General features: G+C 42.6%; 2 protein-coding genes and 3 pseudogenes across 4 annotated transcripts; 3 read left to right on the top strand and 2 right to left on the bottom strand.

The window, feature by feature from the left end:
* The first annotated feature begins 11,771 nt into the window (after positions 1–11,771).
* LOC133931220 (eukaryotic translation initiation factor 6-2-like) lies at positions 11,772–12,484 on the top strand (annotated as a pseudogene).
* Positions 12,485–13,646: 1,162 nt separating this feature from the next.
* LOC133910259 (pentatricopeptide repeat-containing protein At1g80270, mitochondrial-like) lies at positions 13,647–17,522 on the bottom strand. Its single transcript, XM_062352776.1, has 3 exons — positions 17,265–17,522; positions 16,062–16,617; positions 13,647–15,113 (listed from the first exon to the last, which is right to left on the bottom strand). The coding sequence occupies exons 1-3, from the start codon at positions 17,297–17,299 to the stop codon at positions 13,863–13,865; spliced, it is 1,842 nt and encodes a 613-aa protein (XP_062208760.1). The 5' UTR covers positions 17,300–17,522; the 3' UTR covers positions 13,647–13,862.
* An 8,406-nt stretch (positions 17,523–25,928) lies between these two features.
* On the top strand, positions 25,929–33,491 carry LOC133887840 (uncharacterized; annotated as a pseudogene).
* A 2,800-nt stretch (positions 33,492–36,291) lies between these two features.
* Positions 36,292–48,354, bottom strand: LOC133910237 (transcription factor TGA2.3-like). 3 transcript variants are annotated; one of them, XM_062352757.1, is made up of 11 exons: positions 48,082–48,354; positions 41,903–41,974; positions 41,554–41,685; positions 40,312–40,697; positions 39,588–39,665; positions 39,435–39,494; positions 37,958–38,035; positions 37,827–37,878; positions 37,452–37,723; positions 36,851–37,096; positions 36,292–36,690 (listed from the first exon to the last, which is right to left on the bottom strand). In XM_062352757.1, exons 4-11 carry the CDS (start codon positions 40,483–40,485, stop codon positions 36,544–36,546), a joined length of 1,107 nt encoding a protein of 368 aa, XP_062208741.1. In that variant the 5' UTR covers positions 40,486–40,697; positions 41,554–41,685; positions 41,903–41,974; positions 48,082–48,354; the 3' UTR covers positions 36,292–36,543. The 3 variants fall into 3 exon arrangements, with proteins under 3 accessions (XP_062208741.1, XP_062208753.1, XP_062208746.1); XM_062352769.1 differs by lacking the exon at positions 40,312–40,697 and having other exon boundaries at positions 48,082–48,352; XM_062352762.1 differs by lacking the exons at positions 40,312–40,697; positions 41,903–41,974 and having other exon boundaries at positions 48,082–48,352.
* An 852-nt stretch (positions 48,355–49,206) lies between these two features.
* On the top strand, positions 49,207–69,716 carry LOC133931210 (uncharacterized; annotated as a pseudogene).
* The last annotated feature ends 2,373 nt before the right edge of the window (positions 69,717–72,089 follow it).

Raw genomic sequence — 72,089 nt, 5'->3', positions numbered from 1 at the left:
AATTTAACTTTTTTAAAATACAAAGTGAGTATGGGTATACTTGGTAGAGCTACAACTCTAAAAAATTTGGAGCTAAATATCCCTAGCTTCAATAATTAGTGGAGTTAGAGCTATGAATATATCAAAAGTATTTAGATGAGACATCTTGTTTTGATTTAACACTATAAATAATGTTTAATCCACTTTATATTAGCCTAAAAACACTAGATCTGAAATTAATATTGTGTGGTACTTATTAAACTAAGCATGTCTACAACTATAAAAAAATGTTTTAAAAAGTGACCCCTATTAGATGCAAGAAAAAAGAGTCGACATCAGAAGGGGCAAAAGTCAAGGAAAACATAGCTGAAATGCCACGGAGTTGAGATAGTGAACTCTAAGTTTTATTTAGTTTATGCCACTCACCAACATGACCCCTGTTCTTCTCACTTTGACATTAATTTTTTCAGCCTCTGATTTACGTCACTACTCTGCTAGTGTGATATTCAGAAATGCCATTTTGGACCGGATTTTGTTGGTAAATGGCCTTTGATCGTTAGAAAATTCCTACAACTAACTAGAAAATGCCGAAAATCATATAAGACCCTGAAAAGGCAACAAAAATACTAGAAAATAAAGAAGGAATTAGGAATTGCTACTGGAGGTAGGTTTAAAAATTTCACAGAAGTTTTACACCGAAAGGTTTGTAAGGATGTTCCACCAAAGGCTAACAAAGATTGAAACATTTTTCCCCAAAGTAAACGTTGAGAACTTTTTGCGATATATTTATTCAAAAAAGTTGAATTTTCTTTTTGTTCAGTGGCGATCCCTGATCCTTTCTATATTTTTTTTTATTTTTTTTGAGTTTTCTATGATTTTTTAGCATTTTCTATTTATTTCACTTCTTAAAAATGCACATCAGTGCCGGTTGAAAAATAGTTTGGAAACTATTTTTCAACCGACACTCTTTACTCGGCAATGATAGTTAGCGACTATCATTGTCGGGTCTGAAATCGGCACTGAATGTTCTTTTCTGTGTTAGGTCATGCCTCCAACCGGCGTTGAAAAGATTCCCGAGCCAAAAAAAAAAAATGAGCCAGCTTGAAAGAGTCAGCTCGGCTGTCGCTTCTGCCACCGCCAGCGTGCTCAAATCGACTCATCTCGATCCAATTGACTCATCTCAATCCAAACAACAGGCTAATAATCGATTCAACATCACACAAAAAATTAATTCAACATCACACAAAAATCGCTCGACATCACACAAAAAATTAATTCCACATCACACAAAAAAATTGATCTATCAGTGCCGGTTTCATTATCCATTCAGCACAAATCACAGCACACAGAGAAGGATCATCCGCTCAGGGCTGCCGCACAAGAACGCCACCAGCACGCCGACTGGGTCCCCCTGCTACGAAGTCGCGGCAGGAGGAGGCGCGGAAGGAGACCCCATCGCGGCTCGGGACCATGAGGCACAGCGCTGCCAGGCGCGCGATTGGACGAGCGGCGCGGCGAGACCAGCCCCACGGCTTCTCGGCCGACATCGAGCTTCATGCTATGGCCAGGCGCGTCGCTCCGCAAAGCCGCCGACGCCCGATCGAGCGCGGCACGTCACGAAGGAGCTCGTCGCCCTATAGTATTGTGCCCAACGCCTCCATCCATGCCTTGAGGAACACCGAGGCGATGGCATGCGCGAACGACAGTCGGCTGCTTCAGCTACCTCGTGGTTCGTCCGACAAACCAAGCTCAAGAAACTACATGCTAGACGCAAAGAAAACTAGATCTATACTAGTGCTATAGAAGAGGCAGGTCCCTCCACCTACACATTGCCAACGGCGAGCCAGAGATGGATAGGAGGGGTCGGATCTGGCTAGAGTAGAGAGAGAGGCTACTGAGAGGTATGTCTACTAGAGTAGAGAGAGGGGCTATCTTTTGTGGTGGAGGACGCGTGAGGAAGAGATAAGGCCAAAGTCGAATAGACGTGGTGGGTGAGTCGAAACGCGATTCAAGTAAAAATTTAGGTTTGGTGCCTTCAATACCGATTGTAGCTGGAACCGGTACTGATAGTTGGTTATCAGTGTCGGTTCTTAACGCCTCAGTCATTTTTGGACATAAGAGATTAAGAACCGACACTGATATATTTTAAGTGATGATTTTTGTACCACCGGTATTGATAAGACGCTACTTATGATATATTCTATAGTAATGTTTTTAAGGATTTTCTTAACAATCAAAGATCGTTGACTGACGGAATCCGAGCGGAATGGCATTTTTTTAAAAGCACACTAATGGATTAGTGGCATGAATGAGAGGGGAGAATAGTGACATAATAAAGGAGAAGTTTCAGCTTAGTAGCATAAACTAAATAAACCCAATAAACAGTTGCAGGTTTAGTACAATCTAACAACCAGCTTACCATGCATTTGGTGGGATTTCCGCACCAGAAACTAAGCGGGAAAAAATTAGTGTTTATTTTCCGTGATATAACAACCTCGCCAAATTACAAATTCGAAATGGACCTTCACAGCTAAAAACACTTACCCTCGTTTGCATTCTAGAGTTGGGGCCGGAATTTTGGAATTGGAATTAGTTCCAATTCAGTTCGGTTGTTTGGTTGCAATAGATACTCTAAAAATTCATTCCCTATAATACTATAAATTATAGTATCCTTTATTTTTTTCATCCTCAGCAGCTATCTATTTCCTATCTTCTATTACTCACCTCCTCCTTTCGAATCCACAGTCATACAATATAAACAGTGTTACAAATCCTTAAAACAATTGTCAACTGTAGCACTAGAAACAGGATCCGCTAGAGAGAGCTGCAGTCGGCAAAACGAGCGGTACAGGGATGTGGCTGAGTTTTGCGAACGCTGCTGGAGCTACCCTTAGAAGCTGTTGAATTGAATTGACCTACCAATTTCATGGAATCCCAGGCCCAGCACAACTAAAATGCCCCCGGCGCGCTCATGAGTTCTCTGAAATCGCTGGAATTCGCCTGCCCTCTGCACTCGTGACCTCCCGCAACTGTTCGTAAAAAAAACCTATTCAACGATGATGATGTGGGAATACGTTTTCGTAATAGTTGGGAATTGAGGAACAGATGGTGTTGCCTTCCTCCTAGTTTGTTTTTTAGATTTGGTTTTAGTTGCGAAATTAGGGTAGTCTTGGGTGTTCACAGTTGCATAGAGACAGAAAGGAGTGTTGCGGTGAAGTTAGCGCATCTTCCAATTATCGTCAGATGGTTCATGAAAGAGTTTTGTCCTGTGTACCTTGCCGTATTGCCATGCCATGAGAGAAAAACAATATCCACTCTTCCAATTATTTTTCTTGACTCAGATAGTTGTTGGTGTGATGATAAATAATGAGAGTATGTGCTCACTCTGTTCTTAAGATGCCGCTCACCCATTCTTCTTCCCCGCTCGACCCAGTGTTCTGCCTGCTGCACCCCAAGGAACACTGGAACTGACGCAAGAATTGGTTCCAACAGAGAAGTAATACCTCAAAGAAAGCAAGCGAGCGTCGTAAGCCCCAAAGCGCGGAGAAAGCCTGTTCTCAGCCTACTTACCCTCTGAGAAGACTGAAGAAGGCTTGGCTGCATCAGAGAAGAACGAGCATTTCCCTGTAATGGGTTGCAGCAATGAAAAGTTGCTGGACAGAAGCTCCTCAAAGAAGGCACGCAAGCAACATGAGCCTGATGACATTCAGAAAACAACTGTATTTTGGAAGTGACATAGGTCTGGTTGGTTCTCAGTAGTAGCTCATAGAATCTAGGGTTACAATTCGCCATTTGAAGAACTCCAGAAAAACTTTTTAAGAGAGAGCTCTTATCTGTAGTATATAACGGTGACTGTTTTGTGCACATGATGCCAGACGGCTAGTGCTACAGCTTGAATGCCTTTGCCTGAATACTTCTGTTAATGTTTGAACCAACGTATGAATTGATTCTACGAGGCCCTGGTACAGAGCCTGAATGTGTGGATGTGTATGGCAGATTACATGATTGCTACTTGAAGGCTTCTGGAATGTATTTTGTGATCTTGATTGTGATAAGAGTAATGCTAGAGAATTTAATGGAGGTAGCACGTAATTCCAAAAAAGATAGATTCAAACAAGTTCAAGAATTGAATTGCATTTAAATTTCATCAAGCGAATTCAGGTTCCATCCAAACAATAGAATTGAAATCATAGTCTAATTCTAATTCCACAGGAAATAGAATTGGTTCTACAATTCTAGGAAACCAATTTATTTCCAGAAACCAAACGGAGCTTAAGGGAATTGGTTGATCCATTAGACTCAAGCTAACTGACATACAAAATGGCATAGATCGTCAACACCTTCTAAAGCATAAACAATGCCGACTTGGTGATTTGCCTTTATGCGAGTGAAGATTATACGATTAGTCATGCAGAATGACGCAGTGCCCAACAGGATAACTGGAGCAAGTAGCCACTCAATAAAAGGCAGGGAAGGCATCTATCGGTGCTGCATTAGGTTATCTCCAGTGATACTTAAAAATTTATCTTTTATAATACTATTACAACATTCTCTAATATTATTATAGTATTCTCTATTTTTTTCATCTCCAACAGCTATCCTATTTTCTACCTTCCATTACTCTCCTCCTCCTCTCGAACTCAAGTATATACTTTATCAACAATAATACAAACTCACTTTTTCTGCCGCAAAAATGCCGACAATAGCTTGGATGGAGCTCCCGTCCGTATCACTGTGGAGCTGGATACCAATACTACTGGAGCCAAATGGGGACGGAAGCAGCGGCATTCTATTGGCACAGTGATGCCGCTCACCGGATACGGCATCAACCGGAGATGGCCTTACCGTGGCATCGCCGTGCCGCCCTGGGCAGGTTCACTGTATCCAGTACTCCATTCCATTCGCAGGTATGGACTGAAAGCCCGAAATGCCAAGCTCTGCGCTGCGAATTTGCAGCCCGGTTGGATATAGGATGTGTTTGGATGGATGGATGAAGCTGGAAGAGAAATAGCTATTTAATTTTTTTAAGTGTTTGGTTATATAGATGGACTGGGTGGTATGGTCACTATTAAAACATATTCGCTAATATCTTGGACGCCGATTCGGGTGAAATCGGACGGACCTAGCCATTCAGTTAGCTCATGTTCGCTGATTGTCCTTTTGTCTTGTGTGTTTATGTTTATTTTTTTATTTAACTTTTGATTTTATTAGAGAGTATAAGAGTGATCTAAAATTCTAAATATTTTTATGAGTAAACTACTAGTAACCAGTTTTAATTGGTTTGATAAAAAAATCTGAGCTAATATTTAATTATAATTCTCAAACAAAATCTATTTTTATAACATCTAACAATTTTTAATATCTCAAATAAATTCCCAAAACTATGGTAAAATTCAAAAATATTTTTCGCATGTGATATACTAAATTTATAAAAATATTTATAACTATAGCTTATTTAGTGAAAAAATGAGTTACTTTATAATACTCTATTCATATGCATTTTTATCATTTCATATGATATTCTCTTTTAATTCAATTTAAATTCAAATAAATTCAAACATATACAAATTCATCAAATTATTGCATAATCAAAGGGTAAATTCACCAAAAGATCATCATAACTAACTCAGCTCATCTAATTAATCCAACCAAATAGAAAATTGACTTATCCTATCCATTTTAATTCTACCAACCAAATAAAAAATTAATTCATCACATCATATCAACTAAATAGAAAATTAAATCATTCCATTATAAAAAAAAAACACACATAGCACAATCTCATCTAATGTTACCCTCTACCTAAACACACTCTTACTCTGCTCCGGCTAATTTACAGTCTGTTTGATTGGCTGAACTAGAACGAGCCTAGACGTCAGACGAGCTCTAGTCATCGTGTTTGAATATCTATCATGCATGATAGGATTTGTATATTTTCTCCGGATGCTGAACCAACACTTATGCCAAATTCGGTTGAACCACACTCAGTCATGACCGACTCGTCCCACATTAACAGTACTCATCACGTGTGAACAGTACTCACCCAAATAGAAAGCACCCGTATCATCTTGTGTTGCTTAAAAATACTAAAAAAATTTGTAAGTATTTCGTAATCCATGTGTAACTCATTTTAATCGAATTCACTAAAAAGACTATGTAGAATTTAAACTAAAATTCTCTAAAAACTATTTTTATAACTTTTAATAATTATTAGTGCTCAAATAAATTTCTCAAAAATCTAGAAAATAATATTCTTCTTATATGATAGATTAATTTCTAAAATTATTTTTAACCCTAAATTATATGGTGAAAAAGTGAGATTGCATTCATGCCATGACCGAGGCTTGTTACCGTTGTTTGTACCAACTTTTGCAATCGGTCAAGCTAGAACAGGGTAGAAGAGGATCCATGATATTCTCTCTCTTTATGGATGCTTCCAATGTAAATGGGGAATAATCAGACCCTTTTCATTGGATGATATTGAGACTTTGAACAGCCATTTAGCTTGGCTTTGTCAGTTTTCGACTACTATTACCTGATGCCACTTCATGTGAAACTTTTTTTTTACGCGTGCAAAACCATGCCTATATGATCAATTAATATTTGTTCTTCTTAATTGCACATACTAAACTTTGGTGATGTCGAATTGTATTGCACTACCTCTATTCTGCTTTTGTGGTTTATATCACTATCCTTGGCAACGGGATATATGGCGCGGCAACGACGTGTTATTTTCTAGTTTATTCCTAGAAACCAATTGGAGCTTAAGGGAATTGGTTGATCCCTTAGACTCAAGCTAACTGTCATACAAAATGGCATAGATCGTCAACACCTTCTAAAGCATAAACAATGCCGACTTGGTGATTTGCCTTTATGTGAGTGAAGATTACACGATTAGTCATGCAGAATGACGCAGTACCCAACAGGATAACTGGAGCAAGTAGCCACTCAATAAAAGGCAGGGAAGGCATCTATCGGTGCTGCATTACCGTGGCATCGCCGTGCCGCCCTGGGCAGGTTCACTGCATCCAGTACTCCATTCCATTCGCAGGTGTGGACTGAAAGCCCGAAATGCCAAGCTCTGCGCTGCGAATTTGCAGCCCGGTTGGATATAGATGTGTTTGGATGGATGGATGAAGCTGGAAGAGAGATAGCAAATTAATTTTTTTAGTGTTTGGTTATATAGATGGACTGGATGGTATGGTCACTATTAAAACATATTCTCTAATATCTTGGACGCCGATTCGGGTGAAATCGGACGGACCTAGCCATTCAGTTAGCTCATGTTCGCTGGTTGTCCTTTTGTCTTGTGTGTTTATGTTCATATTTTTTATTCAACTTTTGATTTTATTAGAGAGTATAAGAGTGATTTAAAAATTCTAAATATTTTTATGAGTAAATTACTAGTAACCAGTTTTAATTGGTTTGAAAAAAAAATCTGAGCTAATATTTAATTAAAATTCTCCAAAAATAACTATTTTTATAACATCTAACAATTTTTAATATCTCAAATAAATTCCCAAAACTATGGTAAAATTCAAAAATATTCTTCGCATGTGATGTACTAAATTTATAAAAATATTTATAACTCTAGCTTATTTAATGAAAAAGTGAGTTATTTTATAATACTCTATTCATATGCATTTTTATCATTTCATATGATATTCTCTTTTGAATTCAATTAGAATTCAAATAGATTCAAACATATACAGATCATCGAAGGTTTCCCGGAGGTCTTTGATGTGTGGCTCCTCCTGGTACTTTTTACTACTATGTCATCAACATAGGCCAATACATTTTATCTTAGCTACGGCTTTAATACAGCCTGTACCAACCTTGTAAAGGTTGCTCCAGCATTTCAGAGTCCGAAAGGCATTCTTATGAAGCAGTATGTTCCGAAGGAGGTTCTGAAACTCGTTTTGTCTTCGTCTTCCTTCGCCATCCATATTTGATGGTACCCTGTATAAGCATCTAGGAAGCTTAGCATCTCGCAGCCGGTTGCGGAGTTTACGAGCTGGTCAATTCTAGGCAGTGGGAAGTCATCCTTGGGGCAAGCTTTATTTAAGTCTGTGAAGTCGATGCACATTCTCCATTTTCCATTGCTTTTCCTTACTAGCACAGGGTTGGCCAGCCACTCCGAGTGCATAACTTCGCGTATGACTCCGGCATCGAGCAGTTTTTTTACTTCAGCCTTTGCTGCTTCTTCTCTTTCTCCCGAAGCTTTTCTAAGCTTCTGCTTCCTTGGCTTCGCTTTGGTGTCCACATTTAGCTTGTGCTGAATGATGTTCCGACTTACTCCTTGCAGGTCTCTGGGGGACCACGCAAAGACATCGTCGTTGTCGCGAAGGAACATTACAAGTTACTGCTGATCCTCTGCTGGGGCCTCTGCTCCTATTGTGATCTTTTTATCTTCTTTTTCATGATTTAGTTGTACTATTCTGGTAGCTCCTTCTGGTGCAGCCTTCGCACATTTCTCTATATTTGGATGGTTGTGGCCTGCTTCGCGACCCGTCGAAGGGTCTGCGATGTTGTGGACATTTTTTCTTCCTGGAGCTATTCCCACTTCGATTCGCCTAGCCACTCGCTGATCTCCCAACACCTTTATGACTCCTTCCAGGTCAGACATCTTCATGCACAAATATACGTGGTGCGGTATTGCTCCAAATGTATTGAGGAACCCCCTCCCAAATATCGCATTGTACGGGTAGCTAATGTCCACCACATTGAAGGTAATTTCTTCTGTGCGGAAATTCATCTGCCCGCCAAACGACACTGGGATTGTTATTTTTCCCAGAGCGTTGATTGTGTTTCCGCCGAAACCTAGTAACGGCGATCCAGCTTGCTTTAAGTCACTTCTTCGCAGCCCCATTTTGTCGAAGGCATCAGCGAAGATAATGTCCGCGGAGCTTCCTCCATCGATCAATATCCTATGTACTTCATTTCCCGAGATGTTCGCAGTAATGACGAAGGCATCTGTGTGCGGATAATCTAATACCCTCATATCCTCTTGTGAGAATGTAATGGGAATGCTGGACCATCTTGAATTGATGTACGTTGGTCCCACTCCGACGTGGTTAACCCTTCGCACGTATTCTTTTAGTTGTCTCTTGGATTCTGTTTGCTGGCTGGATCCCCCTGAAATGGCCAGCACCACATTGTACCTATGGTTTATAGTATTAACTGATTTGCTACTTTCTGGTGGTGCCTCGATTGCGGGTCTTGGCGGTGGCGGGGGTAAGTCACCCCGAATGTTCATTTGCCTAGTTTGATCGAATTGAGCTGAAGGTGCGGGTGCATACTGTGGTGCTGGAATATGCTGCCATTGGTTTGGAAACACCACGTTCTGACTATGGTTTTGCCACCCTTCGCTTCTTGCAAAGCTTGTTGCATGGTGAACTGTCCTTCCGTTATCGGCCGACTGCTTCGCTAAATTTTCTTTCATAGCCACGACATGTGGGCAATGTTTAGTCCGGTGGTCAACTCCTTCGCCATGCAGCTCGCAGTAGAAGGTTGCCGGGTCGTGCGGAGCTCATCCTCCTCTACCTCCGCGGCCTCTTCCCCTGCCCGATCAGCCTACTCTATTGGGCAAGTTGTAGGCTTCGCACGATCCTTGGACTGCTTCGGGTGGGTCGGGGTTGATCTGATTGACTTCTTTTTGGCTTGGATAATCAGAACCTTCGGGTTTTCTTGGACGGTGAAGTCTGTCTCTGTGATTGCCACCACCTGCCTCTTTAGGTGGTGCATGTTTTACCTTGGAGGCCGTTAATTCATTTTTCCTTCGAAGATGATCGAGCTCAGATCTTGAGTATTCTTCCATCTTGTTGAGCAGCTCCTGGACGCTTTACGTGTCTTTTTCTAGTGAGCTTTCCTGCCAACAGGCCCCCTCTGATGCCCTGTATTGCGACATCGATGATCGTATCTTCGCTCAACGTATGTGTACGAATCGGTGCATATAGCTCTGTAAAGTTTCTGTTGGTTGCTGCTTTAGCGTGAAGAGGTTGGTTGCGGTGATGTTGTCTGCCCGGTTCCCCTGGAAGTTGCTGTATAGCGTAGTGCACAACTGTTCTCATGAATATATGGATCCCGGGGATAGGGCGGAGTACCATAACCTTGCTATTCCCTTTATCGCCAATACGAAGGCCTTCGCCAAGGTTACACCGTCCCCACCGGCTGACTCTACAGCTGCCTCGAAACTCATGACAAATTCTCTCGGATCTGATTCTCCATCAAACATCACCACCCTGGGTATCTTGAATCCTAGCGGCCATGGCTGATTTTGCATGCCATTGCTAGGGGTGACTCAGGATCTCCCGTGGAAGGCCTTCGCCGAACTTCTTGCGAAGCTCGTATCAAATCTCTCGGTGGCGTTGGCCGGCGAGACATGCCCTCCGCTTGTAGTATATCGATTTCCTCTTGGATCTTTTCCAATGTTTTTCTTGCTTCGTCTGCCCGCCTGCGGTACTTTGCGGCTTTTCGGCTCGCTGCTAGGCCATCCAACATGCGCTTCTTGTGCGCAAGTTGCCTTTCCAACTCCTCGGCTTCTAGCCTCGCATTTCTTTCTTCGTTTGTTTCTTCCTCATGTTCAAACTCCGCAAAATTGCCGAGTTCCTCCCATTCTTCGTTCCGCCCCCTTTCGCCTTCTTTTTCTGGAAGATCGAAGTGAGTGCGATCCATTGGTTCCATGACCGGCATTTGCTCCGTGTCCACCCGAAGTGCGTCGTCATGTCGACCATCGGTAGGTTGTTGTGGCCCTATATCAACTTCGCAATGCCGCTCTCGCCCAGCCGAAGCCCCCCCCCCCGGCTGAAGCATTACTTGATCCTGGTACGGTCAGAGTGGTTCTATCGGTCGAAGGTCCGACCGCGGCTGGGGGTTCCAGTAACGCCCCCGCTGCTCCGGGTGGCTTCGCTTTCTTCTTAGGTGGCATGCCTTCGTGGGTTCGATCCCGCGGACGGCGCCAACTGTTGGAATCGAAGTCCCAAACAAGGCGGACCTTCGGAAGTGGAGGTATCGAAGGTCTCTTAGAGTGACACGTACTGGAAGTAGAACAGTTTTCAATTACCTCTTACGATTACACTGTGGCTCTATTTATAGCCCGTACCTGGCAATCACGGGTCCCGTTTACATATCTTACCCCCTAACCTGCTACATTCCCGGAATATTCGGGGTAATATGATACAAATGAGCATGATCCCATAATTACAACAGTACCCAGGACAACCGTAGTCGGGCCTACTGTCGAGCTGGCCATCCATTCAAAGGGTGTCGAAGCCCTCTTTGCCCGGCCGCATGACGGGCAGCCGGTCGCATGACGGGCAGCCTTCGCCCCCCGGTGAAAGATCAGGTTGTGCCTTCGCTCGTTCTAAAAGATGCAGGATACGAACCGAAGCTTCGCTCGACAGTTGAAGTTGACTAGCCTACGCCTTCGCTGATTCGGGGACATGAAGGTGCGTGGACGCCCGCACCCTTCGACCAACTTCGCTCCCTGATCTCCGCGACTGACGGACGAACTCCTGCAATCAGCACAATAGCTATCACGTAGCATCTCCAGTAAACTTCACGGTTGCCTTCGAGTCAGGGGGTGGCGGGAGATGATCCCCAACAGTCCCTACTTGCCGAATTGAAATATAAATTCAAAAAGGATCTGACCCATTGATTCATGGAACTGCAAAGCGAAAGTTCTCCGCGTAACAAATTAACAGCATGAGAAGCTTGGATGACTGGTAGAGGTGGTTGTACTCTGTCTACCGTGGATCAAACTGCAGGTTTGACATGCCCATCTATATTTTGTCATGTCCCCAGAGTTCAAGCATCTGAAGAACAGTCTGCCTCATCAAGTGGAGGTCCGTCGCGTCGAAGAGCACCTTTCCGCCCTCGGAAACTGCATTGCGTGCACCGACCATGTCGCTCTCGCATACCCAGACCTGGACAAGGCAAGGCCCTTACCTTTACTTACCTCAATGCAGCTTAGGCACTTGGGAATTCCAAATGTCACATGAGATTGGCTCTTACCAGCTTATCTTGGTATGGGACAGGAAACTGAAGAGGTCATCTCAGATGTTCTTCGGGTTGAAGTGTTCAGGCAAAGGATTGCAGGGAACATCCTGGTTGGGAGCGACTGCACGCACCTTCACGAGCAAAGGAGGCCTTGTAAGCCCATCACACTAGCTTCTCACATAAAAAATCACAGTGAATGTAGTTCAAAATATTGAACGCTGATCCCTGTTCCTGAAACCTGTGAATCCTGTAGGTTCAACCACAGACGTCGGTCGAGGACCTGGACGAGCTCTCGACGCTGCTGAAGCTGCCCTTGGTTGCCGTCACCGTCAACAGGGGCAGCGACGTCGTCTCCGCCGGCATGGCGGTCAGCGACTGGACGGCGTTCTGCGGCTCGGACACCATGGCAACCGAGGTTCCGGTGGTTGAGACCGTGTTCAGGCTGAGGCACCCTCGGTCGGGGGCGCTGGGTTCAGACCCTAAGAACTGTATGGTTCAGGATTACTAGGCGGCGGATTAGCTTGCGTACGCCGCGTCAGTTTTTTATTTCATAGAGTATGATAAAAGAAGATTAAAAAATTAGATTTATTATTTTTGGATATCTCAATATTTATTTATAAATTTATCAATATTTAACACATTCATTTAATTATCAAGAAAACAGTGATACTTTCAGGTATACACATAATTTTAATATATAGATGACAATAATATGCCCATAAGTCAGTACTGTAACGAAGCGGCTGTTGCCAGGCTGAATGAAATAATTGTTTCGCATTTACAAGTCGGTAGTCGAGTAGTTGAACCTAACTAAATTTGTTTTATATTTTTTTAAGTTTCAGATATTTTCTTATGCATTTTAGATCATTTCAGCCGATTTATTTATATAACTATTATTCATTTCGCTATTTTTTTAGAATTGCGCAAAAAATTATGTGTACATATATATATAGATACATATATATACGTGAATATACATACATACTCATACGTACACATATACATGTATATACTAATACATATTCACATTCGTATATGTACATACACATATGTAGGACTCGTATGAACAGTATATATATACTAATACATATACATATTCATATATATGCACACATACTTAGGACCCATATGACAGTAGGTACAAATTGCTCCAATTCTTAACCCCTTTAGTATATGTAATAGATTACTCGGGTGGACTTTGCCTCTTTGCGAAAAGGCCAAGGCAAAGATCATACTGGTTAAATTGCTAACATCTCCATTGCTGTATCCTAAGTACTGCTTGTATAATAAAAACCGTCAGGCTTATGAATTTTTTGCCTGCCTTGTTAGCATTCTCTAGGTGCAATGACTCGGTTCACGCTTCACAGTTCTACTGGTTTCATAGTTGTATCAAACTTTTGGTCCCGTCAGAATCTCCACTGAAACCAGGTAAATAAGTATCAGTACAGAAATAGTTACAGGCAACTCCAGAACAGCGCAAATAAAAGGCTACCGGTTGTTACCGCTGAAGACCAAGCCGTTACGCATGTCTACAAAAGGCCATACTATTTCGTCAGCTGAAGGTTAGAAGCCAATGGAAAGCTTTACCTCTGATTGCTAGCACGTCAAATTCAGAATAGCGCCAGGAAAACGATTTGATTTCTAGCGGGTCAATGCAAAAGATAAAAATATGGAGCACTAATGCACACTTGATTCTAGAGCAGTGACTTCAATTTCTACTATATGACTCAAGTTCAGCGAAGCGTGGGAGTCCAAATGCAAGCAAAAAAAACTAGTAGTTCCTTACAAGACTAAGACATTATTATCCCACCATATACTTCAGCAGAATGCCAAAAGCAGCACATGCATTGCACAGCGACACGATGGATCTTAAAGTATCCCATATCCTAATCGAGCAATTTGGATATTGCTTTCTTCTTGGTGAACGGATCGGTAGCAGCAATTAAAGTTGCCACAGAACTGTTGGGGAAAATGTTGTCAGCCTTCATCCTCTCTTTAAATCCATAAGCAGGGGCCTTTGCATGTAGATATGCATGAAGCAGCAACTGGTACTGTCTAATCCTCCCAGTATAACCCATCTGCCGCAACTTGTTGAACACTTTCTCAGCATTGTGGACGTCTCCTTTCTTTGCATAACTATCAAGCAGCAACAGATATGAATTGTATTGGGGCTTGATCCTGTTATTCATAGAAAGCTTGTGTAATATGGAATCAGCTTTCTCTACCTCTCCTGCATCTACATAAAGCTTCACAAGCGCATCAAGCGCTGGGGTCCCTATTCTGACACCATCCTCATCCATCCGCTTTGCTAGTTCCTTACCCTTGTCTAAAAGGTTTTGATTGGCATACACCCTTAGCAAAGCATTGTAGTATTTGGAAGAGAGTGTTTTCCATGTCACAAACATATCCTCAAAAACTTTCTCTGCCTTTTCAACATTACCAAGCCTACCAAAGGCCTCTATAGCAGAATGGCACTCATCTAGGCGAGGACTAGCCTCACACACCTTCCAAATCCTTTCCACCTCATCATTTTTGCCAAGAAAAGCATATAAAGGTAATAGAATCTTGCAAGCAGCACGGTTTCCCTTGATATCATCACCCTCAATTGACTCCAAAATTGCCTCTGCTTTCTCACGGTGACCATCGAATATATAGTGCCTTGCAATTGTGGCTTGAAACATCAGATCTGGCTCAATACCATCTGCCTGCATTGATTCAACAACTTTTTCCATACCTTCTATATCTCTAGAAGTTCCCTTGGTGTCTACAAGGAGCTTATAAGTGAAGAGAGATGGTTTACAATTCTCCTTTTCCATCATCGTGAGAACATCAGCAATCTTCTTCTTGTCCACCCTTTTGTAGAGCAGTAGAAGCTGATTGCAAGCAAATATTGTAACCGGAAATCCAAGATCCTTCATCTTATTGAAGATTTGTTCTGCTTTTTTGACATTTGCTGCAGCAACACAATTAGCCAAAAGTGTTCTGTATACAATCTCACCCCTATGAGACGCAGGAATTTTCTCAATATACTGTTCGGCTCTGTGAAGACCATAGACTTTAGCCATCAAATCAAGGCGTGACGCGTAATCACGCTCTCCAAGCTCGAGTTGTTTGGATTGTTCAACCGATTCCAGAAGCTACAGAAAAATGGTGAAGAATTTATTTTTTAGAGTTGGACAACAAATATATTGAGGTACACAATCACCATGAAACAACACCAGTTATCTCTGCATAGGCGACTGTAGGGTGTAGACCCCAGTAGTTGAATGTTTCGTTAAGAGCTTGTTTACAGCTACAACTAATCAAATAAAGGACATCCTGTAAGCATTTTGGAAAGTGATAATGTGCAATTGTACAGTTGCATTCACCGCAAAGGTTGTTATCATAATTTTTTGGGCCAACTATAGCTGTGCACCTACTTTATTAGCTACATTGGTTTCCTCAGTGGTATCCTACAGCTATTGTAGGAGGATTCATGGTGGGTAAACGTGCTTGCAATACATAAAGGTAAAATAGTAGCCACCAAGAAAGACTGCAGCATAAATATAAAGAAATAATAGCCAAAAAATGCATCATATGTACAGGGCTACACTGAACAGTAAACGCAAATAGCCTTTTGGCAAAAACAAAACTAAACAAAAGCAACAAGCCATTATTTATAAAGATTCAGATACTCCAGAAAGGATCAAGTTTGCACACCATTCATATGATCTCAGAAAGTCACAGTAAGATTATAATGATTAGCTTTCATAATGCAACATGGATATTTGACAACCTTGTCCTACACTGTTATTCAAAGATCTTTGCATGCTTCCTCTTGTATTTACTCTCTAATATGCTCACAAAATACGTAAAGAAAGTAAAATATAGAGATCATCAACCAACAACCATAAACCACTCAAACTGCAAATAGATTTCAGCACTAGATGTAGCTGGTTAGGTACTCATTCCTTCAAAGAGATTATTGCAGGTCAAGGAATAAAAGATAACATCCACTTCACATATTATCCATAATTGTTAGCAGCATACAAATAAATTAAGGCAATCAAGTAAAAATAGAACCATCTACAGGCTAGGTTAAATACCTCCAAGGCTTTGGAGAACCACCTTCGCTTCCGAAGTTGAAGAATGACAAGAAAGAGTTCACTCCTATCGAATGTATTGCCATCCTTAGCCCATTTTTTAAGTGCTGAAGTGACTTCATGCCTCGGAGCATCCAACATAAGTTTAAGAAGGGGGGACTGTTCAAACTTCTTCATGTACTCCTTCTCAGGTTTCACATCAGCCTCCACATCAGGCAAGCCAATTTCATCAATGACATCCTCATCAGAACTATCTTCAGATGTTAACTCAGCATCCTTTTTATCAGCTTCCGGTGGAACCTCCAGATCAGAAAACCCATCCTCCAACTCATCCTCCTTATCACCAGAATTTGCGCCAGCCTGAGAGGAGAAAGTCCTACTCCACATGAACTGGCCAGATGAAAATGAGAACAGGAAGGCTGATGGCTTTGGCTGATGACAGCAACACGCTTTCTGATAATCCCTCTCATGATGTTCTTCTACATTCTTTGCATCTGCATTTAGAAGCACCTCAAGATTGGCGCAACTGCGGGCGATCACAACTTGTTGGGCCCAGACCCTAAATCAGCAGCAAATAGTTAGTGAAGCCAAATATCAAAATAAACTGCATGTGCAACATGAAACACTACATGGTGTGATCCTGAGCAAGCATTCCCTTGCAGAAAAAAAAAAGTATATCCACCTCATCTCACGAGGTCAACTGTGAGCAGGCAGTCAAAACATCTAACACGTTCCATACATAATACTTGCCACAGCATAATCTTGCACCATATAAACAACTAGAAAATTCAGAACAGTGCAGCTGATTTACCCTTAAATCCTAACAATTACATGGATACCGTTATCCTTAAATCAGCACAGAACCACAATGTGCCGGAACAGAGTGTCGAGTAATACCATCAATCCCTACTTGGTAACTACCAATTCAACAAAGACGTGAACTCTATCACCTCGCGATGCTATGATCGTTGGTTCCGAGCAATCGCGACCTATTAACAAGGGATCGCACATTTCGGGGCGCGAAATAAAAAAAACAAAGAGCTGCAGAAGAATGGATCTACTAGGCGCCGCGGCACAAGATAAAGCGTCGCGAACAAGGAGCGCTACGCGAATCAAATACGCCGCTGAAACCACGGATAGATTGCTCATCAGGGAGACAACAACATATATAGACCTAATCCGAGAACCGCAGCGGAGGATCACTACCTGGCGGGGTTGCCGGCTCGGCGGAGAGCCCACATGGCGTCGCTCCGGGGGGGATTCCCGGGCAACGGCGGCGGCGACGGCGGTGGCGCTCGAGGAGGAGTGGAGGAGAGAAGCGAGAAGGGGATGGAGAAGGCGGCTAAAACCCTAGCGGGGGGGCTGTCTTTTGGGGAAATGGGGTTACGGGAGGAGGAGCCTTAAAACCCTAGCGCGGAGTCGAGAGGGGGCGCGGCCGGTGCGGTGAGCTTTACGGCTGCGGGTTCTAGATATTTCTTTGAGGGGCGCTACGGGCACACGCAAAGGTACACGGGAATCGGTAATTGGGCCGCGGTAGTCCAAAATATAAGTCCAATTAGACTTGTGCTAAATATAGGTCGTTCTATAGTTTTAAGGCACATTTTCATCATGTTCTTTCTGCTTTACTCTTACTTAATTGACCTAGTTAATAACGGAGAGAGTGTACAAGACTTGTATCAAAGAACTAGCATATCATTAACTAAATGATAGGAGGGAGTATATTGTAGCATCTGGTGAGCATCTGACAACAGATGTTTCTCTTTTTTATATAGACGTGGTCGTAAGTCACACAATTTTTTATGTGAAATACCACAAGTGCGTTTTTTAAGTCAAACCCACAATCTCTAATCTCGCGCGAACCTTTCTTACTATCTCACATGTGGTTCATTGTTGATCATTGTATGAAAATAACCGATATAAGATATACGCTCAAAACGTGTGAGACACTATTAGTACAGAATATCAGTACATACAGTTCTAATTTGAAACCTTCTACAAAAAAGGAATATTACAGACGGTTCTAAATTAGAACTGTTTGTACTATTAGTACAGACGGTTGTAGTTTGTAACCGTATGTACTGTAGCGTTCTGCTTTGTTGCAACTGCTCGTTGCCATTTTCTCAAATAGTTCTAGTTTGTAGTCGTCTGTGGTACACTTTGTATAGACGGTTTCATAGATCTATCTGTATAGAAGCATCCCACTAAATATATTTTGTAGTAGTGATAAATGCGGAGGCGTGTGGGGCTCACCCTTGGTGTGGATCAGTAGCCCCTTTTTATGAAGATTGGTACTGCTCGGACTTTTTCTCCAGTCTTCATGCTTTTCGGATACAACCAATTTTTTTTACCTTTAATTCTTTATGGATTGTGTGTGCTTGTGTGAGGAACAATATTCTAATTAATCATTAAGTCGATCATTTACTTAATCACGACTTCAACGATTAATCAGAATACCGCTCCGGTAGTCCCGGTACGTGTTTTGTGCACAAGATCGGAACACATGCCTTACCAACATATAGCATCACAACAAAGCTTAAGAAAGAGCGAGTAATTAAATATTATATTACAAGTCTTTAAACATACAGTTGTTTTCACAATTTACATAAAAAAGAAACAACCACTACGCAGCGGAAGAAAACTATACAACAAAAGGATATGGAGCCACATGCCCTTAGGCTCCATACCAAAACACTGAGTTCGGAGTAAAGTGTGCTACTCCTGCCCACTACCCTGATCGGCAGGCACAAAGTAGCTGAACACCGCCTCTTCCTCGCCGACCTGTGAACCTGCATCAACTTAAGGGCAGCACTCTGAGTACGAAGGTACTTGCAAGTCTTAAACAATATAGAGCACATATACATAGCTCGACTCTAAGGATCATGCATTAGCTAGTAGTAAGGATTAAACATGCGGTTAAGTTAATTAAGCGGTAAGCATCCTAGGCATAGGTGTGAGCAACTAACTTAACCAACTTATATGAAACTACCTTGCTATAACCAACAACTGAGCATATGTAAATGTAATATCAAGTATATCAATGTGAACAAGTACTAACTCAAACCACCAACCACCATACCCAGACCATAATCACATGCCCAACCATCAACATCATGCCATCATCCACAAACCACAACGAGAACTCTATGATCGGGTGCAGATGAAACAATAGCATGCTCATGACCGAGAGCGCGGCAGTTCAAACTGTTTATACACCCTGCAAGGGGATACTCTTGGACCCACACTGTCGGAGGGTTAACTCCTGTCGCAGGGATCCTAAGGGACCCCTTTTTAGAGATTCGGCTGGGGGGATGATCCTGAATATGTTTGCCGGAGAAATAAATGGGTATAAATACGATGGCCGGCGGGGTGGAACGATCTAGTGCGAAACGGAGTAAATGCGCTGGTGTTTAGACAGGTTCGGGCCGCGCGGAGGTGTAACACCCTACTCCTGTATGGATACTATAAATGCCCTGAGAATGTTCCTCAAGGATATTGCTGGTTACAAGAATGTTTGTCTATCTTAGAGCCTGAGGCTCCTTGTTTTTCGGTTTGCGTATGTCTGTTGGCTTTGGGTGCTCTCGATCTTCTCTTCTCTTCGCTACTTACTTCCTCTGGGATTTTCCAACCTGTCTTTTAAAGCTTGTCTACTTGTGAGCGATTGATTCACTTCAGAGCCTGTCTTTGTCCGTGCTGCCGGCGGCTTTAAATACCCGCCGGTAGTAGCGTGCCCCGAACGGGAGGGCACGAGTTCCAAGGCACCATAAATGGAAAGGGTGTCATCATAGCCTCTGTGCGAAGTGACCGGGGGTGGAAAATGCGCCCCACGCCCGGTCATCCGTCACCATAAATGCACTGGCAATGGGCACCGTGGAGAGGGCCCACCGGGCAGCCGCAAAGCGGCCCAGCGTGCCCGCCCTGTCTTGTTCTCCTGCCACATCAGCGCGATAGACGGAACACCTCGGCCCTCACGACGTAATCCCGAGACGGGCTGGATAGCACGGAATGGGACCCGTGCATTTAATGACCCCACGCCCTTCTGCCAGAATGTGGCAGGAACTGACACTGAGCGTGGCGGGAGCAGTTGGAGGTGACAGGCCACGCGCGTTCTTAAGTGCAGCCTCGGGCCTTTGACTGGCTGACACCTCATCAGTGGGCCCCTGTGGGGGCTACTCGTCAGGGGGGCTTCCTGGGTCGTCAGGGAACCGAGTGCTCGGGGGTCACTGTTCACCTCCCCGAGCACTCTCTCCTGAGAATGCCCTTCCTTGGTCCTCGGGGAACCGAGTGCTCGGGGGCTACTGTTCACCTCCCCGAGCACTCTCTCCCGGGCACGCTTATACGGACCTTCGGAGGACCGAGTGCTCGGGGGCCGCTGCACGTAGCCCCGAGCACTCTTTCCCGGAACTTCCTTCAGTGGGTCCTCGGGGTACTTGGGTGCCCAGGGGGCCACCGCTCGCGGCCCCGGGCACACTTCTCCCGGTACTTAGCTTTCCTGGTCGTCGGGGGACTCAGGTGTTCGGGGGTCGCCGTATACCTCTCCGAGCACTTTCTTCTCGGCACTTAGACTTTGCAGATCATCGGGGAACTTGGGTATTCGGGGACCACTGACTGTGGCCCCGAGCGCCCTCTCCCGGGACTTAATCTTTTTGCCTCGCGGAGGAGACCCCGCGGGATGGCGCCACGTGGCGGATTGTTGGCCCGGCCTCGGGATTCGAGGACCCCCGGTTCCTGATTCACCGACACACACGACACGAGGACCATTCAGCTTGTGCCACTGACCAAAGTGCACACAAGGGGGTACTCGTGACAACCTTTCCCAACCAGCCCCAACAGTGTGGGGGCATGCATCGCTCGGTGCGACGATACTAGAACTACTCCCGGAGCAAACTAGTATCGCTTACAAGCCCACCCGCTCACACCGTCGATGTTCACGCCCACAAAACCACAGCTGCGAAAGTATTCGGCTCGCCTTACCATTAGAACGACATGTGGTGAGTAAGGTAAGTGCTAAAGCAAACAACCCCAACGATTGGCCTTAAACGATGCAAGCGATATATGATGCTCGGGTTTCCTCTCCCGACCTGCCCCCCTGGACTTTCCAGCGAGGTAGACGACACCCCTAACATCGCCCACATCTCGTCTCATACTCACCACTCACCAACCATCTCAACCTCAACAAGTGTATGTAATCATAGAAGGTCCTATGCTCGCGAACAACGGGATGTGCCGTCGTTCGACTTCTACCGAATGACCTAAGCATGGCTAAGCATATAAGTCGAACTCATACCTAGACATTGACAACACCTCAAGGCTACAAGGAATGTAAATACACAAGTATTCAAAGTAGAAGAATGCAATCGGCATAGGTTCTACCCATTGGTACCCGACACTAACTCACTAAACATGCATACATACATAAGCATATTTCATCAATTTTAGACTTATCCAATTACAGAAGAGGGATCAATATGCTTAGTTGCTTGCTTTGCTGCCCTAGCTCACAAAGGTGGGGTACCTCCAGATCGCCCTCGCTCATCGAGATCGTCGGTTCGGCGTTCTCTAAAAAGAATAATATGTGCAATGCCATGAGTATGGATGAAATGCAACAATGCATGCCATAAGATGCGCAAAACATGTTAAAAGTGCAAACATGCGAGCTAGAACAAAATTGGGACTCAAACCAATTTGAAAAGTTGCAGGAAGTGCGGAACCTCCAGAGAATTCTCTAGAACCTCTGGACATATGCGGACTATCCGCAAAATTATGCAGAACATCCGAACATTGCGCAACTCAGGCAAACTCCAGACTATCCGGAGAATTCTCCGGATACTCCAGACATATGCAGACCCTCCGGACTTTTGTCCGGACACTCCGGACCTGGGCTGAAAATGTGTTTTCGACAATTCGTCGATCGATTTAACCCCAAACTTGAATCTATGCTACATACTCCTGCGCATATACCATACCAAGGGTTCTAGACTAACTTTGTAGCTTAACCCCAAGAAAATCTTGAATACAATTCAAATTGTCATTTTCCTAGAAAGTGCGGACCCTCCGCACTTTGATGCGGAACCTCTGCATTTGTGCAGACTATCCGCACTTTTATGCGGATACTCCGCACTACCCAGAACTTCTCTGATTTTGGGGAAAAAATTGCCAAATCGAATTGCGATCTTTTCCAAACTAAAGAGGAACATGTTTGAGATGGTTTATGTAGTCTAGAATTCACTCATCAACCTAGCAACTCGATTACTAACTCAAATCTCATCTAAATCCTCATTTTGGGTCCAAAACCTCAAAAACTCATGAACTTTGCTAAAACTCGAAATCGATCTACTAAATCACGAATTCTTGCCATGGGGAGCCCAAGAGACTTACTCAAGATGCTTGTGGAGTTGGGTGACCGTTGGGAAGTGAAGGAAATGGAGGGAAATCGAAGAACTCCGGTGTTCCTTGTGCTTCAACCAAGAACACCAAAAGACATCAAATCCGGCTCGAATCTTTCGAGAAAACGAAAATGAATTGGATGGATGAGTAGCTTATGAGCTCTAGAATGCAATGGTACCGTATACATACCTTTAATCCCTCTCTTGAGCTCGGATTTTGGAAGAAATGGAGAGAGGGAGTGAGAGCTTGAGTGAGAGGGGGGAGCTCGGGTGGGGAGTAAGAGGAGCAAGTGGGAGAGAGAGAGAGGGCAGGTGGGCTGCCCACTTGAGTGGTTGGAGGGTGGGGCCCACAGGTAAGTGAAAAGGGTCTATTTTCGCTGCGAATTCAATACTTTTCTCTCTCGAATTTCTTCCTCTCATCCAATTAATTTCAAACAAAGTGCTCTAGTGCGCCAAAATAATTTACCTCGAAAATAATTATGATGCTAATGATGCATGATTAAGCTTAATCACACAATTATGGAATTTGGGACGTGATAGCTTCAACTCAATCTATATGCATCCAGAGTGTTTGGTTGTGGACTTGTGGTACATGTTGATGCAATTTGTTATTACAGACCTTAGACCATCTCCAACGGTTTCCCTTCAGGGGCCAGAATCCCTTTACGACAGGATTTTCGTTCCCTTCAGCGCTCCAACGGTTTCCTTTCATATTTCCTGTCACGAAGGGATTCCCAAAGTCATTCCCTTCAGGATGGGATTTTCTTTCCTTTTCCTTCATGATTTCCCTCAAAGGGAAACTGTTAGAGATGAGAGAAAATAAAGGGAATAGGAACGGAGAAGGGAATCAGGAAAGGAACGAAACGAAGGGAATATAGTTAGAGATGGTCTTATGAAGAGGTTGTGTTTGCTACTGAACAGTTCCTGGCAGAGCCTGATTGAACATGATGGTAGGCCATCCTTGATATTTAGGATTATGTTTGGTAGTTAGTGCTGGAATTTAAGAGCAAGTACCTTCCCTGAGCAATCTGTAGAGCAAGGGAATTTCAGCTGATAGTACATTCAAGGAGAGAAACAAGGGAACATTATGATCATGCCATCATGGATCCATAGATATTGTCCGTTTCTTATCTGCCACTGACGGTTATGTCAAGAAAGCAACTAAGCACATGGTCAGTTTGTTCACGGTAACATATGGGCATCATATGACTAGACACTAGACACTAATCCTGGGAACTCCACACTAATCATATGACTAGACAACTAAGAACTTTATGGAAGTGTAATGTGCTGGAATTACTGTTCACAGCACGGGGTACTGTAGCTATCGGTAACACAGGAACCAAGGGTTCCCGAGTCCCGAGGTCAGAACAGTAGAGTGCCACGTGGCGTCCTCTCTCGGGAGTTATCTCCCCGAGGTACGAGAAGACCAAGTTCCGGGAGAGGGTGCTCGGGACCACGAACAGTGGTCCCCGAGTACCCGAGTTCCCCGATGGCCCGAGGAGACCAAGTACCAGGAAGAGAGTGCTCGGGGCTGTGAACAGTGATCCCCGAGCACCCAAGTTCCCCGATGATAAGAGAAGCCAAGTTCCGGGAGAGAGTGCTCGGGGCTGTGAACAGTGACCCCCGAGCACTCGGTTCCCCGAGGACCAAGAAAGGGCGTATCCGGGAGAGAGTGCTCGGGGCTGCGAACAGTGGCCCCCGAGCACTCGGTTCCCCGAGGGCCTGAGAAGTCCTTCACCGGTGGTTCCCACAAGGGCTCAACGGTGATGTGTCAACTGGTGAGAGGCCCGATGCCGCATTTAAGAGGGCGCGTGGCCTCGGGATAACGTCGCAGAGCTCGAGGCGCCCCGCCTGCCGCCCTGCTGTGTCAGACCTGCTCTAACCGGGTGGGCACACCGGGCTGCTTGGTGGCTGCCCGGTGGGCCTTCCCTGCGGTGCCCGTTGAAAACTGGTATGATGACGAACAAGACCGGACGGGGGCGCGTTTTCAACCCTCCCCGTCACCTCACGCAGCAGCCCATGATGGTTGCTTTCCATTTATGGCGCCTTGGAACTCGTGCCATCCTTTCTAGGCACGCTACCATCCTGGCGGGTATATAGGCGGGGCGGGCTCCCCGGAGAAAGACAGGTTCAGTATGTACTAAGTTTAGGCTCAGTTTAGTTCGACCGATCGAAGATCAAGACAACAGAGGACGAACACCGAAGCTCTAGACTTAGACAAATATTCTTGTAACTCAGCAGATACTCAGATAGACATTCTCAGAGCATTTATAGCATACACACAGGAGTAGGGTGTTACGCTCAGTGCGGTCTGAATCTGTCTAAAAATCTCCTGAGCATTTACTACTTCCTGCATCCGATTGTTCCATTCCACCTGCATCTCATTTACTCCCATTCATTTCACCTACGAAGCGGATTCAGAATCATCTCCCTGGCCGAATCTCAAAGAGGGTCCCTCCGGATCCCCACTTGAGGAGTTCACCCTCCGACAGTAGCCACACGTTATTGTATCACCGGGTTAGAGATAAGATTTGTTAGTTATACTTAGAGATAAGATTTGTTAGTTTAGATTGTTAGGGTCGGCTCCTATATAAAAGAGGATGTATCACTTATTGTAATCAAGTAATAAGAAGAATAGATCTAGTTTCCAATCCTCTTATCTAGTCTTTCCCAATAAGATGTCTTCCTAATCTATAGTCTAATACCTCTCCTAGCAGTCGCTGCCATCCGACTATCCCCCGACGGATGTTTAGCCTAATATTTGATATCAGAGATGCCAGATTTCAAATCTAACAAGGGTTCTATTGCTCTAGCAGTGGAGGGATCTACACTACTATGGTCGCCACCACAGCTCGAGGACAAGCTGTCTTGAAAGGAGGGGTGAAGCTGTCATGTACTAGAATTATTGTTCACCGACCGGGGGTACTGTAGCCACACGTTATTGTATCGCCGGTTAGAGATAAGATTAGATTAGTTAGAGATAAGATATATTAGTTAGTCTTAGAGATAAGATTTGTTAGTTTAGATTGTTAAGGCCGGCTCCTATACAAAGGAGAGCACATCATCCTTGTAATCAAGCAGGAAGAACAAATCAAGTTCATAATCCCTTTCTCTAGTATCCTCTAATATATTATCTTCTCAATCTATGATCTAATCCTTTCCTAACAATCGCTGCCACCTAACTATTCTCCTGGTGATGTTTACCCTAACAGGAAGTCATCCCTTCCCTCTTGAGAAGGAAACGTAGCACATTAGCTTTAATGACAATATAGCACTGTTCCTCAGTTAGCATTTCAAGGTTATCTGAAGTAAAAAGACATCACAATTATTTTCAGTACACCTTTATTTTCATCTCACTTTTACCGTTTACTATTGTTTCAAACTATAAACTCAATACATATGTGAAACTACCTCTCGACCAAGTTTTATTATCATGTTGTGTACATGGTTAGTAATATAATTCTCCATGCATGTGTAGGTGGACAGAGGTGTGCCTCTAAGTGAAGCCTTGGTCATGCATGATAAGTGGCTAGAGGACAAGGGCATTAAGAACAAGAACTTTGCTATTGTGACCTGGTCTAATAACTGGGACTGCCGTATAATGCTAGAATCAGAGTGCGGATTTAAGAGAATAAAGAACTCCTTATTTTAACTGGTAACGTATTTTATATTTACATGTCTAATAACTTCTACATCAGTACAATCTTATCAATTTGCATCGATCATACATGAGGAAACTCTTCTGTTTTTAATAGTGGAGTATGTGCAATGCCTGATGTAATGTGTACAGCATAAATTTAGGGTTTAGGGTCATGTATGATATGCTAATGATGATACTGCACTGCTGCCATGTGTGCTTTCTGAAGATTGCAAATTTGGCGTAAATTGCCACCCTCAACTTGAATTTTGACAATTTGCCACCCACTAACCTTAAATTTAGTGCATTCGTCACTTCACTACTACATAATTGGCTTATATACCGGTCTATCACTGCCGGTTCACAAGCTGCGCAGGAAGAATTAGACATCATGGCTTATGAACTGGTAGTGATAAGGGTCATCACTGTCAGCTGATGGATTGAGCTGGCAGTGATACCCAGCAGTCTCATCACTATCGGCTTAATCCACTAACCAACAATGATAGCTCTGCATCACTGCCGACGGATGATATGAGCCGACAATGATGTTCTCCTCTTCCCCACCTTTTTCTAGCTCGAGCTAATAGATCAACCACAAGATAGTTCAGAACTCTCTCACTCACAAACTCTCCTTTGGCAACAATCACTTCATCCCTTCTCCCACATTGATTCCCTCACCACTCAAGCTCAACTTTGGTCAACAAGAAGGTCTAGGTGAGCTATCTCTTGCTATCCAAACAAAATCCATTTTTTCTCTCCATTTGCTTATTTGCCTTTTCTTCATTTTTCAGGGCAAGTGAACTCTGAATTTTTTCGAAACAGCAAGCAAGTTTCTAGGAGCCTCTTGAGCTCAAGTGAGTTGAAATTCCCAAGTTAAATCCTATATTTAGCATTTTAACTCAAAATGTTAGCTTAAAAACCAAAGTTGATCTTATCCCTATGGAGACCTAGGCAAACCTTTAATGTTGATCCTAATGAACCATAGGAATAAATTTAGAAGTCTACAATTAGAAACTTTAGGTATGAGCATATTTATTTTTGATTTTAATGAATTAGAAAATTTAGCTGATATTTAGGTATGTAGCCAGATCCAATATTTTTTATATTTTATTTAATTAGCAACCTCTAATATAGAAACTTTAGGTATTAGCGTATTTATTTTCCATTTTTCGTTAATGAGTCCTAGATAAGGGTTGAATAATAAAGAAAAATTTTAGGGATGACACCAACTAATACTCATCGGAAGCGGATGTGAAAGCATACAAAAGGCGGCTCCTCCAACCCGAACCAATTGCCGGTAGGAGATGACGAGGTAATTTATTTGTTGGTGATCGTAAAATCTTCTAGATATTTTGAATTTGGATTTGCAATAATGATATAATTGTAGATGGACAAAAGATGGATGTACGATGCGAGCTGTGTGAGCACATAGTACAAGAACGTCGTGGATGGTTTCCTGGTAGCAGCCTTGGCACACAAGTCAAATACGCAGTCTCAATACATGTGTTGCCTATGCGTCAATTGCGAGAACAAGAAGCAGCTCTCTACCACCCAGTAGATACATTTTCACTTGATGCTAAGGGGCTTTATGTCTGGCTATACCCCTTGGACCAAGCACGATGAAACTGAGGTCGTACAAGAAGAGTAATACATTAGAAGAGAAAACGAAGACATGTGCACTGATATGCCGATTGACGAATACATCGATATATCGCCTGCCAGAGATACGTTGGCTGATGTTGGCCAACGTCGAGGTCGATGATCTGGAGCAGATATTGCGCAATGAGGAGGGGAACTTCACCAATAAAAAAGAGTTTCAAAAGTTCTAGCATATGGTAGAGGACTTTAAAACACCGTTATTCCTGGGCTGCGAGAAGGAGCAAACAAAGTTGCATACCGTGCTTTCACTACTGCAATTGAAGGCAAGCAACGAGTGGTTTGATAAAAGCTTCAGAAAGTTATTATTATTCTTAAAGAAATTGCTTTCAAAGGAAAATGTGCTGCTAGAAAATACGTATTAGGCAGGCCATGGGTTCGAGTTTCTTCGCACGCACGCGTAACTAAAACAAATTTTTTGCACCCGGTGGCATCAACAGTGAAAGGGGTTTCACTGCCGGTGGACTTATTGGACCGACATTGATACTACTTTCACTGTCAGTCGTCCTCTTAAGTCGGCAGTGAATGTACCCTTTCACTATCGGTCGTCATATTGAGCCGGTAGTGAAAGCCTTCCCCTATAAATTGGCTCGACGCATGTGCCCTCTGACACATAGAAAAAATTTCCCCTTCCCTATGCCCTACACCAAAACACCTCCCAACACCGACGAGCCCACACCGGAGGCCACGAGCCCGCACCGATGAGCCTGAGCCCGTTGTCCCTATCCTCCTTGACGTCATCATCCTACTCCCCGGCACCGTCACTGTCCTCCTCCCGGTGCCATTCTCGTCCTCCTTGAAGTTGCCTGCCTTTACGCCGATGCCCCGTCCCCAAGGCTGCCTTCCTCCATGTGGTCGTCCCCATCGCTGTCGTCACCGAGCTCTAATACATCATCGTGATGAGTAATCCACCGTCCATCGTATCCCTCCACCTCCCAGACGGTGTTTGTGGTTCCTACGAAGTGATAGGTATTGTGAGGTTAATGGTTGATTTGATAATTGAATTATGGTTTTACCATAGATTGCCTTGAAAGTAGTGGTGCATTCCATTGTTCAATTCCTGTGCTTATTGTTGGTAGTCTGTATATTACCAGTTAGGCTTAGTTCCTGGACTATGAGTTGTTGTATTTGTTGATTCAATTAATCTTGTTTTGATTGAATTCTGGAAGAGTAGGAAAATCTTTGGTACTGCTCTGATATTTTGCTGCTCGGTTAGTGTTTGTTTCTCAAAGAGGAATCCTCTCCCTGTCAGCTTTAATATCCAGTAGCATTGTCCAGGAAGAAAGCTCAATTTGAGAGAATATTTTTTTCAGTTTTACATCTAGTTGTGATCTTAGCTTCTAGCCCAGCTTGTGATGTGTCAAATGGACAATTAGCGAGCATGATATCGTAGTCCTGGGGCCAATTGTTATATTTATTTGAGAGCAATTTTATTCAATCATCCATATGTTGTTCAGTTCATTATCATGCTTGAATGGAGGTGGTTTGCTTCTGTACTTATGGCACTTACATGTATGTTTGTGTTCAGTGTATATGAACTACTTTGTTTCTTGATTTTTATATTCAGGTGGTCCTCAAGCATATTTTGCAGACGCAAATGATTAAAGGAGTATTTACCATACATATGACTGCAAAGCTCGATTGGGATGGTTATTACATATGCACCCGCACATCTTTTCACTATCCCAGTTGAGTTTTCAGTCGTATATAATTATCTCCATAATCTGGTACGGATCAATCAAATAATAGACTCTGTTGGATAGTGGTTGCATGTGATGCTGATGACTATTTTTTGTTTTTGTTTGTTGCTTTTCTTCTTACACCGTAATGTATAGATACTGATGCTATGCTTATTTTAGTACTGATCAATGCACTGTCATGATGAGTTTGTATGAAAGCACTACTTAGTATATTATTTTTGCATATTCTCTAAAATTTAGGACTGCTATGACATGGTATGTTATCCATTGTGGCCGGCAAAGTGGAGTGTTCTCTAGTTGAGAGGAATACCACGCACAAGTTGATGGATTCAAAGGAGCATGTTACAAAGGATACAAGTCCAAACATGAAGCTGTTGCGGTATACAACAGTCAAGTCATCCAAACTGAGCTAAAATTGGCTAACTTCAAAATTAAGAAGTGTGATTTTACGTATAAAGATGTCATAATCCTAGTTCTGGTTGTAATCATCATTATTTTACTATGTAAGATGATGTGACTTATAAGATCAATGTGTCAATTATCAGTATCTTTATGCCTATTTTGCTATATAAGATGTGACTTTTTTATTAAATGTGGTTCTAACGTACTCAATTACAATATTGTATGTGTATACATTCTATCTATCGACTATTTCATTGTTATCTCACTCTTTCGACAGCCTCTCTCCCTCCCTTAGGCTTTATCTCTATCTCCCTCCTTTCTCAGCTCTCTATATGTAGAATACTCAACCGTTTGTTACCATCGTATGCAGAACTTCCAAAAAGGGATGACACCACCAACCATCGATTCGGCCGAGGTGCCAGAAGGAGATGTAGTGCCGCCGTCAAACATTGAAGAAGGTAGCCCGAGCCACTACCTCAACCTGGAATAAACAGACGTCTGTGGAGGTGATGAGGTAATTCATAAGTAGATGAATGCATCTATTCTACACATTATCGTATAGGTTCCTAATAGTTTTTTGCTTGTGCGTAGATGCTTGATGCTCTAGACGGTCACGATAATGAGCAATTCCAGGAGTGGCATCGTATCTAAGGCCCCTCGAAGATGCCTACGGGATGATTTGTGATCACGGAGGTCTCACCAGCAAGGGAGCCAACTGCAACTGAGAGAGTTCTGGATTGCTATTAAGGATCACGTGTCCATCAGCTACAGATTGTGGACTAGCGAACAAGGTGATCCACATGTGGTTCCTGATTCGATCAAGAACGACATCTTGTGGCCTAAGATATTAGAGAAGTTCGACTTCCCTGAAGAGAGATATATGAAAGTAGTTAAACGTAAGACGCTAATGATCATAGTCCTTTCATTTAAGAACTAGAAGGACACACTGAACAAAACGTCTATGCAGGAAAGTACAACACCAGATTTTCACAAGTGGCCGCAACTGGAAGATCATTGGCAAGCTTTTGCGAAGATACTAGACTAGCTCAACTCGACCGATTTTTTGAGGGGTCATATGTGAGAACTATTATGCATATATGTGTGACATAAATTACTATGTTTTAATGAAGATAAATTTATTATTGATTTACATTAAATATGTCTCATTGTATGCATGTATTGAGTGGGAGAGAAACGGAGAGACAGAGGAGAGAGGGAGGATAGGGCCAGAGTAGAGGGAGGCCGAGATTGCCAAATGGGCCACTCGGGCCAGCTCAGCACGGCTCGAACAACCCGGCTACTGTAATTGGCCATGCCGTGCCGGCCCGCGTGCCTCCCCCTCGGCACATGGCACGGCCCGTTGACCATCGTGCAGTGCCGGGTCGGCCCAGGAACGATTGCGGCCCGGCGGCACGGCCAGACCGGCGGGCACGACATGCACGGTGCCACAGGCGGTCCAACGGCACACGGGCGGCCTGCCGACATAGCCGGCCTGATAAAATAAAAAATAACTACAAAATTTAAAATATATAGAAAATAGATAAAATGAGATAAAAATATAGAAAATAGATAAAAATAGTTACAAAATAAAAAAATATATAGAAAATAGAAAGCAACGGGGTCCATGCGTGACTGGCCGTGCTGGCCTAGGCTAGGTCGTGCCTGTGCCGGTCCGACTTAGCCGGGTCGTGCCACGTGCTTGGCCCAAGAACGGCCCATGGCCTCATGCCGTACCGGCCCGGCCCGTCTCAGCTCGGGTCATATCGTGCCTGGGCCGTGCCAGTCCAGTAGGCACGATCCATTTGGGCATCTTTAGAGGGAGAGGCATAGCACTGCTGGCAGTGATAACCCCTTTCACTGCCGGTCCATAGAGTTGGTAGTGACAGTCTCCGACTATCACTGCTCGTTACCCACTGTCGGCTCCAAAACTGGTAGTGAAGGGTGTTTTGGAGTCGACAGTGATGTATTGTTCTGTAGTAGTGCTTATATTTTTAAAAATATTTGAAAAATCTGTTGATAGCCATGTGCTGCACGTATTCCAAAAGATTGGGATGTCATTTAGTGACAGAAGTACCTTGAATTGGGATGTAATATTACCATTTTACTTCAGTGTGTGTAATATCTTCCACACTCAGGCTTCTATTATTGTGGCATTTAGAGGTTATGATCATGTTTGTCACTTTGCCCTACTAGTACTAGATCATAACACAGATAGAAGATGGCAGAAACTTTTATGCAGCGTGCTCAACTTACATGTCCCACTGTTTCTCAACTACTGTTGGTGACATATTAGCAGGTGGTGACATACAGCAGTGGTAGCCTAGGATATGTAGTCTGTATAGGGTTTATAAACCATTACAAGATGCAATTCTAAGCGTTTTAATATAGAAGATGGTTTAAAAGGATATAGATAGCGGGTGAACTGGTCGCTCTGATACTGGGTACCCAAAACCATGGGTCTGTGTTTTTTGGGAACCTTGGTCCCTACTGTACTGATTCTGGAAAGGAAAAATGTATCTGCAGCTGATGCGCTGCCTTAACTTTTCAGAGAATAATCCTTAATATGTTTTTGACCCCAAAAAAATGTGGTTCTTTGTACAATGTCAGAATTGTTCCTGTATTCTTTTTTGTTTATACGTGGAAGTATATTCAATTAGCATAAAGTAGTCAGTAAACACCAACGCGAGCTTTTTTGTTACAATGCTAGAACTAAAGAATGAAATATGCAGCTAATTTAACTCACTTGTTATAAGAGGAACACTATAGTTTTGACTTGCATACTTAGTGAGAGAATAGGTATAATGTTGATAGTACGATATGTTAGATCAAGATTGTCAATTCTTTTCTTGTTCTTATGTCTACATTTCCTCGCATAGAATAAAAATATCAGTTAATAGAGCTAAACAATTTGTATCTTTCATGATAAAGGTTATTATTTAATTGTGTTTTACCATAGGAACTGTTTTTCTTCCATCGACATGACATCTTATGATTATCAGAGCTAGTGAAAGTTTTCCAACTCATATACTTGATGACCAACTTTGTTTTGCTTAATAGCGTTCTCATTATTTAATAGACACTTTGAGCCTATGATGTCAAGGCCCACGGTTCCTATAGCCTTGATTGTTATTCTAATTTTAAACTCTTCTGCATAAATATTGATCAGGTGTGGATCAACTTGAAGGTATCTCCTTCCATAAAGTGTTTGGGGATGTCCGTTGCAACTTGAAGGAGGCAGTCCAGTTGGCTGGCCTTACATGGGAGGGTCGTGCTCACTGTGGCCTTGATGATGCTCGCAATACTGCTCGCCTCCTTGCACTTTCGATGCACCTGGGCTTCAAGTTCTCTATCACCAACTCATTGGTGTGGCAACCTGGCCCACAGTCAACAACCTGTCAATTATCCCCTGACCGTTCTCCAGATCCCGTCCAGTCGCAGCAGAAGCCAAATGAGATGCTGGAATCTCTCGTGCAGGTTAATCCATATGCCACCTCCGCAGGAAAGGATAGACCAATGTACTGCTGTTGTGGAGTGCTGAGCAGTGGAGCACTTGCGCAAGCCTGGACCCATGCAAGGACGGTATTTCTATGGATGCGGCAACTGGACTGCCACAAGGCGGGCAATATGCCCGCACTTTGCATGGGTATCGTGAAAGCATAACTTGCTGTGCAAGCAAATCTCAAGGGCAAAGAACGGGTGCTTTAACCAAGGGAGGCGCTAAGTTGCAGTCACTTGCTTTGCTGCGCCTCTCGCTTCGTATATATTATGATATAACTTTTCTCATAAGACAATGGAAGTTCACTAGGGAGTGTCTAACCTGTCATACTGACTTCTGTTGATAGTAGAGAATGGGGATCATATGCTGCTTAGAATACTTTCTATGAATAATCTAAGTTTGCGGACGCTGTTTTTAACTTAATGGGACTCCCGTAGGTGTGATATGTGCAACTTGAACTTGAAATTAAAGCATTGTTTGCAGGTGTTCAGTGAGTGATAAGTATTGATGAAATTGACCTTTTATTGATTTAAGGACAACTATACCCATGCAAAAGAATTACTATACCTGAGATCAGAATGATGGGCTTGTTTTGCATTGCTGCTGAAGCTTTCTTGTGGCATCTGTTTCTCCTTAAGTTCCTGAATTCAACCGTCTTGAACGCGTAATTGGTTTGTACGTTCTATCAACTTTTTCAGAATTTAGGTAGAATGCGATGTGCAACGAGACATTTGTCAGCAAATATAGGGCATGTTTGCATCCTTTGTCTAACCTTTGCCTAGCAGGTCTAGTGGCAGAGATCCATGTTCTTATTCATTTGCATAGCTTTCCACTCCTTTGTCCTTTTAGCCAGATGTTTGCATCTTTTGTCTAACCTTTGCCTAGCAGGTCTAGTGTTAGAGATCCATATTCTTGTTCATTTGCATAGCTTTCCATTCCTTTGTCCTTTTAGCCATGTCAATACTATCTTAATGTGCGTAACATGTCAAGAGAACAATGTATCTACACTAAAATGAATCCACTTCAAAATATTCTAAATAAAACGTAAATTCTGTACATCTGATGTTCGTTTTGTAAGAAAAACAAAAGGTTTTTTTGTCTCCCTAAAACAGGGACCAACTTTGTTTTGCTTAATAGCGTTCTCATTACTTAATAGTCACTTTGAGCCTATGATGTCAAGGCCCACTATTCCTATAGTTTTGATTGTTATTCTAATTTTAAACTCTTCTGCACAAATATTGATCAGGTGTGGATCAACTTGAAGGTACCTTTCCATGAAGTGTTTGGGGATGTCCGTTGCAACTAGAATGCGATGTGCAATGAGAAACTTGTTAGCAAATGTATGGCATGTTTGCATCTTTTGTCTAATCTTTGCCTAGCAGGTCTAGTGGTAGAGATCCACATTCTTGTTCATTTGCATAGCTTTTCACTCCTTTGTCCTTTTAGCCATGTCAATACTATCTTAATGTGCGTAACATGTCTAAGAGAATAATGTATCTACACTAAAATGAATTCACTTCAAAATATTCTAAATAAAACGCAAATTCTGTACATCTGATGTTCGTTTTGTAAGAAAAACAAAAGGTTTTTTTTTCTCTCCTTAAAAAAGGGACCAACTTTGTTTTGCTTAATATCGTTCTCATTATTTAATAGACACTTTGAGCCTATGATGTTAAGGCCCACGGTTCCTATAGCCTTGATTGTTATTCTAATTTTAAACTCTTTGCACAAATATTGATCAGGTGTGGATCAACTTGAAGGTACCTTTCCATGAAGTGTTTGGGGATGTCCGTTGCAACTAGAATGCGATGTGCAACGAGACACTTGTTAGCAAATGTGGGCATGTTTGCATCTTTTATCTAACCTTTGCCTAGCAGGTATAGGGCCTGTTTGGCACAGCTCCAGATCCGATATTCATGCTGGATCTGGAGTTTGTATAATAAAATAAAGTGGTTTAAAGATTTATTTTTTAAATTTTTTTAACCAAATACCCTCAATCCATCCACAGTTCCAGATCCTGGATTTCTTGGAGCTGGATATGACCAGCTCCAAAAAATCCAAGATCTGGATCCCTGCCAAACACCCCCATAGAGGTAAAGATCCATGTTCTTGTTCATTTGCCTACCTTTCCACTCCTTCGTCCTTTTAGCCATGTCAAGGGAATAATGTGTGTAACATGTGAAGGGAACAATATATCTACACTAAAATAAATCACTTCAAAATATTCGAAATAAAACGCATACATGTAGAAAACGCAAATTTTGTACATCTGATATGCGTGTTTTGTTAGAAAAGCGAAATGTTTTTTCTCTCCCTAAAAAATGATAAACCTATTGCTTTTCTCCATAATGCAACATAAGGTTATGAAATATTTTTGTATTGCACACATGCATATTTTTTCTGTGTGGATATATTGTGACATGCTTAATATGATAAACTTTAAGTGCCAAAATGGAAAAGGGGGAGCACTATAGAGATTTTTTATACTAGGTGTAGATGCGCGTATCAGGTCAGAACTCCCTTGGAAAGTGCTTAACGAAAGGCAGTTGAATGACTTGCCAGGTAGATGGCATGACGAAAATGTTCATACCACATGCTCTCTAGACTAAACCAAAGCTGCAAACGGACGGTATTCCAGTGACATTCACATACACAATCCCATCATCAGAGACCATACAAACAGTGCTACGCTAATTTGAAACAAGCAACGCAGTCAACGGATGAATCTACCAAGAAAAAAAATCCTATACCCTTGTCTAATTTGACAGCAAATTATTGCAATATATATTTGACAGCAATACGGAAAGATTGAGTATGCACTGATTTTAAGGCAGAGAATAGGTCATATACCCTTGGCTAGATTATTGCAATATATATTCCTACAGGATGTCAAATGTTCTCGTGAGTGTCAACAAAAACCGACCAATCGATGCCAATGTGCATTCTCTGCAAACCAGGATCATAATGACGCAAGGGTAATGCTGAAAAGAAGGAAATATCAATTTTACAGCGGTTGATAATACAACATGAACCAGGAACTGACGCAATTAATTCTATGACTAAGCTACATGAACACAGCATCCCTTTGCATTATAGTATGTGCAGATGTCTCCGAATCAAGTCTGTTGCAGTCTTGTCAAACCTTCCAGATAACATCACCGGCAAACCCCAAACTGTGAAAGTATTGAAGTCAAATCACATGTGATCGCTATTCCTTCGGCCGGGCAAGCCAGAGAGAACTCAGGGCACGGAGCCGTGAAGAGTAATCACTTATCACAAGAAAAGCCCGAGCAGACTGCCTAGTGGTCAGGATCCTTTGTAGCTGTTGTAGGGTCTGCAGCCGCAGGTTGTCAGCCTTGATACAGCAAAGGAACGAGTCATAAGTAGCAGGATTTAGCGTGTGATTTTCGATTTTAAACTACAGTCTACAGGAATTCACATGCTCCAGACTCCTTTGATCACCGCATAAGCCCCTTATCTATGCTGAACATACATTTGAAAAAGAGAGTCAATACCTGACGAAGGAAATTCTCAAGAGTTCCGAGCTTTCCCATGGCCATGGCCATTTGACCCATGTAATTTGCCACATTTCCTGTTGATCCAGAAGAGGGAAGAGACCCAGCCAAGGTTTCTGCCAAGGACTGCTGAAGGGCCTCCATTCCTTGTGAAAGAGCATCCTCGGCCTGTTGTGAAGACTGCTGAAGGTTGCCTATCCCTGACAGCTGCTGCTCCGTGAGAGGATCAAGCTGTGTTGAAAGAAGCTGCAGTTTTCGTATTTATTAGAAACTCATCAATAAAATCACCAACACTTGAAAAAGGAAAGTACTAACACACCGTCCAATGACCATAAATCAAAGTATGCAAAATAAAGCAAAGCAAGACACATGATGCTGCATTATCCAAATTAGTAATTTGCATGCATGTCCCAACATACTAATTCATTGATATAATAATATATATCGATATCACAAAGAAATCCTTCAGGTTTTAGCCTGATACGTTTATTTCTTCTTGAGTAAAGTTTGTAGTACAACACTCCTTCTATTAATAAGAGGTGCATTGCTACTCCAGGAGGGCCCAAAAGATTATAAAAAGATTCTAAGGCTACATACAAACCTTTAAAACCTCAGATGGTCGGAAACCTCCCAGCCACAAGAAACACCTCTCTGCTGGTGTCTTCCACATGCCTGATAACACATGAAAGACATCTGCCTTGGCTGCATTTCCTTTTAGCCTGAAAATCTCATCGTAGTGTGACATGATCTTTTCAACAACACTATGGAGATCATTATCACTTGCATGAGCACTAACTCCAGCCCTTAGCTCACTAATTTGCCGATTGTGTTCTTCCAACCACCGTGCATACTCCATGTCAAAAGCCAATGCCCCTGTAAGAAAAGGCAGTTTTTTTCCATCATAGAAGGGAATTACTGCTTGGATACTTCCATGGAAATGATCAAGCAAACATTATCCATGGCAACTAAATATTACCGTTTCCACTATTGGAGTGTGACTGATCAGCCGAGCTAGATATAAAAATGCCCTGTGAGAGATAATTTCTTAAGCAAACTTCAAATGAAGCCACCCAGAGCTGTAAATAGTGACATGCAATAGGAGTAAACCTGCTGACGGGCTCGTTGCAACTCCTGCTCTAGTTGGGTAAGTTTTAGCCTGCTATTCTCCAGCTGTTGAACATATGCCTGCAGAAAGAGCAGAATTACCAATCAATACCACAAGTCCACAACAATAGCCATGGGCAATCTACATTAGAAATTGGAAAGGGGCTTGCTTCAGTGGTCTTCTCAAGGAAAAAAATGTGAATCTTAAAGCAAAAGTAGTTAATAATGACTAAAGTAACTCTGTACGGACTTATTGTTACATTCCTTAATTATTGGTTAGACTCACTACCTTAACTGGCAAGTCTAACCAACCGTGCAGGTGACCGACTTGGAAGGTGGAAAGGGCGGTGTGCAGTGGCTGACCTAGGCTGGCTGCACACCTCGGGGTGGCGGCAATGGCTGCCCTAGCCCTGGCTGCCACTGCCCTGGGTCAGCCCAACAAACCCATGGGTTGCCGGCGCATAACACTTATATTAATTAGTTTGACTTGATGAGGTTCCAATTAAATAAGTTTGACTTACGAGTATATTCAGGGTCCATAAAGGGAACTCTGATCAAAGGCTACAATAAAATATGCAGTGGATTCATCTTGCTTGTTGCAATTATGTGGTGTATGATCAAAGTAAGAAATCAATATTTGTCACAAGACCAGTAATACTGAGAGAATACATCATGGTCTCTGTTAGCCGGTAGCCAGCGCAACTGCTGAACAAGCACAGTGTTGATGTAAGTATCCTAGTGTGCTAACCCAGGTATTTTCCTGTAAAAGCCGGATCTTCCATAAAAAGAACACGTCCTTTATTTTCCAGGCCAAACACAATAGGATCGGAAGAGATATTTTGGATAACAAAACTAATTGTATTATAGAGATGAATTTTCCCCTGGTTATAAATAACTAATCATGCTTTAAGATGTGCAAACTTTTCATAAAACAGGACCACCAAAGCAAACCCCCATTGGAAAATAAGCAGGATTGTGCTAACTTTCCATCAAACAAACTTTATGTTTACGCTTTTTAGTGTAATAGTTCACCAAAAACTTTCACAGTACTCAATTAAAGCTCCACAAGCAGCTAAACCGGTAGCAACATTTACGCCTTTTCTTGTCCTTGATTTGTATCCCAGCTTTTAACAAGCAAAGTCACCAAGCACCCTTGTGCAAAACACTTGCACAAACAATGGCAGTAAGAGCACAATGACCCAATAGCTACGCCTCCTTGATTTGTATCCCAGCTTTTAACAAGCGAAGTCACCAAGCACCCTTGTGCAAAACACTTGCACAAACAATGGCAGTATGCGCACAATGACCCAATAACTACGCCAAATATATGAAAAAGAGAAGTACAAGACCTGAACCCTGATAGCATAATACTATGTTTAAGATACAGAAGTAGCCGTAGAACACTATACCAAGTAAGCAAAAGTCTATAAAAACATAAAAGCACTATAGGTACAAAGACTAAAAACTAACATCCACGCACCTTCTTCCTCAAACGACTCTTCCTTGCAGCCTCGCGATTTTGAGCAAGTCGGCGCAGTGTCTACACATTAAGTTATAAGCAAAATATTTCTTGCAAATTGCAGGAGTGACAATATCAGTTGGAAAGGCGAACACTACTTCAAAACATGTATACCTTTTGATCTCCATGTCTGTCCTTGGATCTGTCACTGGAGTCGGAAGCAACAACAAGAGCACCTGGGCCTGGTTCAAGCTGCAGATGACAACATAGCTATCAAGCTCCCACCATTCCTATATTTAGATTTTCCTCTCCTAGACTTCCGATGTTTTGCATTAACAAGGAATGAGATTTTTTTCTAGTTTTCTGGAAAGCAAAATTAGTTTAGTTTTCTTTATTTTGACTTTGATTCGTGAATGGAGAAAGTAGAGGCTTAGTGTTTAAAACTTACGCAAAAGTTAAATTTGTTCACTGACCCTAATTTTGTTTCTTATAATCCTTTAGCGTTCTAATGTTGATTCATCATGTGATTTTGCCGTTAAGAGTCCTGTATGCCACATGTTTGCCAATGCAAAAACTTTTAGCACCCCCAATCCACTTCTGTATTATGTGGCTTGCAGTGTTCTTAAGATGTTAAGGCGAGACGTGGCGACCCACCCCTTCTTAATGCTTAAGCGCTTAAGGCGAGGCGGTAAGGCAGACGAGGCGGATGCCATACTCACACGTATATTAGAACAAAGAAAGGAAAAATAGGAACACCAATAGGCCACAACCACAACAAGTAGTCAGCCCACTAGCCTACTAAAGCCCAATCCAAGCCAGCCCATAAAGCACCCCTCGTCCCCTCCCCTCCCCTCCCCCCTCACGTGCCCATCTCTTGACACCCTCCACTTCACGTTACCTCTCGAGTCCCTGACGCCACCAGCCCCGCAACAAGTGGCGAGCGCCGCCACCCCCAAGTGTCTCTATCGGGCCTGAATTGTCCCCTTCCCCTGCTCCTATCCAGATGGAGCACCGCCGCCACCACCTTCCAGATCACCGGCGCCACAGTTGAGTGGGGGCAAAGTTGTGCCATCCGTCACACCGGATCCGACGAGGATGGGGAAGGCGAAGGGAGAGAGCCGTGCCGCCTGCTAGTTCCTTGGTTCCCCTCTTGCTCTTCCTCTTCTCCATGCTCCCTTCTTCCCTCTCTCCCCTCTTTTGGCTAGGCGACGCCGACGCCCAGAATCGCAGCTCGTCTGGACGCCTAGGCGACGCCTTAAAAGCAAGGTGGCTTGCAAGTACGACCTGTTATGGTTTGCATCCCACACAAATGTATTATGGATACCTTCGCATGCATCAATTACCACACGATCAATTAATCAAAAGACCTCAGTTGGAGGTAAAAATAAAACCTATGGTCTATGTGTTACATCAAATGTACATACAATGTAATCAACTTACAGTGCATGTGATACTGTAGTACAATGGTTCAATTAGACAAGCTATTGGAAAGAACGAAAAACAGAACAAAGAAAAAAAATGCGAACTGAAAAAAAAATTGATATAGTTTTAAGGGTCCAAGTCAAGAAAATTACATGGTTTACTGATCAAATTTAACAAATGTTGCAGAACTTCGCCAGCTATATGCAAGCCCAACTGCTCATGTTATTTTTTCAGGACTCCCTAATTTGGTGGACAATTATGTGACTTGTCCATGCAGTACACATAGTTCTATTTGATTATTAAGTGTCAAGGTTCTATTCTAGAGATTTCTTTAGGAAATCTCAGCACTGAACATGCCATTATGCCATTTCAGTATACACATCATCCCAATCTTTACAAATATGAAGGAACAACAAGCTACAGAATTTTCTTACAAGAAAACCTCTATGTACATACTTTGTTTGGTCCAATTCGCTTGTTCAACTTCTATTGCTCAAATTATTTAGCTGCGATAATGGACCTCATATAACTACATGGAAACATTGGCACACGTACATATGGTTTCTAGCTGAAAATTACTTTTGGCATCATACGTTAACAACAATGATGATTCACACAATAATTTACAAAAATAATAGTGTCATTCTCCACTCATAACATGAAGCCAAACAATAAATGTTTACATCAAATACCTCAGATCATGATCAACAAGACTTACCCTGTGGCTTTCGTTAGATTCATCTGTTGATGTATCTGTTCTAGGGCTGGCATCTGCCATCGTAGACTACCCTCACTTCTCAAAATGTGGCCTCCACAGAGAGAGCCTAAGGCTAAGTCAGTTTGTTACTGCCTGTTTGATGACAAAGAAAACATGCCAAAGACATAACATCAATATAAAGATTAAACACTGATGAAACTTGGACACTACCAGACAAGATGAGTCCACTAATTCGGTTCCAAATACCACGTTGGCAATGGAGTACACACAATAAATATATAGATGAACTGATTCAAATGGTAAGATTGGATACTTGGATAGAAAAGCAATAGATCAACCATGCTTCTACCTCCTAACACCTTCCAGACGCATAGACGGTTTGATTTATCGTTTTCACAAAGGAACAAATCAACCATGGATCCTACAAGAATGCAGGAGGCAGATTGAAATATGCCAAATATCATTAACAACAAACAAACAGCTAGCATGTACATAATTCATAATTTGATTGTGCAGACATATCTAAAGGGCATTTCTTGGATATAAAAGCAAAGCAGAAAGAATAAAGGCGCAACAAACTTTACTGTACGGATTGAGATATTTGAATAGAAATAGCTCTACATCAAATGAAAACTAAGAACCATAAGGCAAGATAATGTTTTTTTTGTTGTAATACAGTAAAATAAATGCATTTCCAGAGAAAAGCCACAGGCACTAGATTTCGACAAAACATGAATACATCCTGCAAGGTCACTTATCATTTCCATTCATCATGAATTTAGATCACCTAGTAGGCTAGTAGCAATCATTTGTCTTTTTCCCTATCTAGAGCTAGTGCGGAACCAGAGCCGAGCCAATGCAAGAACTGAGCACGGTAAGTGTGACCTAGGAGCGAGAACAGCATAACTCAAGCTCGCGGCAAGCTAGCACACGTAGCTCAAACTAGGGGAGACAAGATGACGACGTCAGGGGCATGCGGCCGCCTCGTCCTGGCCAACGCAGGCGGCGATGTCCGCTTGAGGAGTTAGCTCGCGGCAGCTCGGTGAGTTAGCTCGCGGCAACGGCGACGGCTACTGCCAGGTGGCGCAGTTGGCAGCTTCGTGACAAGGTAAAGCCACTCCCTTTCGATCAGTTCGGGGCCCCTCATCTTATCTCCCCTGGTTTGAGCGATGTGTGCTAGCTTGTCACAAGCTTGAGTTGTGCTGTTCTCGCTCCTAGGTCACACTTATCGTGCTCGATTCTTGCATTGGCTCGGCTCTAGTTTTGCACTAGCTCTGGATAGGGCAAAAACAAATGGTTGCTACTTGCTAGCCTATTAGGTGATCTAAATTCATGATGATTGGAAATGATAAGTTAACTTGCAGTATGTATTCATGTTTTGTCGAAACCTAGTGCTTATGACTTTTCTCTGGAAATGCATTTATTTTCTCTGGAAATTCATGATGATTGGAAATGATAAGTGACCTTGCAGTACGTATTCATGTTTTGTCGAAACCTAGTGCTTGTGGCTCTAGTTTCGCACTAGCTCTGGATAGGGCAAAAACAAATGGTTGCTACTTGCTAGCTTATTAGGTGATCTAAATTCATGATGATTGAAAATGACCTACGATATGTATTCATGTTTTGTTGAAACCTAGTGCTTGTGATTTTTCTCTGGAAATGCATTTATTTTACGGTATTACAACAAAAAAACACTGTCTTGCCTTATGGTTCTTAGTTTTTATTTGATGCAGAGCTAATTCTATTCAAATATAAAGTTTGTTGCTCCTTCAGTTCTTCTTGTTTTGCTTTTATATCCCAGAAACACCCTTTAGATATGTCTGCACAATCAAATTGTGAATTATCTGCATGCTAGGTGTTCGTTTGCTGTTACTGATATTTGGCAACAGAAGAGGCTTAGGGCAAATAGTTAGGTGGGCTAGATGGGGCTGATGGGCCAACAGATGGCAGCCCCATCTCTTCTTTCCTTATCTTTTCTTTTGGTTTTCTTTTCCAACTTTGTGATAGATATTATTTACAACGAGGTATCGACCCAGATGAATCGGGGTCGCGTTCCACATCGTTAATTTGTCGTCTCGAGGAGGTATACCCGTTTGTACCACATTTTTGTTAGATGTCGACCCATGACCCCATTCCTCGACCCAAATTTCTAGTGACTATGAATTTAACTATTATGGCATGTTTGAAACTATATGGATAAAAAAACACTAGAATAGTTGAAACACAAGAAAGGCACAAAATGTAGTTGCAAAGCATGGCCGTAGAAAACAGAGGGGAGAAAACTTAGAAAGGTGTTTGGATCAGACGAAGGAAAAACATAGGAAAAGACACTAGTCACTGGTTAGCAGTAAATCTACGTTAGCAAAAACCTCTAGGCCATGCTTTTGGAACATTTTGCTCGTTTCTTCGGGCTCCAGATTCTTTTTTGCTTTTACCTCTTGTTTTCTTCCAAACAAAAGTACAGGTAGTAGTCTGTTTCAAAGAATAACTAGTGCATCTTCCATTCCAAATGTTGAGGGAGACAAAACATATCTAAGCTAATCCTACAAAAATCCCATGATCCAAATGAGCCCTTATTATGCAAGCACTTTGTGATTTTAATTGTGACTGTAAACTTAACATGTTGTCTATAACATCTGTTAATTGGGAACTTGTAGATGCTTTTAGGAAAAGGTGGAAAGTTCTGGATCACAGCACAGGAAACACAAAACTTCCCTCCTGTATGCATCCGATCTCAGGAGAAAATTCCAACCTCAACATCACTCCATGTTGCACGCAACATTTTCGGGTGAAACTTCATGGAGTTACTCGACCTTACGCTCGTGTAGCAGGTCTTAAATGAGATCGACTCCTTGACTAATCCCACTGCAAAAATAGCATGAAAAAGATCCTAGATCTATAAAATCGAGTTTCCCACCCATAAATACATCAACCACTCTGAAAAACTGCAACATCCAAAAGTTACTATTGCAACATCTCAAAACACATATTGCAACATCCCAAAGCACCTAATACAACATCAGTCCAACCAAATCACATGTAGCAACATCTCCAATTATCTGTTGTAACATCCTTAATCACATGTTGCAACATCCGAAATCATCAGTTGCAACATCCCAAATCACATCCCCCATAAAATAACATCCCAAATAACATATTGCAACATCAAAAAACACTAATCATAACATCTTAAGTAGGTTGATGCAACATTGAAAATACAACATCCCTAAAATCACATGTTGCAGCTTTCACCACCCATTTCCTCTTCAGCCAATGAACTCTACTTATGGCAGTGACGGATCTGTTGTGCTCCAACCGATGAGCTTGGAACCAAATCGACGTCTGCTGCAACAAATATCTGCGACAAACACACACGAACAGATAAGTCACATGTTGGTGACTTCTAGCTCATGCCTCGGTTGTTGGTCGGGGTGATGGGCGCGGAAAACACGCCCGGGGCGAGGTACTTGCGCGGGGACGTTGTGGAGGAGCCAAAGGGGTGCACCGGGGGAACAAGGGCGACACGACCTGCTACTTCTTCGCTGGGGTAGCCTCCCAAGGTGAGGTCACCGGTGCTGCGTGTGGCGGCAAGTGGTCCAATCTGGACGAGCTGCTTCATGTGGCACCTCCCATGGCCGGCCTGTACGTGGGAGTGGTGCGCTGCATGCTGGAGCTGGGCAAGGTTAGGAGCTAGGAAGAGGAAGGGGATCTGGGAGCTTGGGAGGCAATGGCGGATAAATTTTGGATAGTAGCATCTTGGTCAGGATAAGGATGAGTAGTGTTAGTTGTGTATGGAGGAGGATGAGCCACGTTGCCACACTGAAATAAACAATTCATTTGGATGAGCGATGGGTCAAAAGGAAGTACTAGCTAGCGGTAGGAGTGAGATGTCTGATTTCTCCGTTGGATTCGGACGCCCGAGTGGAAGCATTGCCGTTTAGGAAAAGGTGGAAAGTTCAGGATTACAGCATAGGAAACACAAAACTTCCCTCTTTTGGTGCCAAAGACAAACTATGGCTAACATATTTGAGTTCAAAATACTCAGAAACATCACCCATAAGAGCACATATGTTATGGGCTTGGCAGCCTAGGTTGGCACCGCCACACTAGGGTGCCAACCCTAGTGCAGCCGCATGGCCAGGAGGCCCCGCCAACTTGGTTGTCAGGTTACCTCTTAAGACCTTGTTTGGCAAGGCAGGGAACCGCCAGGATTAGAGCCTAATCCCGCCCACTCGGGGAACGAAACCACGCGAGGGACAGAACTCCGTTGTGGAGTAATTGGTGCATTTGGCTCTAGCGTGGATCGGATCCACCCCTGCCCAAACCTTGCCGTTCCAAGAGGAAAATAAAAATCCCCCTTTGAGTCTGGGAACGAGAAAGTTGCTTGTCTCTCGCGAGTCGCGTCGTTCTCACGCGCGCTCTGCTTGCCTCACAGGCAGCTCCGGTGGCTCCACTCCGGCGGTTCTCCCTCAACAGCTGGTATTAAACCCTCGTCCTTCCCTTGCCTTTCATCCTCGTCACCCTGCCTGTATCACCCTTTTGCTTCCTGTGCCTTGAGCACGCATGTGTGATTCTCCGGCAGGTTTGTGCGCGGCACCTGCTACAAGCACCGCCATCAGGCTTATGCCTCCCAAGATCGAACTACAGAGGTGGCTACTAGGTCTCGTGAACAGCGTGGTGTCACGGCCTCAATGACGAGCACGCGAGACCATGCCTCAGCTTGCATTGGCGAGGTGTGAGCACATGCCGACGGAGAGCAGACAGCCGGCATCGCTTTTTGCGGTATCTAGGCAACGATGGATGAATCGACAAGGCAACAATACAAAGAGCATGCTACCTGCTCGATGAAATGCACCAGTTGGGAGAACTTCTATTCCTTCTTGGTTTCTTATTTGATTTTCATTGAATGCTGATTTTCCCCCTCGATTTTTATGATCGTGGTGGGAATTTCGGGTTGGGGGAGGTTCCGGGCCTAGAGGGAGCACCATGGAAGGCAAGCCGGTCTAGCAGGCCAGCGAGGCTGCAGGGGCGCCAGCGGCCGTGGTGATAGAGGACTGGCAGTGAGCGGTGCCAACGGCAGCTAAGAGAAATAGATGGCCAGGCGTTATGTTCACAGTTTCATATATTGTCTGATCTGTAGTGTGCTATGACCATTGGCAATATTATGTTCGCAGTTCATTATATCTTCAATTCTAGTCACAACTAGGCATTATTATGCTTGCACTGAAAAAAGCAGTGTGTTGATAATCAAATTTGGCAATTGGTGATAATCGCCCGGGGATTCGTGCAATTAATGGGCCAAAATGGGATTAAATGAGTTGAATTTGATATACTATTATGTTTTTTCTGTTCGTTGTTTTCTGTTCATTAGGCCGCAATACATTAGCCGCATCTGCATGTCTTTGCATGTATGCATTGGAAACCCAAGAAAGGATGTCCAGCAAGAAGCCAAGTTGCTGCATGCAAAGAGATTATTCTGGGCAATTAAAAAGAATCCAAGATTCATGCATGCAAAGAAATTTTGGTCTCTCTATCTCTGGAATTATTCTTCAAAAGAAATTCGGGACTAGGGAACATGAACTTGGAACATTTTCTCTAAAGTGCTATATTTGGATTTAGTAAATTAATATGTAATGAATTTATATGCTCGAAAGCTACCAGGTTCAATGAATTTATATCTTAGTGTATACTTCAAGTTTTTGGCCTGTTATATGTTAATCTTATTTCTTTTTGGTCTTTTGTTTTTGAATTTTCTGTATTGTTTTGTTTCAAATTTTTGGGACATGAAGACACATGTAGCAGAATGCACATAGAGTGTATACTTGGCATATGATTTTTGTTGTGTTTGTGGCATGGAAGTGTTAGTACAAGCATGCATATAGTGTTATACGGAGCTAACTGTGTCAATCCAAGCCAATCCAAGCAACTACCAAATAATACAACCTAAATCAAAGATCAAATCCCCAACCTGGAAGTGGATTGGGTGGGGGAGGGGATCCACCCAATCCACACGTGGTTCCACTCTCCCTTGGTTTCATTCCCATTAGTGCCAAACGAAGCCTAACTAGGAAGATTTTTTTTTTGAGGTAACTAGGAAGAGTTCGGATTCTAGTAGATTAGGAAGTTTATCTTTTAAGAATTATAATTATCTCTCTTGATTAAGTTAGGAAGGGTCCTCCCATAATAGATGGGATCTATACCGAGTCGAGGCTATAAATGTATAGGCCAGGGGCTCCTCAATTATAAAGTAAGAATTAAGGAGGTTAATCTTATCAGCTTTCAGCTCTCCTGCCTTCCTCTTTCCCTCATCTGTGAGCCCAGCCCGCTGCTGGCCACACCTTTCGTGCCATCGGCTTCCCTCCTCCCTTGGAGGCTTGCCCTAGGGACACCGTGCTGAGCATAGTCACAGGAGTCGGGGTCGATGCCGCGACCCACGACCCCGGTTCGAACGATCCGATCGAGGGTTGGGATCGACATCGGGACGCCGCCTGGAGAGGAGGGGAAGGGAGGATGGAGGCTCGAACTAACCTAGCCCCTGCATCGTCGCCGCCGCTGTCGTCGGACTTCACGCCGGTTCTCCCGTCGCCAGGCCAACACCGTCGCGCGCTGACTTTTGCCCCACCCAGTTGTCGCATGGATCGAGATGTATCAAGGGACGGGGAAGCAAGAGAAGAGGGGAAGATGGACAAGGCCGCTGGTGGGCGACCGGCGACGACGAATCTGTGGCTGGCGGCGTTGATTGATGGGAGCAGAGAGAAAGCGAGGAAAGAGTTTGGCGGCTGCGTGTGTTAGCTGAGACTAGAGGTGGGTAGGGCAGTCCATTAGGTGGGCTGGATGTGCATGCGCCCTGCAGACAGCAGCCCATCTCATTTTTTTTTTCTAACTTGTAGCCCATCTGCAGACAATAACCCAACCCTTTTGTCATTTTTTGGCTGATATATACACGTACTAGTTAACATCTGTACTTATAGCATATGTCTTTAATATTTATAATGAGGTATCGATTCGGATGAATCGGAACCGCATTCCGCATCGTTAATTTATCATCGTGAAGATGTATACCCCATTCACACCATATTTTTGTTAGATGTAGATCCACGTCTTGCGACCCCGCTCCTTGGCCCGATTAATCTGAATTTCTGGTGACTATGGTGCTGAGTCCCCTAAACCAAAGGCATAACAACAGCGGACTCATGAAACACATTGTGACTATAGCTGTTGCTTGTAGGCCAACCATTACTACAATTGAGCACCAGTTTTTCAGGATTTTTTGAGATACTTTTGCTACATCAGCCATATGCTGCTTGGGCCTTGTTGTATTAAGGGCACGTTTGGTTTGGAGCCAATCCTCGCCCACGCGATTTTGGCCGCCGTTTGGTTCGGCACATGTGTGTTGGCACGCCTACTCGCTACCTATGCCCACACACCCGCGGTAGTTCATTTTCTCGCCCACGCGCGAGCGAGACAAGGATGGCAAAAATGTCCGCCAAATCACGCGCGCACCCACATCTTGGCTAGGCTGGGCTGGGCACAAACCAAACGCGCCATAATGACACCTTTGTATTCTTGGTATCATTTTTTCCTAGAGTCTAAAATACCATGAAGGAGTGCAGTGTATTGAGTAGATGCAGAATAGATGTTTTAAGTGTATGGATGATTTTATTTTTCAACCTTAACTGTACTATTTTATCATTTTCTTATAACTCTCTAGTGCAGAGAGGTGGAATTGAAGGTTTCCTGAGACTAATGAAAAAAAGAATGATACGGTTGCTGCGGAAAAAGTGGGAGGCATCTCCTCTTCCAAATCAAGGCCTTAACAGACACGTCTACCGACAAGAATTTTATGCTTGGACATATATTTATTCGGATTATCAAATGGTGCGCCAGCCACTACCTTATGGCTTTGACAACAAATTTTATTAGATAAATAGGGACCACAGTTTTCCTATTGAGAACAGAATTCAGTATCTTCCATTCAAGATGCTCCCGCAAGGTCACCCCCATCTGATGCACAACTTCAGGAGTTTCAATATTTTGTGGTTATTGACTTTGAAGACACCTGCGACAAGGTGAACAATCCATTTCCACAAGAGATAATTGAGTTTCCATCTGTCTTGGTTAACAGTGCAACTGGGCAACTGGAAGAATCCTTCCAAACATACGTTTGGCCAACATATCATCAATTTTTGACTGATTTTTGCAAGGAGCTTACTGGCATATATACAACAGATCCAGGTCAGTGCATATCCCAATGCAATTATAAATAATTATTATGTCATTGCTACTAAATAAGCTTCAGCATAATTGCTTAAACTAATAGCATTTTTTTGGGTAACTTGTGAAGTATGTACTCAGGTATATAGACGACAAGGATCCTATTATTTTTCATGCTAGTGTCAGTTATATAAGTTATACGAACACAAATTAACTAGCTTACTTTGTACATTTTCCAATAATTTAAGTTTTCAAATGTAGATCCGATGTCTGTTGTAACCGGATTCCATAAGCTAATACTTATATTTGTACTTTCGGTGCTGACTAGGACAAAGATCTGTTTACGACCCATAGTTCGTACATGCGTGGTAGCGTACTTGTCTCTCTGATCATTTATTAGCTAATTCTTTCATTACCCCACAAGTTATTTGTGTCAGTATCTTTGTTCCACGCTCATGCTTGACCTTTATCTTGTTCCATGTGAACCATGTTAACGCTTTATCTCATAGTTAGCTTTCTTGTACCGTTTGATATGAAATTTTTAGCTATGCAGCTATTGTGAGAAAACTTTACTGAACCACATCTTTTTTGGTTACTCTCTAACTTGGTAGTTAGAGTAGTCAATTTCTTCTGAGGATTTGATGTTACTTTCCAAATGACCAAATGATCTCCATCATTCATAACTGACCTATTTTGGTTATGATTTGGGAAAGAAGACTTGCAAACTCCTTCCTTGCGTGAGAATAAAATTACTACTATACTGTTTAAAATCAAAACTGTCTCTTTGGGTTGCATTCTTCCAGTTGGGGTATAACTCTGGCAGAATTGAGAATCATGTGGTTACATGCTGATGTTCAAGTTCTTGTAGTATTCCAATTAATATGGGAATACAGAATGCTATGCAGATATGGTCTGATGTGGTTCTTTTTTATTTGAAAATTTTGACCTTTTTGCGGTACTTGAGATGTAACTTTGACAACTATATCTTTTAAACTTTACATTGATATATATACTAATAAAACTATACTTTTTATGAATGTGTTTCTAAAGACATCCAATATTATAATTTTCATGTATCCAATCTTGTTAGTTTTAAACATATTAATGGTGAAACTCTAGAAAGTTTGATGGCACATATTTAGGACGCCAAACAAAAAGATCAATGGTAGTCAATGCAGTTGTAGACTTCAACAGTCAAGTACTACAATTTTCTTATGTGGCAGTCTCTGCTATGGTTATCACTGTTAGGAATAGCAACTTGTATTTAATAATAGCCTAGGGACAATATACAGAGTACAAGAGAGAAACCCTAGACTAGGATATTACCATAATACCCTTGACTATTATAACCTTAACACCCCTTCAAATGTAAGACGTATGCAATAGCGTTGCACCTGAAAGATGTGACACTGAGTAATAAACTTAGACTAATACATCTAAAAATTGTCTCTTCAAAATTGTCGTAGAGTGAAGTCTTGTAATCCTGTCGAATCAAGCCGAAGAAGTAAAGTCATGAGATGACAACAAAGAATGTCCTTGATCAAGAATCGCAACAAAATGACGATGAGTAGCAAGACAACAAATAAAATTATCACTAGTGCTATGGAAAGACCAAGATGACGAGTAGCGAGACAACAAAAAAGTTGTCACAAAGACTAATAAAAGATATAGATGGCTAAGTTGCATCAATAACGACCAAAAAGAAATAGACTAATCGACGAAGGAATATATGGACTCGTACGGTATAGACGAACTAAAAGATAAATTAAAATGTTGGATGTGTATGCAATGAGAGTGTAAAGACTCTAAAACTAGACGCAAATGAATCTAGCAAGTAGCGACTAGCTCATAAAAGAGCAGCGGAGCAGCAAGCCTAAGCCCAACAGCAATAACGGCGAAGGAAAAGCAATGAGAGTGCAAAGAATCTAAAAGTAGACGCAAATGAAACTAGCAAGTAGCGACCAACCCATAAAAGAGCAGCAAGCCTAAGCCCAACAGCAACAACGGCGAAGGAAAAGCAACAGCCAAACAAGGAGATTAGTAAGCACAAGCACCCATGGGTGACCCATTTGATGAAAGAACGTGGCCAAGTGCAGAATAAAGCATCACGCGACCCATTTTGGAATAAAGCTTGGAGTCGTCTTTAGACATTAGCAGCCTGAACTGAGGAGTCGGGCCCTTTCTGTCCAACGGCCCAGCCATAGATGGTGTGGGTTCCAGATCGAACCGACAGGCCTAGAGCACGACTGCCTTGCACCAGTGGGATCTGACAGAGAGAGGGGTCCCGGCGGCGGCGCTTGACAGAGCCCTAGTGAAGAGAGTTCACAGCGGCGACAGACGGTGCCAGATCCGTGATGGTCGAAGCCGATTCGGCTGTGAAGCAGCTAGGTCGATATAGAGCGTAGGGACAATATACATAGTACATGTTAGAAATAACAACTTGTATTTAATAATAGCTCAGGAACAATATATAGAGAGAAATCCTAGACTCTTGAGATACTCTTAACTATAATACCCTTAACGATCACAACTTTGAAAATCTCTTATGCATAATACTCTTTTCAAAGCAGTAGTAAATCACTTATTATGGCCCTTTGGAACTTAGGATTTTAAGAGGAATTTTGAAATATTGAAATCCTATAGGAAAATTTCCAATGATTCTCTTTGGATTGCAGTAATGGTGTCCAAAATTGCTACTGGAGATCTTGATAGATGCGGGGATGGGTGGGGCTAGCCCTTGGTGTGGAACAATAGCCCCCTTTTATGAAGATTGATACTACTCAGACATTTTTCTCCGGCCTTCATGCTTTCCAGATACATCCAATTCTTTCCTGCCTTTAATTCTCTATGTATTGTGTGCGCTTCAGCTCAATCTACATGTATCCAGAGTGTTTGTGTTAAGGTTATAATGATGACAGTGTGTGCCTTATATAGGCCTACAAGGACCTCATTCAAATCTAACTCTAACTTATCTCTAATCACTACTACAGAAAACCCTATCACTGCCGACTGATAAACCCCCTTCACTGCCAGTTTTCCAGCCGACAGTGGGTAACAGACAATGATAGTCCCCGACTATCACTGCCGACCTAAAGAATCGACATTGAAAGAGGTTATCACTGTCGGCTCAAGGCTTAAGCCGACAGTGATGCCTGTAGAATCACTGCCTACTGGAGCCTTGAGCTAGCAGTGTTTTGCCTCTCCTCTCTCTCCTCTTTATCCTCCCTTTCTCTCTTCTCTCTTATCTCTCCGTCTCCCTCAATCCCTCTCAATACATGCATACAATTAGAAGATAACCAAAACAATTAGAAAATAATGATAATATATTCATACAGTTTATTTAGAAACACAAAAGTAGTTCACACGCATACATAAGTTATATAGAAACACAAAATAGTTCACAAGTTAACACGCATCAGATATATACAAAGACAAAAGTAGTTCTCCGATTACACTAATTGAACAAAGGACTGCCACCCTGTTGCTTGGACTTCTTCACTGCCTTCGAGGATGATCTATCATCACCATCCTTCCTGTGTTTTAACTGTACCATCTCAAGAGAGCCGTCTTCAAGAAACACCTCACTGTTGTTCGGGTCTGAATCCATTCTGACTATCTCATTTATCGTCCAGAACCAGACAATATTATTGGTTCCAAAATGTTTGCCCTTGTTAAGTAGATGATAACGATTAAACTCAGTCTTGCAATTCACAAATATATCTCTATTTTCATGGACGACAATATAGAAGTTCTCTTCTGGGATGAAAGATCGAAGAATATGGTTCACTAGATAGTAACAATCAATAGTGGTGGCCCTCACAACAGCGAAAAATACATACTTGACCTTGCCAAAATCGACACCAAGCTGACGGATTGTCGACTCAGGCATATGAACAATACCATCCCCTAGGCACCTAAGGTCTGTGAACAAACCCATAGTGGCACGGGCGGCTCCTGGTTCTCCTCCTTGTTGGTGGGATCGATGGCGGCGCTAGCGGCCTCCTGGTACACACATGCACTAAAATAGAATAGCATCACAAAGCATATTAGGCATCATTGCATCATCGGCACACTTCCATCACAGAGCATATTCGACATCAAGCTTATTCATCATTATAAAATGCGGGGTGGCCTTAGGGACTAAAAAGGACCATGTGGGTTGTGGCTATAGGCTATACCATTGTGTATTGCCACAAAATTGTAAAACACGAATACATGAACTGAGATATTATAAGAAGGGAGGCATGTAAGAGTTAAATGAAAAATTCTTCAGTACAGACTGGTGAACAATCAAGTGAACAAACGGAAAAAGGAAGGTTTTATCTGGACAACACCGCATAAAGAGTTTCAGGCCAACATGCATAAGAGATATAAAAAGGTGACACTAATCCTAAAAATTAAAATGCACCACCTTTGCCTCAAGATCATACCACATCTGAACCTAACCATAGTCATTGCACTAATCACCACCACTCTAGTACACATTGGTGAGTAAGAAGATCAACAAGTCTAACCCTGCTAATATAAAAGAACAACAAGTCCAACTCTACTAACATGAAGGATCTACAAGTCCACCTCTATCGTACAGATATACCAGAGAAGGGGGACATGGAGGTGTACCTAGACCGAGGGCGAGGAGATGACGTCGGGGTGGAGGACGGGGACGACATCGGGGAGGGGGACAAGGACGGTGTCGGGGAGGAGGATGGGGTTGGCGTCGGGGAGGAGGACGATGACGTCAAGGAGGATGAGGACGGTGGGCTCGGGCTTGTCGGTGCGGGCTCTTGGTCCTCCGGTGGGGTGGGTGAGGACAAGGAGGAGGCGGCAGTGCTTGAGGATGACGTGGGAGGCAAATTGGCGAAAGGGGAAATTTTTCTAAGTCTGGGAGAGGGTGCAGTGACGCTTCGGTTATATAGGGGGGAGCTTCACTATTTTGTACTATAAACATCATTGCCGACTCATATCACCAGCCGACAATGATGTCCATCTATCACTGTCGGTGAGTGGCTTCAGTCGATAGTGATAATAGAGCTAGGCATCACTGCCAGCTCAAGCCATCGACCGGTAGTGATGACCCTTATCACTGCAGGTTCATAAGCCATGATGACTGATTTTTTCTGCGTGGTTTATGAACCAATAGTAATGCTCCATCACTACCGGACTATTAGAACCAATAGTGATGGACCGACATATAAGGCCAATTCTGTAGTAGTGAATCATCTTTAACTCTTATCTGATTTAAACTAACCGATTTCTAATCTTATCTCTAACTGAATTTGATTCAAACTAACAAATCAACCTAACAAACCCTATCGCTAACTAATCTAATCCCAGCTACAGTGCTGAACATAAACTGTACCGCACATGAACAGTAATTTTCGCACAAAACACTTTGGTTGTTGATTTTGGTACATGTTGATGCAATTTGCGATTACAGACCTTATGAAGAGAGGTTGTGTTCGCTACTGAACAGTTCCTGGCAGAGGCTAATTGATCAACATGATGGTAGGCCATCCTTGATATTTAGGATTCTTTGTGATAGTTAGTGTTGGAGTTCACTATCATAGAAATAGTTTCGAGAGGTGGGTGGTAACTTATTTTTATAGGCGTTTAGCCACCCACCTCTGATCGAAGGCTTGTGAAAATGAATGATTTTTATATGTGCAAAAGAGGTCGCATGTGACCTATTACCAGAAGTGGTTCACATAAGAGACCGTATGTGGCAATAAGTTTTCACAGGTGGTTCCTTAAGCGGACCGCTATTGGTAATTTAATTTTCATAAGCGGTTCCTTAAGCGGATCGTCACTGGTAATTCAATTTTCATAAGCGGTTTGTTAAGTGGATTGTCTCTGGTGATTAATTTCTAAAATTGACATTTTTAGCCCAAAAAACGATTTTTTTTGCACCCGAGGAACCCCTTGCGTCCACACTGTCACAAGTCACAAGATTTTTCACATGAAATACGCGCATGTGCGGTTCATGACACTTGAACCCGGGACCTCTCAGCTCGCGCGATACTCCTTATTATCCCAACATAGAAGTACTAGTGATACTAATAGCATATGTAATCCTTTTGATTTCTTATGTCTAAAACTTTAAATGATTATTGGATATATAAATGACTTTAAATGAAAAAAATTTCAACTACAAAGTTGTAGATCTTGTCGAGGGTTACAATTTTCATATAAAGTTTGTCCCCGTTCAATTTTGTATGAAAAAGTTATGAATTTTTGCAACATATTACTAGAGGCGGTTCACAACTTTTCATATGAAATTCTATGGGGATAACTTTATATGAAAATTATATCCCTAAATGATATTTATAACTTTGTAGTTGAAAACTTTTTTATTTGAAGTGATTTAGATGTCCAAATAATCGTTTGACACGTGAGGCTTTTTATGTGACTTAATCATCTCTCCAAGTGAATCTGAGAAATTCCTATGGATGAGCCACATCAAAGTGAATATGTTCTTGTCCCCTCTAATAATGACAAAGCAAAACATTTAAGGTTATGGATAGACCCATTTAAATATGGCTCAAACTATTGATGTGGTTGACATTTCAGCCTCTGATTATTATGTCGGTCATAGCTTGATTTCTCTTTAAATGATTATTTGGATATATAAATTACTTTTAATGAAAAAGTTTTAACTACAAAGTTGTATATCTCATCGATTGCTACAATTTTCATATAAAGTTTGTTGGAGCAAGAGTTCGTCTTGTCCCAGCAAATACAGTGAGAGTTTCTTCTAAGGAGGAGACTCAAGCTTGGAGACGAAGTTTAACAAGAAGGAACACCATGACTATATTGATAATAGGAAAAATGGATCGATCTGGGGGGAGAATCACAGGTTTGCTGTTGAAAGTGCATCTAGGCCCCCTAAGTGGGTTTTGGCTTATTGATGACAAAACGATTAAGGAACTAATATGTTTATCTAAGTTATGAACAGGTTTAAGTATTAGTTGAGAAGACATGTGACGTTTGACGCCCATCGAAACAAATGGAGAATCAATGAAGAGTACTCAATAGGATTTAAATTCTTTTATTTTTGAAATTGAGTCTAGGATAGCCGCTCTATTAAGAGGGTTGCATTTGATTGCTTGGTTAGTGTCTCAATGCTCAAAATATCCCTTAGAACTAACTAGTTGAGAGACACACTCACCCACGGACACTGAGTTAGTTCTGAAAAAATTCACTGAGTCCGGATACTTCGATGTTCACCGGATACTCCGGTACTCAGTGTTTAGTCCGGAGTCTCCGAGGTAGACTCCGGCAGAGAGTCTCGATTCCGGTTTATTTTTATTGGAAAAAGACCGGAGTCTCCGGTGATCACCGGATACTCCGGTAATTTATGGGTTATTAGACCGGAGTCTCTGAGGGAGACTCCGCTAGAGAGTCTCGGTTAAGTCTTTATTTTAATTGAAAAAGACCGGAGTCTCCGGTGTTCACCGGATACTCCGGTAAGAGGTTAAGTTTTAACCGGAGTCTCCGAGAGAGACTCCGGCAGGGGTGTCTCGGTTAGCTTTTAATCTTTTTGATAAAAAGACCGGAGTCTCCGGTGTTCACCGGATACTCCGGTACCTGGAGAGGCCGGAGGGTCCGGCTAGTCTCCGGACTTAGTCTTTTTGAAAGCCCTATCAGGACTGGAGACTCCGGTGTTCACCGAATACTCCGGTAACTTAACAGAATTGTAACGGCTAGTTTTGACACGTTCTGTGACCGTTCTGACGCCGTTTTTGGATTTAGGACTGGATACTCCGGTGTTCACTGGATACTCCGTTGTTCACCGGATACTCCGGTCAGTTCTGACAAAACAGTAATGGCTAGTTTTTGAGAGAGGGCTATAAATTGTCCCACACCCCATGGTATTTAAGGCTTGCTGTTGCTGGTGAACTCTAGTCTCCTGGAGCACTTTAAGAGCATTCAAAGACCCTTCAATCACCTCTAGTGCAAAGTTTGCAATATTTAGTGAGTTTGTGTTTGGAGAGGGTTTGAGCCACTTGAGCATTGAGTTCTTCCTCGAGCATTCGCTGCGATCATTTCTCCTGAAGCTTCGTGCTTCTAGACGGCAAGGCGTCGCCCGTAGAGCACCCAAACTTGTGGAGTGCCACGGAAAGTTTGTAAACATCTTTGAATTGAGTAAGAAATTCTAGCTTGATCTTGGTGGTCGCTAGAAGAGGATAGGGTTGGAAAAGACCCAGCTCTTTGTGAGCTCCTCAACGGAGACGTAGGCACTTCTTTGTGAGGTGGCCGAACTCCGGGATAATCTCTTGCGTTCGTATTCGTGCAATTTGCTTTATCGTGTGAATTTGTGATTCTTCATACAAATTACTCTAGTGATCATCTTGCTAGTGTTAAGTGTTATTTTAGCTCTGTGATATCCAGTAGACCTAGCTTCAACTATAGATTCTAGCTACTTGCTTTAATTCGTAGTTGTTCTAGATTTCCTGTATAGACCGGAGACTCCGGACCAGACCGGATACTCCGGACCAGACCGGAGTATCCGACCTTCACTGGAGTATCTGGCAGATTTAATCCGCTGTTTTAGTTTTAATTTTCAGAAAAGCCTATTCACCCCCTAGGCACTTTCAATTGGTATCAGAGCCTAATCTCCTACATAGCTTCACCGCTTGGAGAAAATTATTATATCGACATCCGGAAGTCCGAGGGGTTTTAAAGATGATCCATCAAGGAGTGACGACGGTAATGGTAAAGGAAAGGAAAGTGAAATTCCTTTCAATTATGATCGTTTGAATTCTTCAAGCAACTATATTTCTGCGCCTTCCGGGCGTACACCATTCTTCGATGGTACACATTATACCGCTTGGAGGCACAAAATAAAAATGCATTTAATCTCTCTTCATCCAAGTATTTGGAAGATTGTTTGCACAGGATTTGAGTTGCCGGAGGAAGATTAAGAGCTAACGTCAAGTGAAGAACAAAATATGCATCGCAATGCTCAAGCCACAAGTGTGTTGCTTAGTGCTTTGAGCCCGGAGGAATTCAATAAAGTGGATGGACTTGAAGAAGCCAAGCAAATTTGGGATACACTTCAAGTTACTCATGAAGGGACTACAAGTGTGAGAGAATCCAAAATAGAGCTGGTTGAGGGAAAGCTAGGAAGATTTGTGATGGAAGATCATGAAACTTCTCAAGCCATGTATGATCAGATGATGGTGCTTGTGAACAAGCTAAGAGGGCTCGGAAGCGAGGATATTGATGATCACAAAGTGGTGAAGAGATTGCTTAGAGTATTTGCTCCTAAAAATCCCACTTTGGTGACGCTCCTCCGAGAGAGAAGGGACTACAAGAGGCTTACACCAAGCGATATGCTTGGAAGGATCCTTGCTCATGAGCTCATGGAAGAAGAAGCAAATGAAGTGAATATTCATGCAAAACAAAGCTCAATCTCAAAGAACAAGAAAGTTGCATTCAAGGTAAGCAAAAGCAAGCAAGCTCAAGAATCAAGTACAAGTGAAGATGAAAGATCCGAAGATGAAGAAATTGCCTTCTTTGTGAAAAGATTCAAAAAAATTCATGAGAAAGGGAGGCTATTCAAAATACAAGAGAGACATGCCCAAGAAGAGAACATCAAGGAGGGCATGCTATGAATGTGGCGAAGTTGGTCACTTTATAGCCGATTGTCCAAACAAGAAGAAGGAAAAGGACAAAGAAGATAACAAGATCAAGCCATACAAGAAGGACAAGAGCAAGATGTACAAGAAGAAGTATTCGGGCCAAGCACACATTGGAGAAGAGTAGGACTCAAACTCCGACTCCGACTCCGATGATGAAGGAGTCTCCACCATTGCCATTCATGAGCCTACACCAAGAAAATCACTCTTAATGAGTGATGATGATGACGACTCTCCAAAGTGCTTCATGGCTAAAAGCCACAAGGTAAAATCTCAATCCAAGCTTTTAGATAGTGATAGTGAATATGATAGTGATTGTGATAACTTGTTCAAAGGTTTGAATAAAAATGTTATGGCTAAAATAAAGGAGCTAATGGATACAATAGATAGTCATGAAGAGACTCTTGAGAGACAAGAGGACTTACTCATTCTTGAAAAGGAGAGAAACCTTGAACTCGAGGAGCTCTTTGCTAAAGAGAAGGAAAAAGTTGAGAAATTATCTAATGATTATGATTTAGCTAATTCCTCAATTGCCGACCTTAAGAGTAACAATTTCTTGCTTCAAGAGAAATTATCTTGTTTAGATGAAAATAATAAAAAACTCTTGAAATACAAATTGATATCCTTAAGAAAGGATCATCCAACTCTAGTGACGTAAATTTACTATCTAGTGCATCTACTAGCAATGGATGCTCTCGTTGTTCCAACTTTGATATAAATGCTTGTACAACTAATGTTGAATCCTTGCAAGCGTTACAAAAGGAGAATGAGAGGCTAAATGCCTTGGTCAAATATGGGTGCATCAAAACCTATAAATCAAAAGATGCACTTTACAAGACTATCCAAGCCAAAGACAACAAGCAAAAGAGAGGTCTTGGATTTGATCAATACACGAGCAAGCCAAATGGTCGTATGCTATTGAATGGAATGGAGTGCCTCAAGTTTGTCAAAGGAGGCAAGCAAGTTAATCACACGGCTCAAACAAGGCAACCAAAGGCTCATGCTCAAGAGAGACCACCGTGATAAAGTGGTTGCTCTCTATGTTGGTCCCCGCACAAGAGATAGAATTGTTAAAAGGAATGTGTGGGTGCCAAAAGTGCTTGTGACTAACGCTAAAGGATCCAAACAAATTTGGGTACCTAAAATAAAGGCATAACTTTGTTTTGTAGGCATACTCCTCCGGTGGATCAAGTTGGGTCATTGATAGTGGATGTACAAATCACATGACCGGAGAAAAGAGTATATTTTTCTCTTTTGAAGAAAATGGAGGACCTCATGAAAACATCATTTTTGGCGATAATGAAAAAGGAGAGGTAATAGGCCTAGGTAAAATCGCCATCTCAAATGATCATTCTATTTCAAATGTTTTGTTAGTCAAATCTCTTAATTACAATTTATTATCCGTATCCCAATTATGTGAGATAGGTTATAATTTCTTTTTACAAATGAGGGTGTAATTGTCTCTAGAAGGGAGGACGCCTCAATAGCTTTCACCGGTAAGTTGAAGGGTAAACTTTATCTTATTGATTTTTCAACGGATGAAGTGAAGCCTAAAACTTGCTTGATGGCTAAGTCTAGCATGGATTGGCTTTGGCATTGCCGACTTGCTCATGTTGGCATGAGGAATTTGTCTAAACTTCAAAAGGGCGAACACATCCTAGAACTAACAAATGTTTTTTTTGAGAAAAATAGAATTTGTAGTGCTTGTCAAGCGGGAAAACAAGTTGGAGCATCTCATCCCGTGAAAAATGTGATGACAACTACAAGACCATTGAAACTCCTCCACATGAACTTATTTGGGCCAATTACCTACATAAGTATTGGAGGTAACAAATATGGTTTAGTTATTGTTGATGACTTTTCACGTTTCACTTGGGTATTCTTCTTGCATGATAAAAGCGAAACATAAGCAATTTTCAAGAAGTTTGTAAGAAGAGCCTAAAATGAGTTCGAAGTGAAGATCAAGAGAGTGAGAAGCGACAATGGAAGTGAGTTCAAGAATATACAAGTTGAAGAGTTTCTTGATGAAGAGGGAATCAAGCATGAATTCTCGGCTCCCTACTCCCCTCAAAAAAATGGAGTGGTCGAGAGGAAGAATAGGACTCTAATTGAGTTCGCAAGAACAATGCTTGATGAATACATGGCATCGGATCAATTTTGGGCGGAAGCAATCAACACCGCATGCCATGCCATCAACCGGTTGTATTTACACAAGATATTGAACAAGACCGCATATGAGCTTCTAACCGGTAACAAACCAAACATTTCCTACTTTAAGGTTTTTGGTAGCAAATGCTTTATTTTAAACAAGAAAGCTAGAAGTTCAAAATTTGCTCCAAAAGTAGATGAAGGCTTTATGCTTGGTTATGGATCAAATGTCTACGCCTACCGTATTTTCAACAAAACCACCGGTTGCGTTGAAATTGCGAGAGATGTAACATTTGATGAATCTAATGGCTCCCAAGTGGAGCAAGTTGATCCTAATGTGCTAGGTGACGAAGAAATACCAAGCGAAGCAATCAAGAAGATGGCAATTGGCGAAATCAAGCCTTTGGAGCAACAAAAGGTTTAAGAGGCTCAAAATGATCAAGATCAACCATTTTCATCAATGCAAGTGGAACCATCAACATCGACTCAAGATCAAGACAATAAAAGATCACAAGACCTTGAAGACCCAAATAATTTTTTGGATGATGAAGTGGAAGACATTCAACATCAATTACAAGTGCCACACCCACGCGTTCATCAAAGCATCCAAAAAGATCACCTCGTGGACAACATACTTGGTGATATACAAAAGGGGGTAACTACTCGTTCAAGAATTGCAAATTTTTGTGAATTTTACTCTTTTGTTTCCTCTTTGGAGCCTTTGAAGGTAGAAGAAGCTCTTGATGATCCGGATTGGGTGATGGCTATGCAAGAAGAATTGAACAACTTCACAAGAAATGAAGTTTGGTCTTTGGTGAAAAGGCCAAAGCAAAATATGATTGGGACGAAATGGGTCTTCCGCAACAAACAAGATGAAAATGGGATAGTAACAAGGAACAAAGCTCGCTTGGTTGCTCAAGGGTTCACTCAAATCGAAGGTTTGGATTTTGGTGAGACTTATGCTCCCGTAGCTAGGCTTGAGTCAATTCGTATTTTATTAGCCTATGCTACTCACCATGATTTCAAGCTATATCAAATGGATGTGAAGAGTGCATTTCTAAATGGACCAATCTTCGAATTGGTATATGTGGAGCAACCGCCCATCTTTGAAGATCTCAAGCATCCCGGACATATTTACAAACTCCATAAGGCGCTCTATGGGCTAAAGCAAGCTCCTAGAGTATGGTATGAATGTCTTAGAAATTTTCTTGTCAAAAAGAGCTTTGAAATAGGCAAAGCCGACTCTACTCTTTTTATTAGGAATGTTGATAATGATTTATTTGTTTGCCAAATATATGTCGATGACATTATATTTGGTTCTACTAATCAACAATTTTGTGAAGATTTTAGTAGGATCATGACAAGGAGATTTGAGATGTCTATGATGGGGGGATTGAAGTTCTTTCTCGGATTTCAAATCAAACAACTCAAGGAAGGAACCTTCATTTGCCAAACCAAGTATATCAAAGACATGCTCAAGAAGTTTGACATGGAGAATGTCAAATCAATCAAGACACCCATGCAAACTAATAGATATCTTGATCTCAATGGAGAAGGCAAAAGCGTGGATCAAAAGGTATATCGTTCCATGATAGGCTCTTTGCTTTATTTATGTGCATATAGGCCCGATATCATGCTTAGTGTGTGCATGTGTGCAAGATTTCAATCCGCTCCCAAAGAGTGCCATTTAATGGCCATTAAGAGAATTCTTCGATATTTAGTTCATACACTATACCTTAGCTTATGGTATCCTAAAGGGTCATCCTTCGACCTTATTGGCTATTCGGACTCCAATTATGCCGGTTGCAAAGTAGATAGAAAAAGTACTTCGGGAACTTGCCAATTCTTGGGTAGGTCCTTAGTGTCATGGTCATCCAAGAAACAAAATTCCGTAGCTTTATCTACCGCCAAAGCCGAATATGTTACCGCGGGAGCTTGTTGTGCTCAACTCCTATGGATGAGGCAAACTCTAAGACACTATGGCCACAAAACATCCAAAATTCCACTTTTGTGTGATAATGAGAGTGCCATCAAAATAGCCAACAATCCTATACAACACTCAAAAACCAAGCACAGAGACATTAGACATCATTTCTTGAGAGATCATGCAACAAAAGGGGATATCGATATTCGCCATGTGAGAACCGAAAGACAACTAGCCGATATCCTCACTAAGCCACTAGACGAGCAAAGGTTTTACGAGTTGAGAAGTGAATTAAATATCCTAGATTCTCGAAACGTGGCTTGAACTGTTGCATACATTTGCTTGTTATAGATTTATAGCTTTCTTAGCTAAGAGTTTGCGAAAACTGCATTTTTGAGTGATTTTCTCAAAATTATTTGGCTCTTTGATCTCTCGATCATGATTTGCAATTTGTGATCATAGTTATGTAATGATGCTTGTTGGCTGATCACATTTAGCAAATCAGTCCTTTTATCCAACGATTCTCTCCCGAAAAACTCCTCCCCAAATCTCAGCTTTAAATCTATTCTGTCACAGTTCCAGGTGCCGGAATGTCCGGTGTTCACCGGAGTATCCGGACCTGACACTGTTCACTGCTCTAGCTGATTCCTGTCCTGGTTCCAGTTACCGGATAGTCCGGTCTTCACCGAAGTCTCCAGTATAAGTATCAGGACTGGAGTCTCCGGTCTCCACTGGAGTCTCCGGTATAGTATCAGGACCGGAGTCTCCGGTCTTCACCGGAGTCTCCGGTGTCTCCAGATTTCCTACATAAACCCCTGCCCGAACAGTTCTTCCTTTTCATCTATTCTCAACTCCTCTCTCCCAAAAGCACCCTCTCTGGCGATTTTTGAGAAACAACCAAGGAGCTTCAAGATTTGCTTAGGGGCCGTTTGGTAGAGCTCTGATTCTGTGGGGAGAGTGATTCTGTGGTGGAAGTAGGGTGGGAGTGATTCTGTGGTAGAAGTGATTCTGTTTGTAAAATTGTTTGGTATGCTAGTGGTAGAAGTGATTCCTGAGAGGATATTGTGTTGAAATCGAGGAGAATCAGTCGGGAATCAGGTGGAAGCTAGTTTTTTCAGCTCCCACCTCACTATACAAAACGGAAAGTGATTCTCGCGCGGAATCACTCCCCGACCAGCCCGTTTGGCAGCGCTGGGAGTGATTCCAGAGCGGAATCAGCTCCCAGAGCTCTACCAAACGGGGCCTTAGTTTCTCACTTGGATTCAAAGCTGGAATCTACGAAAATCCCTATTCATCAAGATCCCCGGAGGATTTTTGGTCAAAAGGTACTTTTTCCCCAAATCTTCCCAATCTATCAATGCCCTTGTCTAGGATCATTTTCTCTTGGTAGAATAGCTCCAAGTACCTCCTAGAACTCATCCCTAAACCAGTTTTAACTCTCGTCGGCCAAATCTTTCAAAACCCTAGGTTTTGAGAGATTTCTCGGGCTGACTGGAGTATCCGGTGTTCACCGGATACTCCGGTATCTGCCTGTTTTTTAGCAGCACTTCTTTAATCAGTTTCCCTCATATCCACAATTCATTCTATATCTCTCAGGTTATTTGCAATGGCTGGAGATCGCTTTGTGAAGGGTCACACTTTCGAGAGGAAGAAGAAACAAAAGAGTGACCCTCGCGCTCAAGAAGCAAGAGCACCGGCACATTCTGAAGATAGTGGAAGTGGGCACGCAAGCGGTGAAAGAGTCTGCAAAGTGGCCTCAGGCAGAGGTATTCACATTGAAGAAGGGGGGTCCGCTGAACAATATGAAAGGGACATTGTGACCTTATGTCGGACCAAAAGTCAAGCTATGAGAGGCTGAGAAAGTGCTAGGGGAAAGGGCTTAGCTAAAGTGACAGCGGGAAGGGGAAGAGGTGGAATGCCCTCTAGAGAAGAAAGAGGCAAAGGCGTTGCTACAGAAAACACTTCTGAGTCCGAGGATAATGAGGAAGAAGAGCAGGCTGATGAAGTTATTGGACCATTGAAGCTTCATAGACCTCTGAGAACTGCTAGCATCTTCGACACTCCAAAACAAACGATGAACTACATGAAGCATGTATCCAGGGTTGTTAGTGAGAGGTTGAACAACCCATACAATTATGAGAAAAATGTTGCAGATCATAGGTTTTGGAATGATTTTCAGGCAGATTTCTATGAAACGGTGATCTTGGCCAAGAAGAAGCCAATAACTCCTATGCAGTGGATTGACTGGAACTATATGGCTCAGAAAGATGATCCCGTATTCAATGAGGTCATTGCAGCTTATGAGAGCAATAGAGTCAAAAATATAATGGCTTTCAGGTATGATTGGTGCGAGGAAGTTATCGCACAATTTTATGCTACAGTGTGGTTTGAGGGATCTGAGAATCCTGTTATGCATTGGATGACAGAAGGAGTTAAGTACAGAATTAGCTTTAGAGGATTCGCTCATCACTTCCATCTTGATGCTCGAGATACATCCAAAGATCAAATTCACAATGAGAATCAGCTGACTTTAGAAGAAATTGGGTTCATGTATCTAAATCATGGACGAGTCGAGTTTGGAAAGCTTACAGGGATGAGGCCATTCTATCGTTGCTTAAACTCCCTGTTTTGACTCACCTTAGCACCTAAGAGTGGGGATGCAACAACTGTGCAGAGTATCTCCAGAAACCTCCTCGCCGCCATGTCAAATGACCATGCTCCCTGCAGTGTGGCGCATTTCCTTTGGGAAGAGATTGTGTTTACATCCAAGTCGCCAATCAAAAGCTGTGGATATGCCCCTTACATTATGTTTATCATTGAGAGAGTGTCCAAGAAGACCTTTGTGAAGGAAGTAAAGCATGAACCCTATCGGATGAGACCCCTGAACATCCGAGCTCCTTCTCCATCGCCATCACCTCCTCGAGCTCCTCCAAGCTCAAGACAATTTGCCTCGAGACGTGCTCCTTCTCGAGGGTCATCGTTCATCAAAAGCGCTCTCAAAGCAATCTTCAGAGTGTGTACTCACAATGCTACTCAAATCAAGGAGCAAGGTGTTCGTTTAAAGAAAATGGAGAAGCGTCAGAAAGAGATGTACACCTCCATGAACCTTCAGCCGCCTTGTTCACCCATCGCTTCTGATGAAGTGGAGAGTGCACCGGTTGAGTTCGAAAACCCTTGGGCATGGTACGATGAAGCCCAAGCAGCTGCAGAGAGCTCTCAATATCAAGCGCAAGATGACTCCTCCGACGCTGCTCCTGGCAACGACTCTGAAGGAAGTGATGATGAAGAAGAAGATGATGATGATGATGAAGATGGCAGCAGCGATTAGGCTCTCTCTTTTTGGTGCTTGATGCCAAAGGGGGAGAGAAAGCTATCCATTTCATAGTTTCCTAGTTTCCTTAGTTTTGGACTCTTTTTAATTCTTAATCGTTGTTGGACAATTGGACTAAGGAGAGTTTCTTCTAAGGAGGAGACTCAAGCTTGGAGACGAAGTTTAACAGGAAGGAACACCATGACTACATTGATAATAGGAAAAATGGATCGATCTGGAGGGAGAATCACAGGTTTGCTGTTGAAAGTGCATCTAGGCCTCCTAAGTGGGTTTTGGCTTATTGATGACAAAACGATTAAGGAACTAATATGTTTATCTAAGTTATGAACAGGTTTAAGTATTAGTTGAGAAGACATGTGACGTTTGACGCCCGTCGAAACAAATGGAGAATCAACGAAGAGTACTCAATAGGATTTAAATTCTTTTATTTTTGAAATTGAGTCTAGGATAGCCGCTCTATTAAGAGGGTTGCATTTGATTGCTTGGTTAGTGTCTCAATGCTCAAAATATCCCTTAGAACTAACTAGTTGAGAGACACACTCACCCACGGACACTGAGTTAGTTCTGAAAAAATTCACTGAGTCCGGATACTCCGGTGTTCACCGGATACTCCGGTACTCAGTGTTTAGTCCGGAGTTTCCGAGGTAGACTCCGACAGAGAGTCTTGGTTCCGGTTTATTTTTATTGGAAAAAGACCGGAGTCTCCGGTGATCACCGGATACTTCGGTAATTTATGGGTTATTAGACCGGAGTCTCCGAGGGAGACTCTGCCAGAGAGTCTCGGTTAAGTCTTTATTTTAATTGAAAAAGACAGGAGTCTCCGCTGTTCACCGGATACTCCGGTAAGAGGTTAAGTTTTAACTGGAGTCTCCGAGAGAGACTCCGGCAGGGGTGTCTCAGTTAGCTTTTAATCTTTTTGATAAAAAGACCAGAGTCTCCGGTGTTCACCGGATACTCCGGTACCTGGAGAGGCCGGAGGGTCCGGCTAGTCTCCGGACTTAGTCTTTTTGAAAGCCCTGTCAGGACCGGAGACTCCGGTGTTCACCGGAGACTCCGGTAACTTAACAGAATTGTAACGGCTAGTTCTGACATGTTCTGTGACCGTTCTGATGCTGTTTTTGGATTTAGGGCCGGATACTCCGGTGTTCACCGGATACTCCGGTCAGTTCTGACAAAACAGTAACAGCTAGTTTTTGAGAGAGGGCTATAAATTGTCCCACACCCCATGGCATTTAAGGCTTGCTGTTGCTGGTGAACTCTAGTCTCCTCGAGCACTTTAAGAGCATTCAAAGGCCCTCTAACCACCTCTAGTGCAAAGTTTGTAATATTTAGTGAGTTTGTGTTTGGAGAGGGTTTGAGTCACTTGAGCATTGAGTTCTTCCTCGAGCATTCGCTGCGATCATTTCTCATGAAGCTTCGTGCTTCTAGACGGCAAGGCGTCGCCCGTAGAGCACCCAAACTTGTGGAGTGCCACGGGAAGTTTGTAAACATCTTCGAATTGAGTAAGAAATTCTAGCTTGATCTTGGTGGTCGCTAGAAGAGGATAAGGTTGGAAAAGACCCGGCTCTTTGTGAGCTCCTCAACAGCGACGTAGGCACTTCTTTGTGAGGTGGCCGAACTCCGGGATAATCTCTTGCGTTCGTATTCGTGCAATTTGCTTTATCGTGTGAATTTGTGATTCTTCATACAAATTGCTCTAGTGATCATCTTGCTAGTGTTAAGTGTTATTTTAGCTCTGTGATATCCAGTAGACCTAGCTTCAACTATAGATTCTAGCTATTTGCTTTAATTCGTAGTTGTTCTAGATTTCCTGTATAAACCGGAGACTCCGGAATAGACCGGATACTCCGGACCAGACCGGAGTATTCGACCTTCATCGGAGTATCTGGCAGATTTAATCCGCTGTTTTAGTTTTAATTTTCAGAAAAGCCTATTCACCCCCCCCCCTCTAGGCACTTTCAGCTGTGAGGCGTGTTCTGTGTCCGTTGTGACCGTCCCCTGCCTAGAGGACCATGGGCTCCTATTTATAGGGCCATGCATAGCTTGGTGTACAAATTATCATAATGTACAAATATCCAAGGTCCGGCCCAATTACCGAGCCTTATCCCGAATGACTACCTTCTATCCTATCGGGAGATAAATATCCACCGTGGTAATTATCGTGGTGCCTACCCCCTGAAGGGGCAAGCCGGTCGCCAATTGCGGCCCAGCGCCGCACTGTCAGGGGTGTCAGGATAGCCCTCATCACACCAAGATGTCAGAGTGGCGTCTATTCAGCCTGGGCCTTTAATGCTGGTCACTTCCTTGCAGGCAATGCATGACCGACGCTCCCCTCTCGGCAGATCTTCTCAGGGCCTACTGACTCACCTCGCTGCCTTCAGGAAGGTGGCCTAATCATCTCGGGGTGGGAGGCCTCGGGAAGCATATAACAGGGAGGTGAAGATGTTGGGAAGCGGGACCCCGGAGGGCCGGGACTTATGGAGGCCGAAGCTTCGGAGGACCGAGGCTTTGGGAGGCCGTGTTTTGGAAGGCTTCAGGAGGTCGAACCGGCGAAGCCAAGGGAGGGCTTCGTAGGTGCGAAGGGTACCGTGAAAGGATCTGATGATATCGGAGATAGAGCTTTTAGCAGAGGGTTTAGAGATCAAGGCTCCGGGGAGATCTGGATGGTGATCTTCGATCGTTATCCTCAGCCTGGTTAGTAATATAATTCTCCATGCATGTGTAGGTGGACAGAGGTGTGCCTCTAAGTGAAGCCTTTCTCATGCATGATAAGTGTCTAGAGGACAAGGGCAATAAGAACAAGAACTTTGCTACTATAACCTGGTCTAATAACTGGGACTATCGTATAATGCTAGAATCAGAGTGCGGATTTAAGAGAATAAGGAACCCCCCTTATTTTAACAAGTAACATATTTTATATTTACATGCCTATTAACTTCTACATCAGTTCAATCTTATCAATTTGCATTGATCATATATGAGGAAACTCTTCTGTTTTTAATAGTGGAGTATGTGCAATGCCTGATGCAATGTGTACAGCATAAATTTAGGGTTTAGGGTCATGTATGATATGCTAATGATGATATTGCACTGCTGCCATGTGTGCTTTCTGAAGATTGCATATTTGGCGTGAATTGCTCCCTGAACTTGAATTTTGACGATTTGCCACCCACCATCTTTAAATATAGTGCATTGGTCACCTATACTTTTGACAATATTTGAAAAATCTATTGATAGCCATGTGCTGCACGTATTCCAAAAGGTATCATTTGAACACACAAAAGAATCACAAGCAGCATCTGTTCTTATCATTTTAACACAAAAAAGATAAGCACACAAGTATATGTTCTTATCATTTGAACACACAAGCACCCAACCATGAATGAGTATGAACTTGCGCTAAAACCCTAGGAATCAGAGGGGAGAAGGAGACGAAGGGGAAGCCAGGAGGCCTACCTTGACATCGGGGTGGTTGTCCACGGCAACGACGGTGGTGGACGAGGGCGCAGGGCACAGCAACGCGGTCTCCTCAGTGTCGGGGTGCTCGTCGAGGTGGAGGCGACAGGCTCCTCGGTGTCGGGGTGGTGATCCTCGGCGACAACGATGGTGGACAATGATGCAGGGCACGACAACGTGGGCTCCTCGATGTTGGGAGATGATTCGGTGCAGGGCACAAGCTAGGAAGGGGCAAAATTTTCTAAGTGTCAGAGGGTGCAGGCGTCGAGCACTTTTGTAGAGGAGGACTTTCACTGCCAGCTCAAGATGAAGATAAGCAGTGAAAGAGGATCTTCACTGCCGGTTCAATAGGGCAACCAGCAGTGAAACATATTTCACTATTGGCCTAAGAACTCCACCGATAGTGAAACAACTTTCACTGCCAGTCAAATATGTTCACTAGCAGTGAAACCCCTTTCACTGCAGGTCCAGGGTGCAAAAAATTTGTTTTAGCTGCGAGCGTGCATGCCCACCGAGACTAGAGCCCACGACCTGATTCAAGTAAGACCGAACAATTAAACCGCTGCGCTACTCAAGTGTTTCCAAATTAGTTTGCACTATCTATGTTTAACATTCCGTTGACCTAAAATCCTAATGCAAAAAATTTATTCAATTTTCTAATTCAATAGAAATTAAAATAAATATGTTCATACCTAAGTTTGGCTTGCCATATATCTTAATTTCATCAATAAATATTTTAAATCATTAAAAATTGAAAATAAATACTCTCATAACTATAGCTAATGTAAATCATGTAATATGAAAATAGCAATATGCTAGTTCTATTGCTAATTCATTAAAAATAAAAAATAGTAATACATAGCAATAATGCTATTTCTAATTCATTAAAAATAAAAAAAAATCAATATGCTCAATAATAAAGATATATTCCACCATAAACAACAAATTGAAGCATCCATAATATAAGTGAGGTATAATTGCATCTAAAATAAATTCATACATAGTAATTTATACAATTTAGCTATTTTGTCTTAACGATTCGCTCTTCATTATGATCACGACGTACGTATGGAGGTTCGTCGGTGTATTTCATGGGACCTAGGTCAAAATCCTCTCCAAAAGGAGGTAGCAAGTCGAATTGATTGTAGTTTTCCTCATCAATGACATTCTCCACTCTGATAATCCTTCTTTTCACTTGAAGAACCACGTGGTGCTCCTCCTTGTTAGCCGGGTCTGATGATTTTTTTTATTCAACCCTTACATGCATGATATACATATAGCGATAACTTATCAAAAGTAAACAGCACATTCACCCTCGGGATCAACCTCATGACACTCCACGACGTCGTTCTCTAAAGAGCGATAAAGTGCATCAAAATGAGAATGATGAAATGTCATGAGATGTGATGCAAACGACATGAAATGTCATGAGAGCGATAAAGTGCATGAGATTATGAATGCAGTAGAGGAAGAATCACATGAATTGAAGTTCATTTGCTCACTTAATTAACCAAATTACATGCTTGTTGTTTTTAAATCCAAAATTATATGAGGTAGTTCAAACAAACTCACATGAGGGAAGTATTCAACATGGCAAAAGGTACTTTACTGTGTAAGGTGTACATAGATAAGAACTAAAAAAATTAGTTTCACATTTTATGATTTTTATTCATTTCTATAGAAATTAATCAAGTTTAAAAGGCTTTAATCAAGATTAACAAAGAATTAGTGCTAAACCAGTGTTTCATGATTGAAATATATTTTTCCTATATAGAGCATGACAAAATAAGATTAACAAAGTTGGATTGACCAATTTTGGATACTT

This window comes from Phragmites australis, chromosome 1 (assembly GCF_958298935.1).
Source record: "Phragmites australis chromosome 1, lpPhrAust1.1, whole genome shotgun sequence".
Classification (NCBI taxonomy): Eukaryota; Viridiplantae; Streptophyta; class Magnoliopsida; order Poales; family Poaceae; genus Phragmites; species Phragmites australis.
This window is presented reverse-complemented; position numbering and strand designations above follow the sequence as displayed.

Excerpts from the sequence above, each read along its gene's own strand:
- LOC133910259 (XM_062352776.1), bottom strand. The coding sequence starts at position 17,299 with ATGTGGGCTCTCCGCCGAGCCGGCAACCCCGCCAG. Across the intron at positions 16,618-17,264 it reads CGAGCCGGCAACCCCGCCAG|GGTCTGGGCCCAACAAGTTG; the intron begins GTAGTGATCCTC and ends CTGCTGATTTAG. Across the intron at positions 15,114-16,061 it reads GGTTCTCCAAAGCCTTGGAG|CTTCTGGAATCGGTTGAACA; the intron begins GTATTTAACCTA and ends ATTTTTCTGTAG.
- LOC133910237 (XM_062352757.1), bottom strand. The coding sequence starts at position 40,485 with ATGGCACAACTTTGCCCCCACTCAACTGTGGCGCCGGTGATCTGGAAG. Across the intron at positions 39,495-39,587 it reads ACAGACATGGAGATCAAAAG|ACACTGCGCCGACTTGCTCA; the intron begins GTATACATGTTT and ends CTTAATGTGTAG. Across the intron at positions 36,691-36,850 it reads TTGAGAATTTCCTTCGTCAG|GCTGACAACCTGCGGCTGCA; the intron begins GTATTGACTCTC and ends TGCTGTATCAAG.